At 42.3% G+C, this 70239-nt stretch overlaps 5 protein-coding genes across 9 annotated transcripts in view; all 5 read left to right on the forward strand.

Annotated features, from left to right (window-relative positions):
* The first annotated feature begins 8913 nt into the window (after positions 1 to 8913).
* LOC109907819 (eukaryotic translation initiation factor 2 subunit 2) lies at positions 8914 to 22950 on the forward strand. The gene is made up of 19 exons (XM_020506050.2): positions 8914 to 9093; positions 9557 to 9737; positions 9985 to 10085; positions 16217 to 16349; positions 16568 to 16668; positions 16838 to 16986; positions 17143 to 17199; positions 17316 to 17401; positions 17565 to 19170; positions 19485 to 19598; positions 19721 to 19825; positions 19939 to 20031; positions 20124 to 20210; positions 20375 to 20936; positions 21143 to 21250; positions 21496 to 21602; positions 21709 to 22097; positions 22220 to 22305; positions 22482 to 22950. Exons 1-9 carry the CDS (start codon positions 9079 to 9081, stop codon positions 17738 to 17740), a joined length of 999 nt encoding a protein of 332 aa, XP_020361639.1. The 5' UTR covers positions 8914 to 9078; the 3' UTR covers positions 17741 to 19170; positions 19485 to 19598; positions 19721 to 19825; positions 19939 to 20031; positions 20124 to 20210; positions 20375 to 20936; positions 21143 to 21250; positions 21496 to 21602; positions 21709 to 22097; positions 22220 to 22305; positions 22482 to 22950.
* LOC109907818 (mRNA export factor) lies at positions 19015 to 23578 on the forward strand. Of its 3 annotated transcripts, none has more exons than XM_020506049.2 (13): positions 19015 to 19170; positions 19485 to 19598; positions 19721 to 19825; positions 19939 to 20031; positions 20124 to 20210; positions 20375 to 20461; positions 20865 to 20936; positions 21143 to 21250; positions 21496 to 21602; positions 21709 to 21784; positions 21903 to 22097; positions 22220 to 22305; positions 22482 to 23578. In XM_020506049.2, coding segments are annotated over exons 2-13 (1098 nt in total). In that variant the 5' UTR covers positions 19015 to 19170; positions 19485 to 19517; the 3' UTR covers positions 22483 to 23578. The 3 variants fall into 3 exon arrangements, with proteins under 3 accessions (XP_020361638.2, XP_020361636.1, XP_031649851.1); XM_020506047.2 differs by having other exon boundaries at positions 19057 to 19170; positions 21143 to 21271; positions 22482 to 22955; XM_031793991.1 differs by lacking the exons at positions 19015 to 19170; positions 22482 to 23578 and having other exon boundaries at positions 19491 to 19598; positions 22220 to 22309.
* Positions 23579 to 27689: 4111 nt separating this feature from the next.
* Positions 27690 to 31752, forward strand: LOC109907820 (serine/arginine-rich splicing factor 6-like). Its single transcript, XM_020506051.2, has 6 exons — positions 27690 to 28069; positions 28661 to 28815; positions 30062 to 30186; positions 30327 to 30529; positions 30653 to 30715; positions 30798 to 31752. The coding sequence occupies exons 1-6, from the start codon at positions 27855 to 27857 to the stop codon at positions 31150 to 31152; spliced, it is 1116 nt and encodes a 371-aa protein (XP_020361640.1). The 5' UTR covers positions 27690 to 27854; the 3' UTR covers positions 31153 to 31752.
* A 251-nt stretch (positions 31753 to 32003) lies between these two features.
* Positions 32004 to 42418, forward strand: LOC109908513 (lethal(3)malignant brain tumor-like protein 1). 2 transcript variants are annotated; one of them, XM_031793992.1, is made up of 22 exons: positions 32004 to 32129; positions 32878 to 33037; positions 33376 to 33563; positions 33673 to 33796; positions 33966 to 34131; positions 34390 to 34525; positions 34726 to 34762; positions 34874 to 34965; positions 35380 to 35484; positions 35694 to 35829; positions 36033 to 36124; positions 36233 to 36384; positions 36508 to 36584; positions 36699 to 36784; positions 36998 to 37108; positions 37483 to 37597; positions 37745 to 37844; positions 37978 to 38178; positions 38302 to 38351; positions 38530 to 38687; positions 38784 to 38846; positions 41552 to 42418. In XM_031793992.1, exons 2-22 carry the CDS (start codon positions 32899 to 32901, stop codon positions 41684 to 41686), a joined length of 2463 nt encoding a protein of 820 aa, XP_031649852.1. In that variant the 5' UTR covers positions 32004 to 32129; positions 32878 to 32898; the 3' UTR covers positions 41687 to 42418. The 2 variants fall into 2 exon arrangements, with proteins under 2 accessions (XP_031649852.1, XP_031649853.1); XM_031793993.1 differs by lacking the exon at positions 32004 to 32129 and adding an exon at positions 32374 to 32452.
* A 19615-nt stretch (positions 42419 to 62033) lies between these two features.
* Positions 62034 to 70239, forward strand: part of LOC109907821 (serine/threonine-protein kinase Sgk2) — a 13463-nt gene continuing 5257 nt past the window's right edge. The window contains exons 1-6 of one of the 2 annotated variants that reach the window (XM_020506052.2): positions 62034 to 62200; positions 66904 to 66974; positions 67101 to 67159; positions 67680 to 67737; positions 68120 to 68203; positions 68834 to 68965. In XM_020506052.2, coding sequence (XP_020361641.1) covers positions 62107 to 62200; positions 66904 to 66974; positions 67101 to 67159; positions 67680 to 67737; positions 68120 to 68203; positions 68834 to 68965 — 498 coding nt within the window. In that variant the 5' untranslated portion in view covers positions 62034 to 62106. Of the gene's footprint in view, positions 62201 to 63114; positions 63260 to 66903; positions 66975 to 67100; positions 67160 to 67679; positions 67738 to 68119; positions 68204 to 68833; positions 68966 to 70239 lie in introns of those variants that run through there. The other variant, XM_020506053.2, reaches the window with a different exon arrangement.

The following is a 70239-nucleotide window of genomic DNA, read 5'->3' on the forward strand; positions in this document are numbered from 1 at the left end:
CATTGCCATATATGAACATGTATTTCTAGATGAAACTGATTAAGTTTGGTGAAAAACTGACTTCATGATAGTGTGTGTTGTACTTGAAACAACTGCCTTTGTAAAGATCTGTTTTGAATGTTGTAAGCATTTTGGAAATATACCACATACTTGTGAAAATTGCACAAAAGTCTTTGAAAAAAAACGGTAATATCGACAGTTGTCTTGTCTGTGATTTTCCTGATTAATTTGGCTACTTTGAAAAAGATGTCGCAGGTAAAAATGTATAGGTCGCAGGTCGCTTGTTTTTGGGCAACTTCAAAGTTGCACCGCGGCCAACATGGCATTTCTCTTAAAAATATACATACAGTATTTAGCTGTGACCTTCTGCTGACTATCAGGCTGTGTGAGTGAGTGGTGTGTATGGGGAGTGATTCAGGCCAGAATTCAGCCTAGTGAAGCTACTGAAACCTCTCACCAAGTCACCTAACTTATTCCTAGCGCCATAAGATTCCATGTTAATTCATTGCGGTCTGTCAATGGAGACAAGTTTTCTTCTAACGTGTTCACATCACGTTCATATCACGTACACGTGACACTGACACATCACGTTTCAGTTTGCATGTAAGTCTATTATGAAAGATCTCACCTTGAACGCCTTAAAAACATTACGTGTACATCATGCGTTCACGTCATGTACACGCCACACTTACGCATCATGTGTTAGTTTGATTGTCACTTTAGTTTATTATTAAAATATCTTACCATGAACACCTTACAAACGTCTACAAGTTCATTATTTTGTATATATATTTTTCATTGCCAGAGTAATCTAATCAATTGAATTTGTCGATTTAGCTAGAATATGCATATCACCTTTAAAAAAAGATATGGCTAGGTCTCTACTGTCGTGTTCAAAACAACTCTGAACTCGGCAATCAAGACAACTGGGAACTCAGATTTTTTTTTGACCTATAGGCTTATGAAAACATTCACTTTTAAATGTAAAGCAAGTGTCATTATCCCACGTAAGATAAGGTTGTTTAAAATGCTCCGCATTGTAGAATATTAGTGGCTATGCCTATAGCAACAAGACAGAAGCGGTATGGGTCTATTCATAGACCAAACATCTTAACAGATAAACACATTAGCTGTGTTCGAATACCCATACTAACATACTAAATTCATACTATTAGTTAAGTTTAGTATACTGTAAACCATTGGTATCATTTCAGTTGAGCGTACTAGCGCTTCGCCTGTCACCCGGAAGTCGATGCTGTTGCTAAGCAACCTCTTGCTAGCTTGTTTGCGTAACAAATGACTAGCTAGACATTTCGCGATTTCGGGTGTGTTCGTAAATTCAATCTAGAGTGCCAGAGTGAGCTCTGGGCGTTCGTAAATCCAAAACGTTGTCAGATAGTCCATTTAGTAAATTCTGAGTGTAAGCTCTCGGATCGCACACTGGACGCTCTGACCGAGTAGATTTTGATCTCAGCGTTCTGACCTCACAAAGGCGGTCAAGCACCCCCAGCTAACTGGCTAACATTGGCTAGCTACTTCCAGACACAAATGAGAGAACACTGACCATTTTACTCACCCTGGCAGAGCTGGTTAGGCTGATTTCATGTTATTCAGAGTTTTGGTGACTGTAACTGTGCTGCTGGCAACAATTTAATTACGCTTTTTTTGCTGACGTTTACTGACACCCGCCATATTCAACGGGTGTGGAGCATACGCAAAACCATCAGTTATTCTGCACTCTGGCACACTCAGACGAGAGTGCTCTGAAATCGAAATAGATAGACAGGATTAACTATGTCCATTGAGAACGCACAACGACTATACCACTTAGCTAAGAATTACGTGAATAATCAAGTCAATAAACGTTGGGTAACGTTAATTAGTTAGATAGCACACATTTAACACTGCCTGGCAAGTTCGATATATTAATAGGTAACTAGCTAATATACAGGCTGTACATACTGCTGTTATGCTATGCGGTTCGTAAAGATAGCGTAGCTAACCCATTTTCAGCCAACATTATTTAATTACATTGCTCAACATTTTCTTAACATTTGTCATAATTAGTTAAAGCAATTAATGTTTATCTGCCCTCGAGGAACTTCGGCTGCATATTTTGTTCCAATCTGAAAACGTTATGAAACCACGTTCATTTTCTGAAGAATCGCATTATGGGCCATAAAAGCACTGAAATAGTGTCCAATGCGTGTTTTCTTCTTACCTTGGAGTATTTAGTATAATTTCCGGGAACTTTTGGCATACTAAATATAGCCATACTATGACCAATAAATACACTACATACTCAATTTACGTCACAAATAGTAGGTATGAGTATTCGAGCACATTCTTTTTTAGGATAATCGCATTGAATCAGGCTATTCATTTGAGTACAGTTGCGTTCTTACGCATAACCTTAGCTTAAACGGAACCAAAAACATCCCAGACTACTGTGATCACAGATCATGATAAAGCCTGAATATTTCAGCTATATTTTTGTCATTTTAGCCCACAGATTTGATACACACGAGGGCCTATATTTAATCCGGATTTGACTAACGATAGCCTGACTAGGATCCTTTGACTTCTCCCCTCAGCCCTGTGTTCCCAATTAGGCTAAATGTAGTCCTATTAATAAGGTTAGAATGTTTTCCGATTAGTGTGCATAGGCTAACCATTATGATTAATGATATGTACTGTCTTCTGCTTTTTTTTAAATTAAACAGGCATCTGTAAAAATAAAAATCGATGCTCCTGCATGGGCCATTTGATGTTTCATTTGTTTTCCACAAACGACTATTGCTTTAACCCTCACAACGTTAAGGTTACCCCTAGGCCTATTCCTTGTAAATATTATGCTATGTATTGAGTGTAATAAAAAAAAATGGGAGAGAATGGGTGTGTGGGGAAGACGCACCAAAGGCATGTTTCTGTCTCCCGACAAATGTGCATATTTATTGTGTCATCGTGTGAATTATTTAGGCTACCCTTTGTTTGTTCATGTTGATCAATTCCACGTTATCTATATCACCAGCAGTAAAGGTTCAAAGTTAACTCCAGTCTTTTATAATCTACAATGTTGATTTACGGTCATTTCTGTTCATGCAATTCAAGCTGCTACACTTGATCAACAAGTTTTGTTTTATCTCATAACATTTACGAATGTTGGCAATTTCTTCATTGTTTTGTCAATTTCTTTATCGCCTTTTGTTTGCATGTGAGCATGTATTTTTTTGGTGGTCCTGTCAACGTTGAGTGATCTCTCATGCCTCAGCACGCATATGAGTAGTCTACTTTGCCTGCTTGCAAATGTGTGTTAAAAGTGGGGATGTTTCATAGTATTTCTGATTATCTTAACTCCCAATTAACCATTTTATTATTTCATTTTTTACAGAAAACAACTGAACCACCACCATATAGGCCTACAATCATAGAAAAAAAGGTGGTATCTAGAATCTAAAATTATTATTCTGCTGTCCCCATATGAGAACACTTTAAATAACCCTTTTTTGTTACAGGTAGAATGCCTTCAGTGCCAAGGTTCCATTCCACAGAGGGTTCTATGTGGAACCCAAAGGGGTTCTCCTTTGGTGACAGCCAAATAACCCTGTTAGAACCCCTTTTTTGAAGTGTGCTCAACAAGTTCAACCTTTTCAGTTTACCCCATTTAATTCTGTACCCCAACACCTGTCTGGTATTCAAAATATCACCCAACATAGCACCAATACCTTGAACGTTTTTGTCAACCTCTGCTGACTTAAATAGCCATGTTCCAAGATCCTCCACCAGGGGTGACTGTAGCATCCTCAAACGGACAAAAAGGAGACACAAGAGGGCACTCCACCCTCATTTTAGATCCCAAGGGGTCTTTATTTTCATACGCATTTATGGCATTTCAACATTGACACAGAGGGGCACATCACACTCACTTATTTTCTAGGCACTCCACACACGCACACACTACATTTCTCACATTTTAGTCATTCAGCTGAGGCCTTGGGTGGATCATGTTGCACTGAGATGAGCACAGACACAGACAGGGTACAGACACAGTACAGTCCTTTTCAGTGTGTGGGCAAATTAGTTGAACAGGAGAAGAGGATGTGGTTGCTTGTGGAGGGAGAGCAGTGGGGGTGGTAGGTTGAACAGCTGCAGTGAAGCTGATTAGTTGCTCTGGTTCATCACATCTTGACTAAAATAAAGATAGATTTAGCAATTAGTTCGACATTGCCATAGTTCAACAGCTGAAAAGCCAAAGACATTCAGTATTCACTAAATTAAGTAACCTACCCATCCCCATTTACAATTTAATTCATCAATGAAATAAATAATACTGTAGCACATTTAATGGCATTATTTTAAATGTATTTTTTACCCCCTTTTTCTCCCCAATTTTGTGGTATCCAATTGTTAGTAGTTACTGTCTTGTCTCATCGCTACAACTCCCGTATGGGCTCGGGAGAGACGAAGGTCGAGAGCCATGCGTCCTCCGAAACACAACCCAACGAAGCCGCACTGCTTCTTAACACAGCGCGCATCCAACCCGGAAGCCAGCCGCACCAATGTGTTGGAGAAAACACAGTACACCTAGCGACCTGGTCAGCGTGCACTGCGCCCGACCCGCCACAGGAGTCGCTAGTGCGCGATGAGACAAGGATATCCCTACCGGCCAAACCCTCCCTAACCCGGAAAACACTAGGCCAATTGTGCGTCGCCACATGGACCTCCCGGTCGCGGCCGGCTGCGACAGAGCCTGGGCTCATTCAATGTCGTTATTATTGTAGACTATAGGCTACTCCTGTATCAACACTATATTAGGATACCGTTAGGATTTCATTGGTCTTGTCAGCCATGATTTTAAGTCTGCAATGAAGTATGTTGTACCTCGTTTCCCTCCTTCAGGGAAAAGTAGTTAATCATCCCCCATTCAATTCAGTTTGGGTGTGAATGTGTAGGCCTACTGACAGTGTATTACAATGTAAAATATGTATATATCCTATAGCACCATGTGTGTATATTTTCATTTAGAATTCACCCACATCAAATGACGTTATTATTGTACACTAGCCTACTACCCTATCTACACAGTAAATATTGAGGGTGGAGTGCCCTCTTGTATTGTCAACAATACGTTATCAACTCAGTAAAAATAAATTATTTAAAAATAAACCAACATTTCCTTATCAACACAGTAGGCCTAAATATTTCCTAATGATAACACAATTTAAATATACTTAATCCTGAATCAGATTAAGGACATCTTGGTCATTCTAGAAAATCGCTTCTAACGCTAAATAAATAATGTCTGTGTCGCCGCCAAGTTCTCAAATACCATGCCCCTCTAGCACTCTTATGAATGGTCGCTCATATCTGGATTCCTTTGGACGTCCCTACCCTAAACCCTAAACCATAACCTAACACTAAACTTAACCCTTTTACATTTTTACTTGATTGAGGTAGAGACATCCCAAGGATTCTGAATAACATGGACCCTCTGGGAAATCCTATGAACTTATCTATTCCACTGAAAGTCACAGAAACAACTACTATTAGTTGCTTGAAGTAGGCTACTAGGAACTGGTAACAACACAGTCTGTGATTGGCTAACAATGTTTAGATCTGTATGCAGCGAGATAAGATACCATCCCATGAGGTGTTGAGGGAAAGCCAGATTGCCTATAGATTAGACATCATCTTTTTTTTCTTGAACCTTTATTGAACTAGGCAAGTCAGTTAAAGAACAAAATATTATTTACAATGACGCCTACACCGGCCAAACCCGGATGACGCTGGGCCAATTGTGCACCGCCCTATGGGACTCCCAATCACAGCCGGTTGTGATACAGCCTGGATTCAAACCAGGGTGTCTGTAGTGACGCCTCTAGCACTGAGATGCAGTGCTTTAGACCGCTGTGCCACTCAGGAGCCTTTTTGAGATTGTGCTTGTGATAACAGGAAATACGCATAGCTCAATGTGGCTACATCAGAACGTTGGCTTTCACGGGAAACACTGTATGTTTCTAACATTTATGGTTGAGATTAAATTCATATAAATATAAAGTATGCACCTTATGACCTGTCAGACATGTTAGTTTCACGTTCAATGGTAGGAGACAGCATCATTTTATTAACACGCAGGTGTCCCTCAGACGTTAGTAAGGCATTGGTATCACGTCATGTCAGTCAGCCTGGGCTGAATTCTGGCCTGGATCACTCCCCATAGGTGTGTGTGTTGAGATAACACTGCAGCAGGTGGCATAAGTCCACTATTGGCTGAGTCACTTGAGTGAGAGGAGCAGTGGCAACGTGTCATTCAGCTCTGCCCCACCTGTTTTGAGCCCCACATTTTTAGCTAAAGCGTTTGGCATGTTATTTTGGCATTAATATGTGTCACATATTAGTTTGCAAAACAATGTAAAAATAAATAATTTATTTAATAAGGCCACATACAAACATGGTCTATTTTTTGATTTCTTGAGTAAGGCTGCTCCAAAATGCAAGGGTTTCAGCCTAGCTCAGTGCTTTCTGTGATGGTGAAGGAGCCAGCGGAAAATACAGAGTGCAGGGGTTGGTAATGTTCTCTAGTTGCGCTGTGATTGGCTCAGTGTTCTGTCACTCATGGGGACACTACGTCACCACCAAATCTAATGGTAGAGCAAAAAAATTCAAGCCCCTTGTTTGCTGCCATATAGTTACATTAGAAATTCCCATCTAAGAAGGCTCAAGATCACTAGCCACAGATACAATTATGTCAAATCACTTTATATGTACAGTAGCTTTGATTGGACTGATCATGTCAACATCATACTTTTAAAATGTTAGCTAGAAGTCATCATCATGAATGAAATCGACAATCTATTGGCAAATCCATGTTAATCCTTGTCAAATTAAGAAAAATAATGAAGAGAAATTATAGATAAAACGTATGGACATAAACATTACAAAACAAGTTGGAAATCGCAAATTCAACAATGAGTGGTTTGGAAGGAATCAGTGGCTAACTGCAAGCATTGCAAAGCAATCACTAGCCTGCTATTCAGTGGAGGGCTGTGTGGTCACAAGTCTATTTGTTTAAGCCAGTCAGCCATATCAGCTATGTTTTTTTAAAGGCAGTAAATTAAGCTGAACTAACTGTTTCGCTGTCAGACAAGGCTCCGCTGATAGCCAGGTGTAGCAGTGGTAAGGTGTTGGGACTGCTGTTAGGTCCTAACAGTTTGTGGGCACCGTTTGTCACTGTTATAGTGAAATTATGGTATTGTTTAGTGTTGTGTTGTGTAGTGGCTTTGCTGGAATGCATCCCAAATTTTTTTTGGGGGGGGTTTGCCCCACCAATATTTACATGCTAACATCGCCACTGGAGAGGAGACAGAGTAGCAAGTGCACATGTTGTGATAACTTTTTGTCAGTTGTAGGTAGGCTATTTGTCATTATGGAGACAACTATTTTATTTTCCAAGCCTTTTTCCATAAAGCATATTAGCATGCTAGAAGTAGCCTATTAATTTCTATGCCATTTTAGATTACTATAGTCATTGCAAATCAATTTGTGCCACTTGTGTAGGTAGCCTACCTGGAGCTGGAAAACTGATTTAATAAATCGTGTATAATTTCAGTTTATTGTTGTTTTGCCTTATTAATGGCCATGTTTAGTTCATTAAATTGGAAGTTAACAAAGCTCTATCGCAAATTGCCGATAATTTGTTAGAACACATTAGATGATGGTAACAATCAGTCAGATTAGGCTACAGGTTAAAAAAAATTACACTGGCTGTTGTTGACAAGAATATTAAGTTCATATAACCAACACATTATTAATATTTAAATCAGTGATGGAAATTACGACCCCCATCCTCAGTAGCCTATTTCAACAGGCTATTGGAAACACAAGCACTTCTTGAAATCTCCTTGCTATTCATGTTGAATAAATAAGTCTGTCAATTTGAACTAATCAAGCTGCTAAATCATTCAGTTTACATCTTGCCTAGGCTACAGTAAGCTATCTGAAATTAGATGTAGGCCTATCAGGGGCTATAGGCTACCTCCATCTAGCTAAGCAAACCATAGCAAAGTCTAATTACAATCCAGATTTTAGTCTGTAGCCTATGCCTATTGAAATGACAAATTAATCTCTCGCAAATGGGCCATTATAACTGTTTGTAGGCTTAACATCTGGCACATAAAGTCACATTTTTTTTTTTTTAAGTTCATCCAAGTGTTTCTTGTTCAGAGATTTCGAAATCCTCTGTCCAACTTTTATCTCTCAAACTCTCCTGTCGGATGTATTTATCAAAATGGATTTCTTTAAAATTATAAACTAGGTTGTTCAAGCCCTGAATGTTGATTGGCTGAAAGCTGTGGTATATCAGAGTTTGTGGTATATCAGACTGCATACCATGGGTATGACAAAACATGTATTGTTACTGTTCTAATTATGTTGGTAACCAGTTTATAATAGCAATAAGGTACCCCAAGGGTTTTTGGTATTTGCCACAATACCACGGCTAATGGCTGTATCCCTTTGCCTCATCCTTAAGAACAGCCATTAGCTGTAGTATATTGGCTATATACCATACACCCTTGTGCCATATTGCTTAATCATAGCAGTCACACGGGTTAAATCGACATCAATTGATGCAAAATGATCTGGCGAGTTTAATAAGGGTGAATTATCTTTTATCTTGAGACATATTCAACTTCCTTTATAATCATAGCTCTAATTATTATTTTGATGAAAAACTCATTTTGATTCTAGCGTTGTTACAAGTTATGTTGATATTGCTTCTTAATTGGCTCGATAACGTTATGGGAAAGGGTTTATTGTATAAATGTGGCAAATCAGCACTTACGGTGTAAAAAAAAAAATGTTGGCAAGTTTTCAGGCGTTTTGAATGGGTTATTTGTATGATCATTCGGCAAGATATCTAGACTGGACCTGGCAACCCTGAATATCGACCTCATTACGTTAGTCCACGATTGCGCATTGACAATTTACCGCTGATGCAAGAAGTGTCTGCGAATTGAAGTGAGACTGGTCGGGGGATCAAAAAAAACTTCCTAGATCGTTCTTGTTCTTTCCGCAAACATGTCAGGAGACGAAGTAAGTAATCACTTTTTATCATGATGTATATACTATTATCAGTATTGGTTGAGTAGAAGAAGATAAGCCAGTTACGTTAACGATCGTTGTTGAATGACTTTGGCCTCAGCCTACAGTACAAGTCTTTCCCACCAGTATATCAGACAGCAGACCACTCACGCATGTTGAGCGCTTGGCTAGTGGGCTAACTAACTAATAAAACAATTAATCACATACTCAATTTAGTGACCAAATGTCAGCTATGCTAGGTAGCTAGCTGCAAGTCTATTCCTGTAGTTATTAAAGCTTACCATTATTTAGGCTTGGGAAACTTATGTTAGCTGTGTATGTATGTCAATGTTTGTAGACATTGTACCAGAACTAGTCTTAGACTGGAAATATAATGTCATGTATCAACAAACAGCTATTTTTCTTCAGTCACACTGGGTCTAAGCTAATCATCACGGTTTAATTCTCCCATCAGATGATATTCGACCCCAACATGACCAAGAAGAAGAAGAAGAAGAAGAAGCCTTTCATGCTGGAAGAAGAAGGTGGAGACGGAGTGGCAGAGGACACACAGCAGGTAGAGGCCAAGGAGGTGGAACCTGACGGTGGGGAGGACAGAGAGTTCGACCTGGACGAGGACGAGGGAAGGAAGAAAGGTAGGAAGGCTCACACCTGACAAAGATCTCAAAGGTCTTTCCTCAAATTCTTTGGTCCTCTCCTTCCATCCTTGACTCACTTCCTACTCAAAATGTCAGATGGAAGTGAGGAGAGGAAACAAGGAACAGAGGAAACGTAATGTCACAGTAGTGACTTTCTGCTCTTCTAGACCACTAATCTGTCATGACTGGAACGGAAGAGTAACTCAGTGAGACCAATATCAGAAGTGTTTGTTCAAATCTTTAGAGCAATCCGACGATCTTGATGACCTGAACTTTTTCAACCAGAAGAAAAAGAAGAAGAAGCCCAAGAAAGGGTTTGATAATGACATTGAGGAGGGGATAAAGGTATGATATATACTGTGCATTCGGAAAGTATTCAGACCCCATCCTTTATTCCACATTTTGCTTACATTACAGCCATACTAAAAATGGATGAAAATTTTTTTTTCCCTCATCAATCTACAAACAATACCCCATAATGACAAAGCGAAAACAGGTTTTAAGAAATTTTTGAATATGTCTAAAATAAAATAAAATGGAAATACCTTATTTACATAACTTTTCAGACCCTATGCTATGAGACTCGATATTGAGCTTAGGCGCATCCTGTTTCCATTGATCATCCTTGAGATGTTTCTATAACTTGGAGTCCACCTGTGGTAAATCCAATTGATTGGACATGATTTGGAAAGGCACACATCTGTCTATATAAGGTCCCATAGTTGACAGGGCATGTCAGAGCAAAAACCAAGCCATGAGGTCAAAGGAATTGTCTGGAGAGCTCCGAGACAGGATTGTGTCAAGGCACAGATCAGGGGAAGGGTACCAAAACATTTCTGCAGCATTGAAGGTCCCCAAGAACACCTCCATAATTCTTAAATAAAATAAGTTTGGAACCACCAAGACTCTTCCTAGAGCTGGCCGTCCAACTAAACTGAGCAATCGGGGGAGAAGGGCCTTGGTCAGGGAGATGACCAAGAACCCGATGGTCACTCTGATTGAGCTCCAGAGTTCCTCTGTGGAGATGGGAGAACATTCCAGAAGAACAACCATCTCTGCAGCACTCCACCAATCAGGCCTTTATGGTAGTGGCCAGACGGAAGCTACTCCTCAGTAAAAGTCACATGACAGCCAGCTTGGAGTTTGCCAAAAGGACCTAAAGGACTCTGATGAGTCCATGAGAAACAAGATTTTCTGGTCTAATGAAACCAAGATTGAACTCTTTGGCCTGAATGCCAAGCGTCACATCTGGAGGAAACCTGGTACCATCACTACGGTGAAGCATGGTAGTGGCAGCATCATACTGTGGGAATGTTTTTCTGCGGCAGGGACTGGGAGACTAGTCAGGATTGAGGGAAAGATGAACGGAGCAAAGTACAGAGAGATCCTTGATGAAAACCTGCTCCAGAGCACTCAGGACCTCGGACTAAGGCAAAGGTTCACATTCCAACAAGAAAATGACCCTAAGCAGACAGCCAAGACAACACAGGAGTGGCTTTAGGACAAGTCTAAATGTCCTTGAGTGGCACAGCCAGAGCCCGGACTTGAACCCATCGGACATCTCTGGAGAGACCTGAAAATAGCTATGCAGCAATGCTCCCCATCCAACCTGACAGAGCTTGAGAGGATCTGCAGAGAAGAATGGGAGAAACTCCCCAAATACAGGTGTACCAAGCTTGTAGCATCATACGAGCCTGTAATCGCTGCCAAAGGTGCTACAACAAAGTACTTTAGTAAAGGGTCTGAATACTTATGTAAATGTGATATTATAATTATTGTTATTATACATTCCAAAAAATATATATATATATTTTTCTTTTTCATTATGGGGTATTGTGTGTAGATTGATGAGGGAAAAAAACAATTTAATAAATTTTAGAATAAGGCTGTAACGTAACAAAATGTGGAAAAAGTCAAGGGGTCTGAATACTTTCCGAATGCACTGTCATTTACGCTGTGTGTGTACCTGGAGTGGAGCCATGTCTATGGGAGCCATATTGACGTGATATTGAAGTTAACTGCCTTGTGTTTATTTCCAAGGCTTTGTTGCAGCACATTTATTTCTGAATCTCTACTTTGAGCTGAGACTTGTCTAGGGTTGCACTTTTTGGGGAATATTCAGAGGTGGAAATGTTCCGTGGGAATTAACGGGAATATATAGGAATTAATGGAAATATATGCAAATGAATATTAATACCATTTAAATGTAGATGTTTTTTGCATTGGATATATTTACCATATCATATGGAGACAGAAACATAAACATTTTAACTTATCATAAGTATAAATAATTGCAAATGATTAAATCCTTCCAATAGAAATAAAATAAAATAAAATAATTTACGAATTTAACTTTAATTAAATGAGTTGACTCTTCAAATGGGATGATTTCACTGAACAACAAAAGAAAGGGAATATTGAATGATCCCCAATGATCCATCACATCTCCCAAAAACGTTTTCAACAGACATCTGTAAAATGATAGTGTAGAAACTAAAGATTTGGTTGTCTTCCTCTCAGGCTTCCATGTTTTCTCCCTGGACCTCCTCAATGTCCACCTCTTGAACATCAGAGTCTGAGGCCTCATCTTCACTGTCCCTTTCCAACCTTGTTGAGGATGACTCGTTGTCAGGCTCAAAAAGCCTCAAATTTGCCCAGGTGGCCTCCAATTTGTCAACCCTTGTATTGGTCAGCCTGTTGTGTGCTTTGGTGTGTGTGTTCCCAAACAAGGACCAGTTGCGCTCTGAAGTGGCTGATGTTGGTGGGATTTGGAGGATGATGAAGGCAACAGGGGAAAGAGCCTCAGATCCACAAAGTCCCTTCCACCACGTGGCTGATGAGATACAGTGGCTTGCGAAAGTATTCATCCCCCTTGGCATTTTTCCTATTTTGTTGCCTTACAACCTGGAATTAAAATAGATTTTTGGGGGGTTTGTATCATTTGATTTACATAACATGCCTACCACTTTGAAGATGCAAAATATTTTTTCTTGTGAAACAAACAAGAAATAAGACACAAAAAAACAGAACTTGAGCGTGCATAACTATTCACCCCCCCAAAGTCAATACTTTGTAGAGCCAGCTGCAAGTCTCCTGGGGTATGTTTCTATAAACCTGGCACACCTAGCCACTGGGATTTTAGCTCATTCTTCAATGCAAAACTGCTCCAGCTCCTTCAAGTTGGATGGGTTCCGCTGGTGTACAGCAATATTTAAGTCATACCACCATACCATTCTCAATTGGATTGAGGTCTGGGCTTAAACTAGGCCATTCCAATACATTTCAATGTTTCTCCTTAAACCACCTGAGTGTTGCTTTTGCAGTATGCTTAGGGTCATTGTCCTACTGGAAGGTGAACCTCCGTCCCTGTCTCAAATCTCTGGAAGACTGAAACAGGTTTCCCTCAAGAATTTCCCTGTATTTAGCTCCATCCATCATTCCTTCAATTCTGACGAGTTTCCCAGTCCCTGCCAATTAAAAACATCCTGACAGCATCATGCTGCCACCACCATGCTTCACTGTGGGGATGGTGTTCTCGGGGTGATGTGAGGTGTTGGGTTTGCATCAGACATAGCTTTTTCCTTGATGGCCAAAAAGCAACACTTTGGTCTCATCTGACCAGAGTACTTTCTTCCATATGTTTGGGGAGTCTCCCACATGCCTTTTGGCGAACACCAAGCGTATTTGCTTATTCTTTTCTTTAAGCAATGGCTTAGATTGGTCCTATGGACATATACTCCAATCTCGGCAGTGGAGCTTTGCAGCTCCTTCAGGGTTATCTTTGGTCTCATTGTTGCCTCTCTGATTAATGCCCTCCTTGCCTGGTCTGTGAGTTTTGGTGGGCGGCCCTCTCTTGGCAGGTTTGTTGTGGTGCCATATTCTTTAAATTTTTTAATAATGGATTTAATGGTGCTCCTTGGGATGTTCAAAGTTCATCCCTGATCTGTACTTCTCCACAGCTTTGTTCCTGACCTGTTTGGAGAGCTCCTTGATCTTCATGGTGCCGCTTGCTTGGTGGTGCCCCTTGTTTAGTGGGGTTGCAGACTCTGGGGCCTTTCAGAACAGGTGTATATACAGTGCCTTGCGAAAGTATTCGGCCCCCTTGAACTTTGCGACCTTTTGCCACATTTCAGGCTTCAAACATAAAGATATAAAACTGTATTTTTTTTGTGAAGAATCAACAACAAGTGGGACACAATCATGAAGTGGAACGACATTTATTGGATATTTCAAACTTTTTTAACAAATCAAAAAGTTAAAAATTGGGCGTGCAAAATTATTCAGCCCCTTTACTTTCAGTACAGCAAACTCTCTCCAGAAGTTCAGTGAGGATCTCTGAATGATCCAATGTTGACCTAAATGACTAATGATGATAAATACAATCCACCTGTGTGTAATCAAGTCTCCGTATAAATGCACCTGCACTGTGATAGTCTCAGAGGTCCGTTAAAAGCGCAGAGAGCATCATGAAGAACAAGAAACACACCAGGCAGGTCCGAGATACTGTTGTGAAGAAGTTTAAAGCCGGATTTGGATACAAAAAGATTTCCCAAGCTTTAAACATCCCAAGGAGCACTGTGCAAGCGATAATATTGAAATGGAAGGAGTATCAGACCACTGCAAATCTACCAAGACCTGGCCGTCCCTCTAAACTTTCATTAAGATCCCATGTTGCAATGTCCGTACTGTGAGACACCTAAGACAGTGCTCAGGGAGACAGAACGGACAGCTGAACATCCTCGCAGTGGCAGACCACGTGTAACAACACCTGCACAGGATCAGTACATCCGAACATCACACCTGCGGGACAGGTACAGGATGCCCAAGTTACACCAGGAAGGCACAATCCCTCCATCAGTGCTCAGACTGTCCGCATTAGGCTGAGAGAGGCTGAACTGAGGGCTTGTAGGCCTGTAGTAAGGCAGGTCCTCACAAGACATCACCGGCAACAACGTTTCCTATGGGCACAAACCCACCGTCGCTGGACCAGACAGGACTGGCAAAAAGTGCTCTTCACTGACAAGTCGCGGTTTTGTCTCACCAGGGGTGATGGTCGAATTCGCGTTTATCGTTGAAGGAATGAGCATTATACCGAGGCCTGTACTCTGGAGAGGGATCGATTTGGAGGTGGAGGGTCCATCACAGCATCATCGGACTGAGCTTGTTCAGCTGTGCATAAAGTCAAGACATCCTTCTCCCTCATGTGGTACCCTTTCTGCAGGCTCATTCTGACATGACCCTCCAGCATGACAATGCCACCAGCCATACTGCTCGTTTTCCTGCAAGACAGGAATGTCAGTGTTCTGCCATGGCCAGCGAAAAGCCCAGATCTCAATCCCATTGAGCACGTCTGGGACCTGTTGGATCGGATGGTGAGGGCTAGGGCCATTCCCCCCAGAAATGTACAGGTAACATCTCACAGCAATAACTGGTAAATCTGGTGCAGTCCATGAGGCGGAGATGCACTGCAGTACTTAATGCAGCTGGTGGCCACATCAGATACTGTCTGTTACTTTTGATTTTGACCCCCCTTTTGTTCAGGGACACATTATTCCATTTATGTTAGCCACATGTCTGTGGAACTTGTTCAGTTTATGTCTCAGTTGTTGAATCTTGTTATGTTCATACAAATATTTACACATGTTAAGTTTGCTGAAAATAAACACAGTTGACAGTGAGAGGATGTTTCTTTTTTTGCTGAGTTTACTTTAGCTGCAGTGAAATGTCTCCCACATCAGATAGTGCCCATGGCATTTTCCTGTGAAGATTTTTTTTTTTTTATATAAAAAAAAAATACAATTCCATGTACAGATAAATAGTTAAGCAGTTAGATTAGAAAAACTCCTTTGTAAGATAAATGGTTTAAAATGAAACGTGTATGGAAACAGGTGAATTAACACTCAGTTAGCAGGCTCAAGCAAGCTAAAACCCACATGGTAGAAAGAACTAACTAGCAGAAATTGTTAACAAGTTAGAAATTATTTAAAAACACTTTGCTGTAGGCTACTATTTACTAGTTAACAAAAAAAGAATGTATGTCATATAAAATATATTCACCCCACCCAGTATTGTAATCAAAACTTACCAGAAAGCATATAGTCCTTGGCTCAATAGCATCTCATTAGGGTGCAAGATCTTGAGAATCAGCTATACATGTGATAGAAGAGTGCACTGCACATGTGATGGAAGAATGCGCTGTGCATGCAGAGGGTTGCAATTCCATTGAATTGGGGATAGTTTAACCAAAATATGCCACAAGACCTAGAATTGCCTTATGTGTAATCCCACAAAAAAGCTTCACTGTTTTCAGCAAAAAGAATTAATGAATTTAGACAAAATTCCCAGGCTAACTACCCTTGGAATCTTTCCGGGAAAATTCTGGAAATTTGCCTGAAAGTTTCCGACCCTTTGCAACCCTAGTCTTGTCACATCTAATTAAGTTTTGCTGACAGATTCTCCCAATCTATTAAAAACAGGAGCTGAAAATTGAAGAAGAGCCGAGCGAAGCAGCGGAAGAGGACGACTTGGATCTTCAGTTGCCAGCAAAGAAAAAAAAGTCCAAGAAGGTTGACTTCCAGGAGGAAGGAGAGATACTTGAGAAGGACGATGGTATGGGATGGCATTTGACCTTGTAGTAATTATCCACTTAAGTGACTGACATTGTCTTGAGCGCTGTTGAGATTCTTGGGTAATGAAATGCGCTATACAAATTAAATCTATTATTAATATTATTATTATTATTGAATGGTGATATCTGTCTTCTACTTTCCTTTCAATGAGAGTAATTGTATCCGTTAAAACATGACCATGTGGTGTTTTTGCTTGAGGCCTCGAGGACGTTGAGGGGGGAAAAAATGATGGCATCTCATTCAGCTCCCAGTCTGGTCCGGCGTGGTTAGGGACAGACAGAGACTACACATATGATGAGGTAGGCCTATTTATTTCAATTCAGTTCAGATTATTTTACATAATATTGCAAAGGGCATTTGGTTATATTGATTCAAAGGCACGCCCGAGCCTCAGGCTGTTGGTGCCTTCAATTCTATTTGGGCCAGTTTGAGAGAGTCTGATGATCATATTTGTGATGTCCTCCTCAGCTGCTGAACCGTGTCTTCAACATCATGCGGGAGAAGAACCCTGACATGGTGGCCGGAGAGAAGAGAAAGTTTATTATGAAGCCCCCTCAGGTGGTCCGAGTGGGCACCAAGAAGACCTCGTTTGTCAACTTCACTGATATCTGTAAACTGTGAGTCAAACATGTCTACTTCATACATTCCACAGACTTTAGGGACTTGAGTTTCTACTTCCCACAGGAGAGCTACAGTGTATGATGATTGAAGTGTGGTAGTGTTTCTAGTAGTACATTTGACTGCATTTAACTGTCAATTATTGTTCTCTGTAGGTTGCATCGTCAGCCAAAACATCTTCTGGCATTTTTATTGGCTGAGCTGGGGACAAGGTAAAGTGGCCTAGTATTATGGTTATTGCAGATTTCGCAGTAGAAATCTTCATATCCAGACATCTGTTATTAAGTTCTGTTTTTATGAATGACTATTACATTTATTTTCTTTGCAGTGGCTCCATAGATGGAAATAATCAGCTTGTGATCAAAGGAAGATTTCAACAGAAACAGATTGAAAATGTCTTGAGAAGATATATTAGTACGTAGGAATATACAGGAATCCATATTACATTGGTATACTGGTGACCTAGAGCAAAATATGTAAAGAATAGTTGTATAGGCATATCATTTAGTTATCCTTCACTTGTAGCTATTATAGACATATTTGCGTGCCTCATCTTGGCTTTGTGTTTGACTTGCAGAGGAATATGTGACCTGTCACACGTGTCGCTCCCCTGACACCATCCTACAAAAGGACACCCGTCTCTACTTCCTCCAGTGTGAGACCTGCCACTCACGCTGCTCCGTGGCCAGCATCAAGACTGGCTTCCAGGCTGTCACGGGCAAGAGGGCACAGCTCCGTGCCAAAGCCAACTAAGGCCAACCACACCCTGGCTTCTCCCTCTCTGACCCGCCAGAGCTTTGGATCCTCTTGATAACTGGACTTTTGTTTGGAGTCCGAGAGGGTTTGTTGTTGTCGCTGCATTATGTGAGAGAGAAACGCTACAAGCTCTGAGGCTCAAAGGTCTGGCAGGTCATAAGGAGCAGTGCGCAGATGCATAAGGTTTCACAGGCAAACCCCCAGTTTTCTCTTTTCTCAGCTGTGGGCAGATTCTTTCAGAGCTTCTCTATTCCCTCCAAGTGTGTCTTCTTCCCACATTTCTTCAATCGTATGTAGCCCACATATCGGATCATAAAGACAAAGCTGTTATGACAAAGTAATTGATATTGGCTTTCCTTTGGTTGAAGCATAGTGGGTGTGTAAACAAACATTTTAAAGATGCATTCCAAGAGCTAGGTTTCAGTATCATGTATGTACCCTTTTGCACTGCCGAGCCATACTGTACGGGCCTGGTTACGCATCCACCACAGCTTCATGAACTGTGCTTGCTTCAAGGCAGTAGAGTTTCAGCAGGATATTGTTAAAGGGTTACGGAGAGTCGGTTTTTCAGCTTGTATACCCTCCTCTACTGCTTTTACGGGCTTATCTGAGATCTGTATACTATCATAGCAGACTGTCAGTGGGTGGAAGTAGCTGGGTGTCCTCCAGTAAGAGTACATGAATTACTTTCAAACTGAGACTACAGAATATGTGGGACAAACGACAATGACATCTATTTATTGTGTGTGTGTGTGTGTGTGTGTGTGTGTGTGTGTGTGTGTGTGTGTGTGTGTGTGTGTGTGTGTGTGTGTGTGTGTGTGTGTGCTTTTATGGCAATTACAAGATTTTAACTTTGACTTCCGATCCTCGACACTTAGGAAAAACATTCTTCTGCGTGGTCACCTGGTATTAAGAAGATTGTTGATTTCAAATAGCAAACAAGAATCTTACGAGGTATTCACATGGTATCAAATATACTCCGGATTTGTTCAGAAAGCATATACAAAGTCTCTTTCAAATTGTTTTCAACCTGATTTTTTAAAACCTGATATTTAACGTTCTCCCATCACTTTTTTTTAAGACCGCATGTTGTCGGTTGCCTTATTGATTTTCTTGACTAGGTAACACCCAGAGAAATGTTTATAATGCAACTTATCATTGAAAGGGAGCGAAACTTGTTTTTATATGAAAACGGGTGGAATTAGAACAAATTAATTCTAGGTCATCATAGAATTTAGATCAAAATACGTTTTACATGTAAACATTTTTTCATTGTGAGGTGTGATTGTCTGAACAGCGCGACTGCAATGAAGACTACCTGGAACGCAACCTAAATTGCCGACGCATGTGCAGTGAATGCACTTCCTATTCCGCTCAACGCGCTCCGTTTTCTTCTTTAACCAAGCTTATTTTCAACGTAAAAAAAGGTAAACAAACTTGATATGTACACATTTGAAACTACTGCATTTCCCTGCGTTAAAAGTAAGCTGTTTAGTATCACAGTGGCGCTTGATATGAGGCTTGGGTGCAGATGTATTGCTAGCTAGGTGAACAACATGATGGTTTGTGAGCAACCTCCATTCATTTAGCTAGCCACTGAAGTCCAATAGCTAACTGTCCTCTTTCATTATTATCATTTATGTATACTATCACTAATGCATGTAAATGTTGATCGAATAACTTCACATTATTGTAATGCTGTTTATTGTACCGGTTACTAATATGTACCATTTCATATTAGTAACCGCGTGTTGGCTCAAGACAATCCGACGTCATGAGCTTGTTTGGGACCAGCACTGGGTTTGGCGCAGGGGGATTCGGAGCGGCAACCACGGACACACACAACCCAATGAAGGTAACTAACTAAAAGAAAATAGCATTCCCTTTCAGTAACCTGCTTAATGATCAATCTATTTTACTATTAAAAATTGTTCTGAGTGGTATAAATAAATTTGAATGATGTGTGATCTCATATAGGATGTGGAAGTAACCTCACCCCCAGATGACAGCATCAGTTGCTTGGCGTTTAGTCCCCCTGCCATGCCAGGGAACTTCTTGATAGGGGGGTCCTGGGCCAATGATGTGAGTCAAGTCATTAAGTTCCACTTGGTGTTCACTTCAGACTTATGCCTTTTTGTTATGAGTCTAAAACCATTAACTTCGTAACACGTGACTGTTTTCTTACATTTTTCCAGGTGAGGTGTTGGGAGGTACAGGACAATGGGCAGACAGTCCCCAAAGCCCAGCAAATGCACACAGGTCCAGTCCTTGATGTCTGCTGGAGCGAAGTAGGCCCCCTCACATATCACATCACATATCTTTACAAACCATATAAGGTCTTTGAATGAAGCTTTACTTATTCGTTCCCTTGCTCTCTCAGGATGGAAGCAAAGTTTTCACTGCATCTTGTGATAAGACTGCCAAAATGTGGGATCTCAACAGCAACCAGGCAATACAGATCGCACAGGTAAATATTTCAGGCTATGAACACTGTTTTAAGTGTTATTTTTCAATTGGTAGTTTCATCGCCTCTTTGTACAACTGAGGGGAATTGCTTCCCATGAAAACATTATGAAAAGGTATGTTGAACCTAGATCCGATTAGAAATGGTATTGATTTGTTTCCTCTTAGCATGATGCTCCTATCAGAACAGTCCACTGGATCAAAGCCCCCAACTACAACTGCATCATGACAGGCAGCTGGGACAAAACTCTGAAGGTAAGAAAATGTATTGTGATTGGAAACAATCCTTGTTCCAAAATGACTATCTGTTTTATATCATAGTTATTATGTAGTGATACAGGGCATAAAATAAATAGAGCCAAACAGTCCTTTGTCCCAGTGGCAGTAAGGCTCCTGAATGATGGTCTGGCCTACAGTTGATGTTGACGTTGTACTGATGTGTATATTGTGTACATTAAAAAAATTATGAAACACCCATAAATTGCACTTTTTCTATTCTCATTGTATTTGTCTGTTTTTGTATTTATGCCCATTGTATGCTTTATGATGTGTTTTAAAGTACACAGTGCCACAAACAAAATGTCCCTGTGAGGATAATAATGTCATTATCTTACTCACTATAATGGTTTGCTCACCTGTGTTTGATTTGCTCTTGTAGTTCTGGGACACCCGTTCGCCCAACCCAATGATGTCCCTGCAGCTGCCGGAGAGGTGCTACTGTGCAGACGTGGTGAGGACCTGGTGCTAAAGCTCCAGTGATTTTAATATTCTTTAAGTTTTCTGTAATTACTCTGAATAGCGAGGACCGACTAGTGATTTTAAATTGTGTTCAGCAGTTAAATGTTCAAAACATTTTTAGATGAAAGTCTGCTGTGTCCTGGTTTTATAAGCCATGTGTTGTCTGCTGATTGGTGAGCTGGCTGCTGTCATTTCCAGGTGTATCCCATGGCAGTGGTAGCATCGGCAGAGCGAGGTTTGATTGTATATCAGCTTGAGAACCAGCCGTCCGAGTTCAGGAGGATAGACTCACCACTCAAACACCAGGTGACTGGTTTCACATACCAGGTGACTTACAGGTCTCCCTAAAATAAGTCTTCCTGGATAAATAAAGGTTAAATAAAAAAAGACCAATACATTTACAGGACTGTCTACTACACACTTTTTCTGCCTCGCACATATTACACTCACCTTTTCGCAGTGTGCGGTTTCCATTGATTATCAGTTATTATTGAGTAGTTAATGCCTGTGGTGTACACCCTAACACCACCTCTTCCGTCTCCCTGTATCAGCACCGCTGCATAGCCATCTTTAAGGACAAACAGAACAAGCCTGCTGGATTTGCTCTTGGGAGCATTGAAGGGCGGGTCGCCATTCACTACATCAACCCTCCTAACCCGTGAGTGGCACAAAATGTGCTTTTCCTTACAAACTGTGAAAAAGACCTTAGCTATTACCCAGGGCACCGTACTCACTACACTGTGTTTTTTGTGTGTGTGTTGTAGAGCCAAGGATAACTTCACCTTCAAGTGCCACAGGTCGAATGGAACCAACACAACCACACCACAAGACATCTATGCTGTGAGTGCAGCTTGTGCTCTCTCCACCCTGCTTTCATATTAGTTTGGCTGCAGTCAGTAGGAAGCGAAAGATGTTGGTGTTTTTTAATGCAAAAAGCTTGCTGTTTCTGATCAAACAGGTGAATGCCATCTCCTTCCACCCTGTCCACGGTACACTGGCGACTGTTGGGTCTGACGGTCGCTTTAGCTTCTGGGATAAAGACGCTCGCACCAAGCTGAAGACCTCGGAGCAGCTGGACCAGCCAATCACAGCTTGCTCGTTCAACAACAATGGCAACATCTTTGCCTACGCCTCTAGCTATGACTGGTCAAAGGTAACATTTTGTCTCGTACCTCATGTTATGATTGGTTGATTTTAAGACTCATTCTATTCCTTCAAAATGGCCAGGCATTATTTTGAATAAGGTCAATTGATACATATTGTGTTAAACCTCAGGGGCATGAGTACTACAACCCTCAGAAAAAGAACTACATCTTCCTGCGTAATGCTACTGAGGAGCTGAAACCTCGGAATAAGAAATGGTGAGTCAGACTGCCTGTGATTTTCAACACATCAATTGCCTTTGGGCACCTCTATGGTGACCTTTACAAGACAGTCTATGCTTAAGAAATCTAGAACCACATGTTTATTGGCGGACAAGCAAAGACTTGAAAGCAACAGACTTAATGACCTTTTGTACATTTCCTCATGTCCCTAGATCTGTCCTGTCTCTCCTGTTGTTTGCAAAATGGAGGTTTGTCAAACGCACACGTGATGCCTGCACGACTCTGTTCCTATCCTGTGCCAACACCAATGGTGGAGCTGCTGCTTGCAAAAGGACCAATCACTGGAGGTCTTTCATCTTCTTGGCATTGGCCTGGACCTCTGTCCCAGCCACATGCATCCAAATAGGGGTTGGAGAGTGAGGAGATGATATTGTTTTGTAATATCTGATATTTTATTTTCTATTGTCAGTAGCTAGGTTTCCATCGAATTGCTGACAGATTTTTCATGTGAATGTTCTTAAATCTGCTGAAACAAAATCTGAAAACAATGTGTGCATTTTTCCACCAGAGATGTTTCCATCCAATTGATTTGTTGTGGGTAGAAAGATGTGCTTGATGGCATAGTGCACATACAAATAACGTTTGTGGTTAAATTCCCATGTACCAAATAAAAATTACAAATGAAATGGGTTTCCATCGCATTTTCAACTCTTGATGGTTTTGTCACAAAAAAAATTGTTATATAGCGAATGTGGCCCTAGGCCCGTGCGCTCCAGCTAACAGGTCGCAGATAGTGTGGGTTTAGCCTACTACACGATAAGATTATTATGGTCAAAAGAGCAAGATTATTTGTATTTATCAAACGGCAGCCAAGCATAGATCATGTCACCAGAATAAGACCCTCAACATTTATTGGAAAGTAGCATCAAAGCTCATCACCGTGCACTCCCCGCCCTGTGAAGTTTATCATAATTTATTTCATCGCATGACTCCCAAGTTTTCTTCGTTATTATATCAAAATGTGCGCATAAAGCATTTCCACCGCCATTACTCGCATAATTACGTTTACAAAGAAAATATGCCACGTCTAGCATATTGTTTTGTCGACATTTTAAAAGTTTGCCGACAAATTTGCTGTTTCCATCAGGCCTGGCATTAAATGTTTTATCCAACGTACTTTACTCACATAACAGGGTTGGATGGAAACCTGGTAACTGACACCATGATTGCGTGGTAATGTTTTTTTCTGCTCTGTTACATTGTTGTACAATTTAATGACATTGAAGAATGAAATAAATTAGTAAATAAAGACAAGTTAAACTGACTGGTTTTTACAACACATTTTTTCATGCTCATCTATTTTACACTTGTACATACACTAAGCAAATGGGAATGCATAGAACCAGGGTTGGGTAGGTTACTTTTTAAATGTAATCTGTCGCCGTAATTACTTACCTGTCCAAAATTGTAATCAGAAACGTAATTTGTGGATTACCCAAATTTAGTAACATAATCTTGTTACTTTTAGATTACTTTCCCCTTAAGAGGTATTAGAAGAAGACAAAAATGTATGTTACCAATTGAAAGACATCTACTGCAGGATAAATCAATGTTAAAGTTTACATAGCTGGCAATATATGGATGTTAAATGTTACTTTATGGGTTGGTTATGTAGGCTTCTAACCAATCACCTTCTACTACATACAATAATACTATTAAGTTATAAATTATATCTTTACATTAAAAACCAAAGTCTATCAGAATTCCAGTCATTCCAATAAATGTTACACCCCTTGAGCTGCAAGAATAGGACTTGGAAATATGGAAGTATAGATTAGACAAATTGTTTTACCTGAGCATAACCCAAAAACGAAGGACTTATTAGCCAGCCCTACTCTGTTGTTTAGGATTTTGTTGTCATGGAGGACTGATTGGGCTCATTGATTCGAGTTGAAAAATAAATTCTGCGCTCATGCAATGGCATGCTTTGAGTAGTACTGAAAATGGCTATTTACTAGTGAAAAATGAATGCCATATGCTGCATTTGCTATAGGCCTATTGTTAAACTTTTTGTTGGTGACACTTTGACATCGTGATAATATGCAGCTGTTTAAAGGGCAAATCCACAGATGAAACAGTAACAAAACGGTCACCCTGCCTCTGTTTTGATAGAAAGCTGAGGGATGGACCTGGAGAAATGCAACCACTTTCAGATTAATCGACAGAGCTGTGGATGCAAGGACTGACCATCCATGATATAAAAATTATTGATTTAAACATGTTATGAGGCTATACAGTGTCGTTTACATTTACAATGTTTACAAACATTGGACAAAAACAAGCTTACATTTTGAGTTCATATGGTGTGTGACAGATGAACTAAGTTTATGAGGCATTTATAAGTTATATTATTTAAGAAACAATGGATACAGTGGCAAGAAAAGGTATGGGAACCCTTTGGAATTACCTGAATTTCTGCATAAATTTTGATAATAAAATTTGATCTGATCTTGATCTAAGTCACAACAATGGACAAACACAGTGTGCTTGAACTAATAACACACATTATTGTATCTTTCTTGTCTATATTGAATACATCATTTAAACATTCACAGCGTAGGATGGAAAAAGTATGTGAACCCCAAAGCTGACTTCTCCAAAAAGCTCATTGGAGTCAGGAGTCAGCTAACCTGGAGCCCAATCAATGAGATGAGATTGGAGATGTTGGTTAGAGATGCCCTGCCCTATAAAAAACACTCACAAATTTTGAGTTTGCTATTCACAAGAAGCATTGCCTGATGTGAACCATGCCTCGAACAAAAGAGATCTCACAAGACCTAAGATTAAGAATTGTTGACTTGTATAAAGGTGGAATGTATCTCTAAAAGCACACGGTAAGACAAATTGTCTATTAATGGAGAAAGTTCAGCAATGTTGCTACTCTCCCTAGGAGTGGCCATCCTGCAAAGATGACTGCAAGAGCACAGCGCAGAATGCTCAATGAGGCTAAGAAGAATCCTAGAAAGAATGCTAACATCTGTTAATGAGTCTAAGATACGTAAAACACTATGTAACACTAACACTGTTCATGGGAGGACACCACGGAAGAACCCATTGCTGTCCAAAACAAACATTGCTGCACGTCTGAATTTCGCAAAAGAGCACCTGGATGTTCCAAAATAATTATATGGACAGATGAAACTACAGTTGAGTTGTTTGGAAGGAACACACAACACTATGTGTGGAGAAAAAAAAATGCACAGCACACCAATATTAAAACCTCATTCCAACTGTAAAGTATGGTGGAGGGAGAGTCATGGTTTGGGACTGCTTTGCTGCCTCAGGGCCTGGACAGCTTGCTATCATAAACTTGGGAATTAATTTCTGTTGATCAAGACATTTTGCAGGAGAATGTAAGGAGGTCTGTGTATTGAAGCTCAACAGAAGTTGGGTGACGCAACAGGACAACGATCCAAAACACCAACGTAAATCAACAACAGAATGGCTTCAACAGAAGAAAATACGCCTTCTGGAGTGGCCCAGTCAGAGTCCTGACCTCAAGCCAATTGAGATGCTGTGGCATGACCTCAAGAGAGATTCACACCAGACATCCCAAGAATATTGCTGAACTGAAACAGTTTTGTAAAGATGAATGGTCCAAAATTCCTCCTGACCATTGTGCAGGTCTGATCCGCAACTACAGAAAACCTTGGTTGAGGTTATTGCTGCCAAAGGAGGGCGGGTGTCACGACCTCCGCTGAAGTTGGTCCCTCTATTTGTTCGGGGGGCAGTCGAAGTCACCGACCTTCTAGCCATCACTGATCCACTTTTCATTTTCCATTGGTTTTGTCTTGTCTTCCATCACACCTGGTTCCAATTCCATCAATTACATGTGTATTTAACCCTCTGTTCACCCCCATGTCCTTGTAGGTAATTATTTTCTTGTAGTGCTTATGCACGGTATGCTGGTATTTTTCAGGGTTTTGTTTGACCCATTTATTGTATTGTTCTGTTGACGGTGGTTTATGGGTATTAAACGACACCGTTGTAAATCAGTTTTCGCTCTCCTGCGCCTGACTTCTCTGCCGCCACCTCACTACAGCGGGTATATCAATTATTAAATCCAAGTGTTCACATACTTTTTCCAAACTGCACTGTGAATGTTTATAGGGTGTGTTCAATAAAGACATACGCTATAATTGTTTGGGTGTTATTAGATTAAGCAGACTGTTTGTTTATTGTCGTGACGAAGATGAGATCAAAAATTGATGACCAATGTATGCAGAAATCCAGGTAATTCTAAAGGGTTCACATACTTCTTCTTGCCACTGTCTATACATGTAATTTATAAGTCCAAAAACGGATGTAGCAACTACAGTTTGCCCCTTTAAGTCTATCAAGAGTGTGCGAGTTTGAGCATGTGTCCATTAGGCATATGGATAAATGATCAGTTATGAATTAGATTGAGCAATAAAAGCCCCACTTTTATTCCATGGGCTGGTGTCCGCACTATGCGGCTATGGTAAGAGCGCATTTTTCACCGGCTGTCAACTGGTTTCAAAAACAATGATTGATAGGCAGTTAACATTAATAAATTAACTGGGGTCAAATACACATTTAGATTTGTGAACATCCATCCACAACGACCACAATCCGTAAAACGCAAATAGCTAAACAAGAGAGCAGCAGTGTGATTCACATCAATGCGCTTTGTCGGTATCAATAATACGTGACATCCGTATAGCGGTAGACAACGCCACTGCTGTAGTCCTTCGACGGCCTACCCCGGCCAAACTCTCAGGATCCCTAGTTGTCTGTAGTAGTAGGCTACTAAAACATAGAACTAAACTGAATCTCCACCAGTATTTTTCAGTCTATCGTACAGAGTAGTTTAGTTCTGTATTCTAGTAGCCTACTATAGACAAGGAGAATTTAGATACTGGGACTTGCACACATTGATGCCAAATGCGTGACCCTTCCATTAGAAATCCCTTTAATAGAAATCGAAACGGGTAAAACAGGGTAAAAATGCAACATGTTCAACAATAATGAATATCTTTAGTTTAGTTACAGGAGCCCAGTATACCATGTACATATATGTTACCAGCAAAAAATATTGTAATCAGATTAGATACTTTTAAAAAACTGGATGATTATTTCGAGGATTACTTTAAAATTCAGAAAGGATGTTTGCGGGAGACAAAATATTACACTGTTTCCTCAATGATATTCAAATCAACATTGAAAAAAGACGCAAATTTAAATTTGTTCCACAAGTCAGACCGCTATGATGACACACCAAATGTGTTTGATGGATCACGGGAAAAGAGCATGAATAGGTTTGGCTACAGTCCAAGCTATGTCTTCCAATGGTGCGACTGCTGTCGGCATCCAAAGATTATCCAATATTGAATAAACGCTTGGAGGTTATTGTTATAGTTATACATGTGCCGCGTTCAACGATTCGGCAACTCGGACATTTCCGAGTTTATATTTTTTATTTTGGACGAGTTTCCTAGTTCCGACTAGTATATGAACGCGGCATATGACATAGACTCTGTGTGAATTCGTGTATTCTCGCGACGATGGTTCTTCACGTCACCGTCTACATTAAAACTACCGAACTCAGCGACTTCTCTTTAGTTAACGGCATTTTGTTATCAGTTGGAGAAGCAATCCGAGTATCAATAGTCATGCCCCGCGTCTATGTTGGAAAACTAAGTTATCATGCTCGAGAAAAAGACCTTCAGCGGTTTTTCAATGGCTACGGAAAGCTTATGGAAATTGATCTGAAAAATGGGTAAGTTCAAGCTGAGCATATGAGTCAGTTGAACAACACCGGGCTGGAAAAGCTAACGTTAGCTAGCGAACGTTAGCTTCATAACTACTTGATTTCGGTTAGCTAACTCTCCCAGAGCATATACGTGAAATAACTAGCTACAGTCACATTTGACTTTCAATTGTGTTGCTATTCGTGCATGTAATAGCAACTAGGTAACATTAGTGGTTATTAGATTCACATTGGCTTTACTAAAGCGTTACATTTTTTTGTAAATAACTTGCCTAGTTAGCTAGCTAACGTTAGCGTGTTCAAAATGGCTGCTTGTTTGGCTTCACTACAGACCGTTTTTTGTGCGCCATGTAACTGTTAGCTACCCAAACGTTAACCAATTAGCTTGTTGCCTTAACCCCTTTCATGCACAGGCAATGAGCCCACTAATTGATTTTACCCTGTTTTGGGGTAAAGTTTTAACCCCTACTCGTCAAAAAAATAACGTTAAAACATACCACATCTTCTGTCTGAAATTAGTATCACCGTCTTCATACTCATTAGTTTTGTAGTCATTGCTACCCGAAGACGAGCCTAACTTAAAAAATATATTTATTTTAGATATGGATTTGTAGAGTTTGAGGACAATCGCGATGCGGATGACGCTGTGTATGAACTGAATGGCAAGGAGTTGTGCGGGGAGCGTGTGACCGTGGAACATGCAAGAGGACCGCGGCGCGACCGAGATGGATATAGTGGTGGCGGGGGTGGTCGCAGTAAGTACAATCTATTTCAGTGTTCCCTCTGCCCTTTCCCAGTGGATCAAGGAATTGTGAATGTGGACCGTATACACGCAGACCTGTGATCCTAAAGTGGAGTTTGACCTAGCTCGCCAATACTCAATGGTTTCACCATTGCCGTAATAAACTATTTCATGTTAGTATAAGTGTCACCATTGAGTATGGTCCAAGTTGGACCCAACTTGGCGCAGACAACTACTGTTTAGCTGTAATGAAACCATGTTTCTAGTGTTTTCTTTCCTGGTGGAATTGTAAACACATATAAACAACTGTATTTAGCTAATATGAAGTCATGGCTTTGTCACCATGTAGCCTAGCTGTATCATTAAATACTATTACATGTGAATTGTATTTTACGTTTGATTTCAGCATTAACAAAGTCCTTGATGTTTCAATTTGAAAGAGTCCAGCTGCGGGCTGAGGCTGAGGCTGAGTCCATAGAGGCTAAGATGACTGGCTAAGATGAGACTGCCTGTCCCGTTTGGCCTTGGCTTTCACCTTACAATGTGTGTGTGACCTATGCCCCTTGACCCTTGGCTGACCTAACCGGAAGCCATGATGACAGCATCCTTTTGCCAATAGACCAGGGGTGATGGTGAGGATTCCCATTGGTTTCTATGTTGAAAGAATAAGTGGGGCGGCTAAGTCAAAAACATGTTACCGCTCGCTGTAAGTGGGCAAACCAGCTGAATTGCCCCCAGTTTGACAACCGGTTAGGCAAAGTCATGGGCAAAACTTATGTAGCGTTATGTCAGTTGGCACTCACTAAATGTGAGACCATTTTTGACAGTGACTTTGTGGGAGCCTCTATTTGTCCTTCAGGATTCAAGGGTTTGTAAGAAGAAGAACATCAATGTCGATTTGTTTGTACGGCTAAAGAATTGCACTTATTAAACATTTGTCAGACTGGCTGTATGTTGCTGGTAACAGATGCAGTGGTGGTCTTTGCAACAGCAGTGAACTACTTCAGAGGCGGTACAATGAGGAGAATATAAACTGACATCCACTAAGACAACAAATGCCACGGCTTTAAGACCTCAGTCACTTATTAAGAGGTTTGTCTTGAATGGGTCCAGATGGACATCTTACAGGACCTAGGTTAAACATGACCACACCATTTATCCTGGTAGCTGCATTCTCTGTTTATGGTCTGATCCACTGAGTGAAATGCCTATATGCCACTCTGTTTTGTTGACTATTTGTATAACCTGTCATTTTAAAGGTAGTAGTGGTTACAGCAGCAGCAGAAGCCGCACTGGCAGGGATAAGTACGGGCCACCTGTCCGTACCGAGTACCGGCTGATCGTTGAGAATCTGTCCAGCCGCTGCAGCTGGCAGGATCTGAAGGTGAGTTGTTGGGACAGTTTTATATTTGTAGGTGAAGGGCAGGCACTAAAGATGCTGCCAGTTGCTATCCATGGCAGGCCATTTGTTTCTGAAAAATGTGGGTGATATACTGCGGGGTGACTCTGCATCGGCCTCTACAGGATTTCATGCGCCAGGCTGGAGAGGTCACGTACGCTGACGCCCACAAGGAGCGTACCAACGAGGGTGTCATCGAGTTCGGCTCACGTTCGGACATGAGGAGGGCCCTGGACAAGCTGGACGGCACAGACATCAACGGGAGGAAGATCCGCCTGGTGGAGGAAAAGTCTCGCCGCCGCCGCTCCTACTCTGGCAGCCGCTCCAGGTGAGGCTCTACACCGCCCTGCTCTTTACGAGTAGTTTAATTTCTCATCCAACCTGCTGCTTTCCATTTGTTGTCACTTTAAAGGGATGAGTGTGACATTTGTATTCTTGTTCCCCTCTGCAGGTCTCGCAGCAGACGTCGCTCTCGTAGCAGGAGCAGCCGCTCCAGGAGTAACTCCAGGTCCCGGTAAGAATGTCTACAAAGTGACAGTTTAGATTGGTCAATATGAGTGCAACAACGATTGTAAACCATTGTCCACCCCCTGTAGATCCCATTCTCGCAGCAAGAGACGTCGCTCTAGATCTGGAAGGAAGTCCCGTTCCTGCAAGTCTCGTTCCCGCTCTCACACCCGCAAATCCAGATCCCGCTCCGACAAAAGCAAGTCCCGTTCCAAGAGCCGTTCCAAGGTGAAATCCGAGCGGGATTCCAGCAGCCCTTCGAAGGAGAAGTTGACCAGCAAGAAGTCACGTAGCCGCTCGGCGTCCCCCATGGGGAATGGGAAGGAGGAGCCGTCCTCTCGCTCCCCGTCTCCAGCAGCTGACCGCCACTCCAAGTCTCCAGACAAGCGTCCTGTCTCCCGCTCCCCATCTCGCTCCAGGTCTAGATCAGCTTCCCGAGATTAAAGGCATTGCCCAGTTTGTTTCATCCACATGTTCCCCATTAGAGCAATCTGGATGTATAGGAGCAGCTTCTATTTGATTTAGCGGATCTATCGCAGCACCAGGTTAATCAAGGCTTGTTCAGTTAATCGGTGCCATCTTTGGCACTTAGAAATCTAAACCATGATCTTGACGTTGTATTATTCATGGCTTGAGAATGATTTAGTCATTGTGTGGGGGGGTGGCACATCGTAGATTATAGCTGCTATGTTTTGTACATGGAGGAGCTTGTCTGAATGGCTTTGTATTTAAAACAAGTCAGGACTTATTTTTATTTCCTTAATGTTATTTGTATTCCTCCCTCCGGTCTGCTTTTGCTTACATCGGTTGTGTTTGACATTATTTTCCATGATTTGAGTCATTTCACCTATTGAGCCCAAGGTTTGTTTTTGACACCCCACAATGTATGTGCTGTACATCTTGTGGAGGTACACTTTTTTGGCATTGAGATTTAACCAGGGATCGTGTTACAGATTCCAGCCTCCCACATGAGAAGCCGGTCTGATTACTTGTAACCATGTCCATTTTTAAAAATTGTACATTTAATAAAAGTTATGAAAATCGCTGGGTTGTGATTTATATTGCTGCCATGACACAAAGTGCTGCTTTTACTGTATTAGGGCCTAAACTGCAGAAACACTTCCATATGAAAATCGATTATTCCTTACGGTGATGTATTAATGTGAAAAGCGGTGGGGGGGAAATTGTGACAGTCATTCCCGAAACATTTTGGTGCTGTCATTGAGTTGGCGCTATACATTCTTATGATTAACTGAACATGGGTCTGCGCATGCGTACAATTCTGATCCGCAAGAGAAACCTCTGGTAAGCGAAATTGAGTCATTTCATTTTTCAAATTGATCAGCTGATAAACATTTATAATGCTTTGACATGCATGCAATAGGGCGCTCCAGAATCTTGGAAGTTATAACTTGCAGATGGTAAGATGTCATTTTAATGTGGTTGGTATCCAGCATGCATATAATTAGCCATAAAGCTATTTCTTATCGCAAATTTTATTCAATATATTCTGTCATATTTGATAGTTCTCGGCAAACCTATAACGGGCTAACGGTCCGCAACATAAACGGGATTGTATTATTGTTGTCGCTGCATGTCATGAAGCGATGCCGTTAATTAGACATTTTGCCAGGATTGGTTGCTTTGTACATTTTCACAAATTCTGAGTTACTGTTTTTTTTCTCTCATAGCTTCAAGGATTTATGATCTTCCGCCATTTTACAGCGGAATTGCTGTGTTTTTGGTAAATTAATATATCGATTTTGCTTTGTCTACTTTCCTTTGCTATTCTAAGAGCATCGTTGTCAAAAAGCATCGACAGAAATGTCCTAAAAACAAATTGTTTTAAAATAAACCTTAATCCGAATGTCCTTTTATCTCCAATGCTGTGAAGTGATACTAAAAGTGATTCATAAAATTGGGAAGGTTTCTTAAAAATGCCCCATAAATTTTTTATTCTTAAAATTTGAAAAATGGCAGCATATAGGGAATTGTCCCCTATATTCTGAAGTTTAATAGTAACAGAGAACATAATACTGTGGGTGCAGGGGATGGATAATATGGGGAATACATGTGACGCCTGTAACCCTTCTGACATTCAGGCCCCTTTCCACTGAATTCCATTGTTACCTCACCCTGTCACTATAATATGTTATGATCTATTTTCAGAGGCAGTAAGTGAGGTCTGAGATGAGTGCCAAAGTTGAGCTGGATTTTTCAGCCAAAAAAGCAGATCCTACTCCCCTGACTGACTCCAGTGATTCCCTCTCCAATGACAGCCTGTCGAAGAAGACACGCCCACAGACCACCACAGCACTCATCCTGCCAGGTGAGATTTGACCACAATGACACTTCTGGAACTATGACACTCAATAGGGTACTGTTATGAATTACACCCTGAACATTTTTCAACTCAGATATGCTGCACAATGTTCTACATTTTGACAACCCAGAAGGGACACATACTACCCTCCTACTAGTCTCACGTAGCTACATCATATCTTCACATTCACTCAGAACTCAGAAGCCTGCCACTTCTCTCCCAAGCCCCAGCCCCTGCTCCTAGTACCCAGAAGGGACACATACTACCCACCTACTAGTCTCACGTAGCTACATCATATCTTCACATTCACTCAGAACTCAGAAGCCTGCCACTTCTCTCCCAAGCCCCAGCCCCTGCTCCTAGTACCCAGAAGGTGGAGATCTCTCTGGGTGTTGCTGAGACAGGTAATGGAGCCATAGCTGGACAGGTGGAGACCCCCACTCTAGCCCCCCAGGTTGGGGGGACCTGTAGTATCGTCCATGTGCTGGAGTGGAAAGAAGGGATGGCCATCTTACCCAGCAGCAACCTAAAGGTGAACGACCATCGTATTTTATTAGAAGCATAGGGTTGTCTAATAGTAAGCATTGTTGGAGTAAAGACGAACCATGTGGGCAAGTTGTTGAAATATGTTTCTTTTTCAGTTCTGTGTGAGTGACTGTGGAACACTGGAGATGATCAGCCAAGGGAATATCACCAGCGCTGAACCAATAGTAGTGGTGTCTGGAAAAATACCTGACTCCGAAAACAGGCCAATGAACAAAACAGGTAGGCTACAAAAAATCAGTAATACTGTGTGTTGTCTGCAGCTTAACAGTCTCTTAACTAAATTGTAATGGAAATGAACTAGCATGCTCAAACATATCCTCAAAAACAATTTGCAACCCTGTATGCAGTCCTTTCCTAATCCTAACCTGACATAATGCCTCCATTGTAGATGTGGCGCGTCCTCTCAGCACTGTGGGTGGTGTGGCTGTGGATCAGGAGAGGCCCATCAAGACTGTGCCTAAGACCCAGGGAGGGACAGGCCAACAGGAGAGCTGTTATCCAGTGGCACAGAGAACCTACCCGGAGCAACTACGCAGGGAACCCATGACTGACAAGTAAGTACTGAAGCGTGAAGCCTATCCACATCAAATTCACGTATGAAAACATATTTTTACCATAAAAAGCATTTTATCGTAGCCTTTTATGCAAAATGAAAATCAAGGATGTATCATACGCATACAGTGGATGGTCAGACACAAAACAAACAAACTACAAGATATTAACCACCATGCAGAAGATGTAACGTAGGTCATAGGTAGCCTAAGGCGAAGCTTTGTGTAGTGGACATAACTGTTCTCTTATCTGTTCCTTAGTAGGGTGGGAGGTGCCGAGAAGATTCCCGGGGGCAGGGTAGCGTCTCTGGACCCTGAGCTGCTGAAACCCATGAAGAAGAGGAAGAGGAAGGACTACCTGAGTCCATCGGAGGAAGAGTCTGAGCTGGATGGCATGGTGGGAAAGGCTCAAGTGTCACTCTATCCCACATAAAGCATTCACAATTTAGTAGTATTTTTTGTTGTTGTAATAAGTAAATGACCTCACGTGCATGTGATGGCCATATGCATCAATCAATTATTTTGTTCAATACTATTCATGCTGTAGGTACTATCTCTTTGTTGCAGTAAATCCATGTGTTGTATTCGTGGTTCTAGGATTATTTGAAGACAGAAAGCGGACACAACAGAGCGGGTGAGAATCAGCAAAAATGTAAACCCATTTGAACCATATATTCAAGTCACGTTTCTGTCGTATCAGATTTCCAATATGCATTGTGTTGTGTTTTCTGTCTGTGTACAACAGGTACTGGTGAAGTTAAGATGGAGCTGTGGACGTGGGGACATTATCTGGAGGAGACCAAATCAGTGGCAGCTCCAGCCAAACTCTTTCAAAAGGTGGGTTTTTAATAACTTTCGATACATACTAAATGATAGGGCCGGGACAATACCAGTATCGCGACACTCGTTAGTATCGTAGCAAGGAAACAAAACACGAAGCGGACTTAACTTCTTTAGGAAAATAGCGCTAATGTTGGAAACAAACATCATTATGTTTCCATCCAGAGTCACATTTATTTATTTTCCAGTCTATAGCACACAATATTTTACATACTGCAGGTTTATAAAGGGCCAAAGAGTTTGGTCTGCTTTGTGTTTTCATTTTTGCCATGGAAAAACAATTGCGATACTGGTATTGTCACAGCCCTAGTAAATTAGAGAACAAAAGTTAAGTCTTTGCAAATTAAATTGTGAGTGTGCGTGCATGAATGTGTCTATGGCTTTTCTCACTATAACCCCCTGTATTTTCAGACTCAGCGGGTCCCACAGTGCAAAAGCAGCTTCCGCCAGGGAATGAAGTTAGAGGGCATCGACCCGCAGCACCCCTCCATGTACTTTGTTCTGACTGTGGCTGAGGTACTGTGTGCAGCGCTGCTCAACCTACAGTCGCATGCTCTTTGAGGTTTGCTTCTACCTCTCTCCCTGTCCTGACTGTTTTGTTTCATACACACTATACACTGTACACACTGATTAGAGAGACGGATCCACATAACTGAGGGAAAGACACGGAGAGAGAGATTTGGGGAGACACGGTTTGACTTCTGTCTGTCTTGTCCTGTTTGTAGATTTGTGGCTACAGGCTGCGTCTCCATTTTGACGGCTACTCAGACTGTCATGACTTCTGGGTAAATGCCAATTGCCCCGACATCCACCCGGCGGGATGGTGTGAGGGCACTGGACACAAACTGTACACCCCCAAAGGTCAGAGTATACTAGGCTTTGGTTTGTGGTTGGGCTGCAATTTGGACTCGATTAGTTTCCTTTTCACATTTTGATTATGGTGCAGATCATTTGCCCAAGCACCTAAGGATCTGAGTCATAAAGTCATTCATGAGATTTCCCTTATTAGAGTAGTGGTCCAGGGACATGTCCATGTCACATGTTTGTGTCTGTGTGTGCCACAGGCTGCAAAGAGGAGGAGTTCTCCTGGGCCAGCTACCTGAGGATGAGTAAAGCCCAAGTTGCCCCCAAAGAGGTGTTTTCCAGCCCTGGAAGAGTAAGTCTAAGCACGACTCTTATCCCCAATCAGTGGCCTGCATCTACCTGAAGTAATGAACTGTAAGCAGCTAATTTGGTGTGTTTGTGTTGGTGGCCCACTGGTCAGACTGATACGGAGGGTGATTTCGAGGTGGGCATGAAGCTGGAGGCTGTCGATCGCATGAACCCCTCTCTCATCTGTGTGGCGACCGTGACCGACGTGGTGGACGACCGCTTCCTGGTTCACTTTGATAACTGGGATGACACGTATGACTACTGGTGAGGCCATTTTTCATGTTTTTTTTTCACGACTTCTCTAAATCATCAACTGTGCTGTTTTAGTAGCCGTTTGGCCATGACTTAAATTCTAATCTGATTAGTCGATGTTGAATCCCCATCCAGGTGTGACACCAGCAGTCCATACATCCATCCTATTGGCTGGTGCCAAGAGAGGAGCCTCCCCCTCACGCCACCTCAAGGTGACTGACAAAGTTGTAAGAAATGAATATAGTTCTAAGTAAACAATAGGGAATACGGTGGCATTTCACACACACCTTTGAACTGGATCCCATGTGCCCTGTCTGTCCTGCCAGGTTACCCAGACCCGGGCAGGTTCTCCTGGCCAAGGTACCTGGACGAGACTGGCTCTACCGCGGTGTCTGCTGAGGCCTTTAAAGTAGTGAGTACATCACTGAGGATTTGTTGCAATGAAAACCACCATACACTGCTGTCATTTTAGACATTGATGAATACGATTGACTTGAATCCTTTTGTGGTGGGGTAAAGTGGAGTTGTGAACATAATGACTGTTTCGAGATTAACCATAGGGACTGGTTTGAGGTCAGGTGTTAAGTGCCGTTGTGTGATGACGATGTGACCCTCCCCTCCACAGCGTCCTGCTCATGGCTTCCAGGCTCAGATGAAGCTGGAGGCAGTAGACAAAAGGAGCCCCGGCCTGATTCGGGTGGCCACAGTGGAGGAGGTCGACACACACCGCATTAAGGTCAACCAGCAGTGTGCATGTCTCATGGTTGTATGTGCCAGTACCACTACTACACTCCCATAACTATACCATATTATAAACTGGGTGATTTGAACCCCGAATGCTGATTGGCTGTCAGCCGTGGTATATTAGACCGTATACCACGGGTATAACAAAACATTTGTTTTTCCTGCTCTAATTACATTGGTAACCAGTTTATAATAGCAATAAGGCACCTCGGGGGTTTGTGGTATATGGTCAATATACCACAGGTAAGGGCTGTGTCCAGGCACTCCGCTTTGCGTCTTGCATAAGAACAGCCCTTAGCCATGGTATATTGGTCATATACCTCACCCCCTCGGGCCTTATTGCCTAAATATACCATACTCCCACAGGTCCATTTTGATGGCTGGAGTCATATGTATGATGATTGGATGGACTCGGACCACCCTGACATCCACCCGGTCGGCTGGTGTGAGAGTACGGGTCACCCGCTAAAAGTGCCCCCCGGTGAGTCAAACAAAACCCAACACCTTGGTAACAGCTACCATACTTCACTGACTCTACTTCACCCTGATTTGAGTGCTTACATGTTCTGTTTGGCTTGTGTGCATGTGTGCTTGTGCTTGGGTGCGTGTGTGTGTGTTTTTTTATAAGGCCCCAGGAAACCTGCAACCACAGGCCAGTCCAGTTTCTCCTCCATGCCTTGCAAAGGAATCAGCCACTCCAGATCCACCAAGTACAGCTTCCATCACAGGTCAGTAACCCCCAGAAATAGGTATTTGAATCGCCTATGAAGCAATAAATGGAAGTGGATATGTGTTCCATACCAATGCTATGATTATGTTATATTGATGTTATAATGGAGTCAACTCTACTGTTTGAAACAGGAAGTGTCCGACACCCGGATGTGATGGCTCGGGTCATGTGACTGGGCGGTTCACCGCACATCACTGTCTGTCAGGCTGCCCACTGGCTGAGCGAAACCAGGGCAGACTCAAGACCGACCTATCAGATACAGAGGGGAGCGGAGCAAAGCGGAGCATCTTAGTCTTTGGCCAAAGGACCAAAAAGTCCCGGTACCATGGCAGGTAAGCCTCATGTCAACAGTGGCTAAGGCTGTTGTATGACGTCAGACTCAGGAGTCATAGTGGTGTATTGATCTGCCGCTGTAGCTCCCCGTCTCACCAGTGTCTCTCGTTCTCTATTGTCAGGATTGGCCGTCCCCCTAAGTACAGAAAAATCCAGCAGAGAACATACCAGAGTGAGTCTCACAGCTTTAAGCTTTGTACACAGTACAGATATCTATTTATGTCTATGGCCGCACTCTGATTCTCTATGGCAGCTACGAGTTTACTGCATCCATACAGTATTCTGTGTGTTTGTGTAGGTACCATATGTGTACATGCATTAATATGTGCGTGCGTTATCCTGTGTTGCAGCGATGGCCACAGAGGGTATGTGCCCGTCTCTGTTCATGTCTGCTTTGTCAGCCCACCCGGACCGAACCCTGTCTCTGTGCTGGGAGCAACACTGCAAACTGCTGCCTGGCGTCCAGGGCATCAGCGCTACACAGGTGGCAGCGTGGACTGTGGAGGAGGTGAGAGCTATACTACTCAGCCCTATTTATCTTTGGCTGCGACAAACGGTGGAGCAGAGTACTATCAGTCACTCTTCTTCGTGTTCTGTGCAACAGGTCTTTGGATTTGTCCAGAATCTGACCGGTTGTGAAGAGCAAGCCTGTGTCTTCAAAGAGGAAGTGAGTTGCAATGTTAATTGATAAGTTAAAAGTCCAATGCAGCTGTTATTATCTCAATATCAAATACTATCTGGATACGAATTATAAGTACCTTACTGTGCTTGTTTTCAATTAAAATGGTCAAAAAGAAACAAAAATAGCTTCTTAGACAAATACCATTTCTCAAGCAAGAATTTTTCTAGGACTGTCAGAGGGGCCTAATTGGAGGAGCCTAATGGGAGGGATGTGTAACCAGAAAATTAGCTTTTATTGGCAGAGAGGAGGGCAAACTCTCTTTGTTATTGGTCTATCAACTAATATCGCCTGGTGATATCACTAGGCGGTCCAAAAACCCCACTCTGCCAAACAAGTGCTTTATCATCATTTTCACAATTTCAAAGTATTATTCCAACCTCATAGTGTGGAAATATATACACTGCTCAAAAAAATAAAGGGAACACTAAAATAACACATCCTAGATATGAATGAATGAAATATTCTTATTAAATACTTTTTTCTTTACATAGTTGAATGTGCTGACAACAAAATCACACAAAAATGATCAATGGAAATCAAATTTATCAACCCACGGAGGTCTGGATTTGGATTCGCACTCAAAATTAAAGTGGGAAAACCACACTACAGGCTGATCCAACTTTGATGTAATGTCCTTAAAACAAGTCAAAATGAGGCTCAGTAGTGTGTGTGGCCTCCACGTGCCTGTATGATCTCCCTACAACGCCTGGGCATGCTCCTGATGAGATGGCGGATGGTCTCCTCCCAGACCTGGACTAAAGCATCCGCCAACTCCTGGAGAGTCTGTGGTGCAACTTGCGTTGGTGGATGGAGTGAGACATGATGTCCCAGATGTGCTCAACTGGATTCAGGTCTGGGGAACAGGCAGGCCAGTCCATAGCATCAATGCCTTCCTCTTGCAGGAACTGCTGACACACTCCAGCCACATGAGGTCTAGCATTGTCTTGCATTAGGAGGAACCCAGGGCCAACCGCACCAGCATATGGTCTCACAAGGGGTCTGAGGATCTCATCTCGGTACCTAATGGCAGTCATGCTACCTCTGGCGAGCACATGGAGGGCTGTGCGGCCCCTCAAAGAAATGCCACCCCACACCATGACTGACCCACTGCCAAACCGGTCATGCTGGAGGATGTTGCAGGCAGCAGAACGTTCTCCACGACGTCTCCAGACTCTGTCACGTCTGTCACATGTGCTCAGTGTGAACCTGCTTTCATCTGTGAAGAGCACAGGGCGCCAGTGGCGAATTTGCCAATCTTGGTGTTCTCTGGCAAATGCCAAACGTCCTGCACGGTGTTGGGCTGTAAGCACAACCCCCACCTGTGGACGTCGGGCCCTCATACCACCCTCATGGAGTCTGTTTCTGACAGTTTGAGCAGACACATGCACATTTGTGGCCTGCTGGAGGTCATTTTGAAGGGCTCTGTCAGTGCTCCTCCTGCTCCTCCTTGCACAAAGGCGGGGGTAGCGGTCCCGCTGCTGGGTTGTTGCACTCCTACGACCTCCTCCACGTCTCCTGATGTACTGGCCTGTCTCCTGGTAGTGCCTCCATGCTCTGGACACTACGCTGACAGACACAGCAAACCTTCTTGCCACAGCTCGCATTGATGTGCCATTCTGGATGAGCTGCACTACCTGAGCCACTTGTGTGGGTTGTGGACTCCGTCTCATGCTACCACTAGAGTGAAAGCACCGCCAGCATTCAAAAGTGACCAAAACATCAGCCAGGAAGCATAGGAACTGAGAAGTGGTCTGTGGTCACCACCTGCAGAAGCACTCCTTTATTGGGGGTGTCTTGCTAATTGCCTATAATTTCCACCTGTTGTCTATTCCATTGGCACAACAGCATGTGAAATGTATTGTCAATCAGTGTTGCTTCCTAAGTGGACAGTTTGATTTCACAGAAGTGTGATTGACTTGGAGTTACATTGTGTTGTTTAAGTGCTCCCTTTATTTTTTTGAGCAGTGTATAAAACAAATTACTTTTTTGACTGCACTACCCTTTTAAGTTTGAAGTATTGAAACAAACTGGAGCACATTGAAAACAACTAAGTTTAGTAATTTAAGCAGGGCCGGTTCCAGGCACAAGCGGTAAGCGTTTAGTTTTTTTAGGAACTCAGTCTGGGTCCCAATTTACTATTGAGAGTAAGAATAGTAGAATACACCAGGTACATTGTTTGGTTGTGCAACAGCAGTTTTTCTCTTGTTATGTCAGTCACTCACAGTCACTCAATTAGCCATGTCAGCTAACAATTTTTAGATTAGTAGTTAGTCTAGCCAGCTATCTAAACTGGTAATAATCATGGCCGAATATCGACCGGCTCATTCCCAGGATCCCTGACCTCCAGGGTGCAGCCATTGATTTTGTTAGTCATTTTCACTCAGATATCATATTAATATGGCATAAGTCATTATAAAAGGTGTAGAATTGCAGGAAATTAGCTTTAAAACTGCAACATTTTCTCTACGCCCCATGGCAGAATTGCAGGAAATTAACTTTTACATTTTCTCTCCACCATCAAGAGGGGGGCCACACAAAAAAATGTGCGAGGTGGGGGGGCCCCCAACCAAATATCGCTTAGGGCCCCCAAAAGGCTAGAGCCGGTCTTGCAATTTAAATTGTATTATGTTGTTTTTTCGTTTGTATGATTTCATTTTTTATATACCTGCTTCTTGTATATTTCTTCTCAGATGATTGACGGGGAGGCCTTTCTATTACTGAAACAGACAGACATCGTCAAAATCATGAGCATCAAGCTCGGTCCCGCCCTCAAAATCTCCAACGCCATTTTAATGTTCAAGAGTACTGACGAAGGCCTCAAGTGATCCCGCCCCCACTCGGCCAGAGATTCAGGGGCCAGTCATCATGTGCCAAATTCATCCAGAATCCTACCCGTTATGTGTTTGGTGTTCAGTACCCATCAGAGAGAGAGAGAACAGTAGAGGGGTGGGGGAAAGAGATGAAGAAAACAGGGAAAATGTCTAATTGAGGTTTTCTGTACGGTTGCTTCACTGCTCATGCAATAACAGGAGTCAAAGCAGACGGATTCTTACCGGAAAGTGTAAGGAGTGTCGAAAGATATACTTATTTTGATTTATGCAAAATATATGGAATTATTTATGTGGGATTTAGTTAGATAAAAATGGGGATATTTTATTGCCATTATTTTCCCCCAGATTTGAAATCCAGGGTGATTTTATGCTGCTGTTGTTATAGTTGGTCACTAGATAGAGCAAATGGTCCGTTTTGAATACCAGAAACGGGTTCAAGTTTCTCAAGCACTTACAAATCTTATGTGACAAAGTCAAAATAATGTTTCAAAATATGAACTTTGTTTGGAACATTTCAAAAAGGATATATCAAGATATCTGGGGATTTATTGTTTTGTGTTGGTTTTATTTTTTATGTTGGCTTATACACTGTATTTAAACAGAATGTTACAAGGGCTTCAGGATTCTTAGAACTATATTTCTCTCTGGTGGGCAAACTGTGTCAAGATATTCTTGGGTCAAAATCATTCATTCCACATGAACAAATAAATGTCCAGTTCAATCTCTTACTTGTCTTGACTTCAGTTGACTGATGATGATGAAGTAAATTGAATTGAAAATACTTGATCATTATCAAACGTATTGTGCTTGTGAAAAGAAAGGTATGAACCATTGGTGTCAATGTGCAGGTATCATTTTACCTATGGATGGCCCCAGGAATCAAACCCACAACCCTGGCAGTGTAAGCGCCATGCTCTACCAACTGAGCCATACACGGCCTTAATGTTGCATGGTATACCAGGTAATATCATGGTATCAAAACATCACGATAGGCTACTTATGATACAAACGTTTTTTAAATAATGTAGTTTCATATGATACAATTACATTTTTTCCGCCCTGCAGATCTAAAGAATCTGCTGGCGCCTGCTATAAAATGTTTATAAAGTCATAAAACACATTGAATAACACATTCATAAATGGCAAAAAAGACCGTCATGTATCATAAGGAATAAGGTTTTGAAGTGTCTGTCCAATATCTACATAGGAGATATTAGAAAGTTCGGGAACTTTTTTTGGACACATATTTAAGGCCTTGTTTGTTGGCACAAAACTACCTCCATACTTCCATTCATTTGTATGTGTTACCGTCAGATGAGACCCGTGACAAGGAGAACACCATCTTGTTCATGAGAGTCCCCCCTTTCCATGGTGGGGTCATATTAGTTTGTAGCCCAAACGGTTCAGACTAGTGATGAGCGGTTTGAATCAGAACCACACAGTATCTGCTGTCATATCTACGGTACAGGTGGGTTTTGGGTGGCAAAAAAAAGTGGCAATATTTCTAGAATAAAGTAGCAATATTTTGAAAATAAAGTAGAAATTATTTTGAGAATAAAGTCTCAGTTATATTTCAAGATTTAAGTAGGGATTTGGTTAACTGCATGTCTCCTTGGCTCCCTGTTGCTGTTCGCTCCACAATTGAAATGCCTGCAGTTAGATGACCTGGTGAAAATATACTTTAGAACTAGCTTTAGTAAGAAGTAAATCCTTTCTCTTTTAGCACATAATGACTATATTATTATAAGTAGGCCTATTAGGAAGAGGTTATGCCACATTCTTTTTAGGATTTACCACACGGACTCGGATGAGATATTTCATCCAAGTCCGTGTTGTTATACAGTCGTGGCCAAAAGTTTTGAGAATGACACAAATATTAATTTTCACAAAGTCTGCTGCCTCAGTTTGTATGATTGCAATTTGCATGTACTCCAGAATGTTAGGAAGAGTGAGCAGATGAATTGCAATTAATTGCAAAGTCCCTATTTGCCATACAAATGAACTGAATCCCCCCAAAACATTTCCACTACATTTCAGCCTTGCCACAAAAGGACCAGCTGACATCATGTCAGTGATTCTCTCGTTAACACAGGTGTGAGTGTTGACGAGGACAAGGCTGGATATCTCTCTGTCGTGCTGATTGAGTTTGAATAACAGACTGGAAGCTTCAAAAGGAGGATGGTGCTTAGAATCATTGTTCTTCCTCTGTCAAACATGGTTACATGCAAGGAAACATGTGCCGTCATCATTGCTTTGCACAAAAAGGGCTTCACAGGCAAGGATATTCCTGCCAGTAAGATTGCACCTAAATCAACCATTTATCGGATCATCAAGAACGTCAAGGAGAGCAGTTCAATTGTTGTGAAGAAGGCTTCAGGGTGCCCAAGAAAGTCCAGCAAGCGCCAGGACAGTCTTCTAAAGTTGATTCAGCTGTGGGATCGGGGAACCACCCGTACAGAGCTTGCTCAGGAATGGCAGCAGGCAGGTGTGAGTGCATCTGCACGCACAGTGAGGAGAAGACTTTAGGAGGTTGAACTGGTGTCAAGAAGGGCAGCAAATAAGCCACTTCTCTCTAAGAAAAACATCAGGGACAGATTGATATTCTGCAAAAGGTACAGGGATTGTACTGCTGAGGACTGGAGTAAAGTTATTTTCTCTGATGAATCCCATTTCTGATTGTTTGGGGCATTTGGAAAAAAGCTTGTCCGGAGAAGACAAGGTGAGCGCTACCATCAGTCCTGTGTCACGCCAACAGTAAAGCATCCTGAGACCATTCATGTGTGGGGTTGCTTCTCAGCCAAGGGAGTGGGCGCACTCACAAATATGCCTAAGAACACAGCCATGAATAAAGAATGGTTCTAACACATCCTCCGAAGCAAATTCTCCCAACCATCCAGGAACAGTTTGGTGACGAACAATGACTTTTCCAGCATGATGGAGCACCTTGCCATAAGGCAAAAGTGATAACTAAGTGGCTCGGGGAACAAAACATTGATATTGTGGGTCCATGGCCAGGAAACTCCCATTGAGAACTTGTGGTCAATCCTCAAGAAGCAGTTGGACAAACAAAACCCCACAAATTCTGACAAACTCCAAGCATTTATTATGCAAGAATGGGCTGCCATCAGTGTGGCCCAGAAGTTAATGACAGCATACCAGGGCGAATTGCAGAGGTCTTGAAAAACAAGGGTCAACACTGCAAATATTGACTATTTTACATCAACTTCGTGTAATTGTCAATAAAAGCCTTTGACACTTGTGAAATGCTTGTAATTATACATCTGACAAAAATATCTAAAGACACTGAAGCAGCAAACTTTGTGGAAATTAATATTTATGTCATTCTCAAAACTTTTGGCCATGACTATACATAGTAGAGATAGGGGGTTGTGTGTGTATGCAGGTGTGTGTGTGTGTGTGTGGGGGGGGGGGGGGGGGGGGGGGGGTTATAACACACTCGTTCAAACAAGCGTCACACACACACACACGTTATTTCCAAAGCAATATCATTCTGCCATGGTGCATGTCAGACTGCTAAGAGACATGGAGTTGTGTGTATCAGTCCCCGTCACGGTGGTCCTCGAATTCCCTACAATCCCCTGCTTATGCCAACACCATGCACAGTATATTTTAGAGAGTAACAGCTAGGCTAGCAGCCTATATGTAGAAACAAAAGGTTAAATTACAAATTTGTGTTTTATCTAGGCCACACTCCAATGAAGTGGTCTCATTGGCCTATGCTTATTATCTTGTGAATGTAAGTCACGGATTGCGTTTACGTTCCATTATAACTTAACAGCTAACAGGTCTAGCCACTTGCCTCTAAGGTGAGCAAATGGTAGTCTATGTTAGCGGTATAGCGGAGACAAATAGCCTATAATGGAGACGATACCCTTGTTTTGGGATAAGCTATGAATCCTTCATTCCTCCCATCCTTGAAGACATAGAAGGATAGTAAAGGAGATATTATGCCCGGCTACCAACCAAGGAATGTCAGATCAGTGATTATTTCTTTATTGCCTATCATCATTTATTTAATAGGCCAATATTTGGATAAATGATTATTTCAAGAAATCAAATCAAAGTTTATTTGTCACGTGCGCCGAGCACAACAGGTGTAGACCTTACAGTAAAATGGCTTACTTACAGGCTCTAACCAACAGTGTAAAAAGGTATTAGGTGAATAATAGGTAAGGACAGAAATAAAAACAACAGTAGCGAGGCTACATACAGACACCGGTTAGTCAGGCTGATTGAGGTAGTATGTACATGTAGATATGGTTAGTGACTATACATATATGATGAACAGAGAGTAGCAGTAGCGTAAAAGAGGGGTTGGCGGGTGGTGGGGGGGACACAATGTAGATAGCCCAGTTAGCCAATGTGCGGGGGCACTGGTTGGTCGGCCCAATTGAGGTAGTATGTACATGAATGTATAGTTAAAGTGACTATGCATATATGATAAACAGAGAGAAGAAGCAGAGTAAAAAGAGGGGTTGAGGGGGACACACACAATGCAAATAGTCCGGGTAGCTATTTGATTACCTGTTCAGGAGTCTTATGGCTTGGGGGTAAAAACTGTTGAGAATACTTTTTGTCCTAGACTTTGCACTCCGGTACTGCTTGCCATGCGGTAGTAGAGAGAACAATCTATGACTGGGGTGGCTGGGGTCTTTGACAATTTTTAGGGCCTTCCTCTGACACCGCCTGGTGTAGATGTCCTGGATGGCAGGCAGCTTAGCCTCAGTGATGTACTGGGCCGTACGCACTACCCTCTGTAGTGCATTGCGGTCGGAGGCTGAGCAATTGCCGTACCAGGCAGTGATGCAACCAATGCTCTCGATGTTGCAGCTGTAGAACTTTTTGAGGATCTCAGGACCCATACCAAATCTTTTTAGTTTCTTGATGGGGAATAGGCTTTGTCGTGCCCTCTTCATGACTGTCTTGGTGTGTTTGGACCATTCTAGTTTGTTGATGATGTGGACACCAAGGAACTTAAAAGCTCTCAACCTGCTCCACTACAGCCCTGTCGATGAGAATGGGGGCATGCTCGGTCCTCCTTTTCCTGTAGTCCACAATCATCTCCTTAGTCTTGGTTACGTTGAGGGATAGGTTGTTATTCTGGCACCATCCAGCCAGGTCTCTGACCTCCTCCCTATAGGCTGTCTCGTCGTTGTCGGTGATCAGGCCTACCACTGTTGTGTCGTCTGCAAGCTTAATGATGGTGTTGGAGTCGTGCCTGGCCATGCAGTTGTGGGTAAACAGGGAGTACAGGAGGTGACTGAGTATGCACCCCTGGGGGGCTCCAGTGTTGAGGATCAGCTTAGCAGATGTGTTGCTACCTACCCTCACCACCTGGGTGGCGGCCCGTCAGGAAGTCCAGGAAAGGGAGAACCAATCCATGACCATGAATATATTCAAACAGCGCCTCAGATTAGCTGGTTTGCGCATGCAGGCGTGGTCCTCGAGTTGCATCTACTCCCACAGTCACTTGCGTAAAACCCCTGCTTCATTGTTAATTCCTCCCAGCCATTACATAGGCTTATAATTTACTTTCACTTTCCTGCTGTAATGTAGGATTAGCATAGGTTAGGGTACTCAATCTAGTGGGACCCTATAGGTTTATATGGGCTGGAAAATAGTGGTGTTTTAGCAAACTTGGAAGCAGCTTGACATGGGACACATACACTGAGTGTGCAAAACATTAAGGACACCTTCCTAATATTGACTTCCACCTCCCCCTCAGAACAGCCTCAGTTCGTCGGGGCATGTACTCTACAAGGTGTCGAAAAGTTCCAAAGGGATGCTGGCCCATGTTGACTCCAATGCTTCCTGCAGTTGTGTCAAGTTGGCTGGATGTCCTTTGGATGGTGGGTAAGGATGCACCAATAGGACATTTTTGACCAATACCGATATCCAATATTTTCCTTGCCAAAAAGAAACGACACCGATAACCAATATTTATCATTTTCGCTGCCTTTTTAGCATTCTTGTCACGGTCTTCCTCCTCTTCATCTGAAGAGGAGAGGCGAGAAGGATCGGAGGACCAATATGCGGCGTGGTTTGTGTTCATCTTGAATTTTAATAAAGAAAACACTGAACACTGTACAAATACACTATACAAAAACAATAAACGAAATAACGACCGTGAAGCTAATGAGAACTGTGCTGACACAAGCAATCAACATAGACAATCACCCACAAACAAACAGTGAAACCCAGGCTACCTAAGTATGATTCTCAATCAGAGACAACTAATGACACCTGTCTCTGATTGAGAACCATACTAGGCCGAAACATACAAATCCCAAAATCATAGAAAAACAAACATAGACTGCCCACCCAAACTCACGCCCTGACCATACTAAATAATGACAAAACCACGGAAATAAAGGTCAGAACGTGACAATTCTAGTAGTTAAAAAGTTTAAACAAAGTGTCATATGTTAATTTGTTCAGTTAGGAACAGAATGTTTAATAACTTGTAAATGAGAAATACTACACATCCATTAACGTATTTGATCGCACAACAGATATTCACGACACAAATATTTTAGCTGCCCCGCATTACAAAGATGGTTAAGTGGTTGGTGGCTCTTCTTACTTTCCAATCTTGACTGTATGGAGAAAAGTAAAAATGCATGGAAAGAAATATTGGTTTAAACTAAAATGCAGTTAGTCATTTTAGCTTTAACCGCTTGAAAGAAATTACTGTCTCTAGGCTGTCATAAACTGCTATAAATGACACAACTTAAACTTTTCAAATGTGCTCAACTGACTTGACTGGTAAAATGCGAGCAAATTTACAACACATCATCTCATCTTTCATTTAGGATTTTTTTTTTAAATAAACAAAAGAACACAACTGCTTTGTTTTAAATGAAATTAAAATCTTGACCTATACCAGCCATGAATAACAGAAAAGCCATAGGGATTAGTAAAACAAAATCCAGTGACTAGATGGCTGGGTTACAATATGACTGCCCATTTACAATTTTAACATTTGGGGGAGATTTTTCTTCACAAAGAGGATCTGCATGGCTTTGTCACAAGAGAATCTGTTTCTTTTTTCGTCTACAATGTGTGAAGCTGCACTGAAAATACGCTCACTGTCCACACTAGTACAGGGAGCACCAAGATACTTGCGCGCAGCTTTAGCTAGGATGGGGAAACCGTGCTTGTTACTTCTCCAGTATCCAAGTGCATCTTTATTCCTAGGAATGGTAGGTTCTGTCAGGTATCCAAGTATCTGCAAATAATGGGAAAGGGGGGGTTAGTACATTTAATACAACATATTGCATTATTCTTGCATTCCATAGGATCTTTAGGCATAGATCAACATTGGCAAATATTGGCCGATGTAGTAACAGAAAATGAAAATACAACACATCTCTCTCTCTCTCTCACTGATACAGACACACACACACAAACACTGACCAAAAAGTTATTTTGTTGGCATTTATGTATGTCCCCATTACCAGTAAAACATCATCAAAACCTATTTCTTTCACTTACTTGCTGTGCTGTTTCGTTGTTCATTTGTTCAGTCGTTTCATTCTCAAAGAGGATTTAATCCTACATGTCGAGCAGTGAAGATTCAGCTCTGTCTGTCCTTGGCCTCTTCTTTGCTGTGCACTCTCACTGTGTCCGTTTCCATCTTGTCCAGCTGTGTCTAACATTTCACGTAAACCCTGTTTCTTGTCTGCATCGAAGTAGCGGTCCTTGTTACCTAGCATCAAGCATGGTGGTGACACAGTAAAGAGGCTCAGAGAGAATGCCACCGAATCACTTGTTCACAGCCTCTAGTACTTTCACAAGTTTTAACCCCACGGTCTGTTGGCAGTTTTGTTGAGCAGGTGTTTCAATGCCATGACAGAGGGGTATCACGTCTGCTGCAGACGCAGTTGATGAGCTTATTTCTCCAGTCAGTTGTTTGAATGGAGCTAGGAGTGTGTTCATGTTTTCAATGAGAGTCCACTGGTTTGTACTGGTTGTTGCAGGTAACTCATAGTCGGCTGCGTACCCGCCAAGCACTCGTTTTTGTTCCAGCAGGATCTCCATCATGTAAAAAGTACTGTTCCATCTGGTGGAAACGTCTTAAGCCTTTTCGTTTTTCACTCCAAGCTGCTCCTGTATTGCTTGCAGGCGGCTGTATGCGAGCTGTGAGTGTTTAAAATGACCCACTATGACTCACTTCCTACCTGTTGCCACCTGTGTCAGATATACTGCTTTGGGCCAAAACACCTTCGTTCATAGCCAGTTGCAGTGTGTGTGTGCCATGCATGGCAAACTGGCGACTCTGCATTCTTCCAAAGCCTTTGTCATGTTACGTGCATTACCACGTAGCACAGCGTGTACTTTGTTCTTGGGGATTTTCCAAGTCTCAAACATTTATTTATTTATTTTATTTAACCTTTATTTAACCAGGTAGGCTAGCTGAGAACAAGTTCTCATTTACAACTGCGACCTGGCCAAGATAAAGCAAAGCAGTGTGACACAGACAACAACACAGTTACACATGGAGTAAACAATCAACAAGCCAATAACACAATAAACAAGTCAATGACCCAGTAGAAAAGAAAGAAAGTCTATATACAGTGTGTGCAAAAGGCAGGCGGAGGTAGGCAATAAATAGGCCATAGGAGCGAATAGTAACAATTTAGCAGATTAACACCGGAGTGATAAATGAGCAGATGTTGATGCGCAAGTAGAAATACTGGTGTGCAAAAGAGCAGAAAAGTACATAAAAACAGTATGGGGATGAGGTAGGTAGATTGGGTGGGCTATTTACAAATGGACTATGTACAGCTGTTTTGAAATGGCAGCAGCGGTATGAGAACCAGCACATTATTGAGCGTGCAATATGGCTTTTCTCAGTACGAAATCCTCGTCCACCCACTGTGCTGTCAGACAGCATGCTCATGGGGCTGATATCGCTGGTCCAAATGTCAGTGGTGAAGCTAATAGCAGTGACGCCCATTGCAAGTTGCTCGTGGATGTGCGTTTCAACAATACTGTGTATCTCCTGTAGGGCAACATCTGAAAAACAGCGCCTACTTGGTAGTGTGTACCAGGACTCGAGGTGCTCGACCAGTCGGGCGAAAGCCAACATTCTCCACGACAGAGAACAGTTGATTGTCAAGGGCAATGAATGCCATTATCTTGCCGTTAACCTTCGGGATCGGTGTCCCTTCCACGGGACGGTTGCGCTAACGTAGGCTAATGCGATAAGCACGAGGTTGTAAGTAACAAGAACATTTCCCAGGACATAGACATATCTGGTATTGGCAGAAAGCTTAAATTGTTGTTAATCTAACTGCACTTTCCAATTTACAGTAGCTATTACATTGAAATAATACCATGCTATTGTTTGAGGAGAGAGCACAATTTTGAACCAAAAAAGTGTTAAACAAATTAAAATATGTTTTACATTTAAGATTCTTCAAAGTAGCCACCCTTTGCCTTGATAACAGCTTTGCACATTCTTGACATTCTGTCATCCAGCATCATGAGTTAGTCACCTGGGCCCGGATTCACAAAACTTTCATAAGAATACATTTCTTCTTAACTGCCATTTTGTCCTTAACTATAGATTTAAGAAGAAAGTTAAGCAAAGTCGCTATTCCTCTTAAGTTTTTCCTAAGAAAAAAGTTCAGAAGAAATATTAATATTTTAGGATTTCTTCTTGGAAATGTACTTAACTTTAGGACAGCTAAACCCTTGTCTTGTGATGAATGGATACTTTTGTAACCACAAACGTTTTCTTGCCCCACTGCCACACAGACACATTTGTCTCTGGCCCCCTCCCAGTTAGGGGGAGTGATGAGCTCTACAGCAGAGTCTCACAACTCAATCGCTGGTTGAAAACTGTTTTCTGCCCCTCCCAAAAGATAGAATTTGTAGATAATTGGCCCTCTTTCTGGGACTCACCCACAAACAGGACCAAGCCTGGCCTGCTGAGGAGTGACGGACTCCATCCTAGCTGGAGGGGTGCTCTCATCTTATCTACCAACATAGACAGGGCTCTAACTCTAGCTCCACAATGAAATTAGGGTGCGGGCTAGGCAGCAGGCTGTTAGCTAGCATGAGAGCTTAGTGGAGTCTGCCACTAGCACAGTCAGTGTAGTCAGCTCAGCAATCCCCATTGAGACCGTGTCTGTGCCTCGAACCTGGGTTGGGCAAAACTAAACATGGCGGTGTTCGCCTTAGCAATCTCACTAGGATAAAGACCTCCTCCATTCCTGTCATTATTGAAAGAGATCGTGATACCTCACATCTCAAAATAGGGCTACTTAATGTTAGATCCCTTACTTCAAAGGCAATTATAGTCAATGAACTAATCACTGATCATAATATTGATGTGATTGGCCTGACTGAAACATGGCTTAAGCCTGATGAAGTTACTGTGTTAAATGAGGCCTCACCTCCTGGTTACACTAGTGACCATATCCCCCGTGCATCCCGCAAAGGCGGAGGTGTTGCTAACATTTACGATAGCAAATTTCAATTTACAAAACAAAATGACATTTTCATCTTTTGAGCTTCTCGTTATGAAATCTATGCAGCCTAGTCAATCACTTTTTATAGCTACTGTTTACAGGCCTCCTGGGCCATATACAGCGTTCCTCATTGAGTTCCCTGAATTCCTATTGGACCCTGTAGTCATAGCAGATAATATTCTAATTTTTGGTGACTTTAATATTCACATGAAAAAGTCCACAGACCCATTCCAAAAGGCTTTCGGAGCCATCATCAATCAGTGGGTTTTGTCCAACATGTCTCTGGACCTACTCACTGTCACAGTCATACTCTGGACATAGTTTTTTCCCATGGAATAAATGTTGTGGATCTTAATGTTTTTCCTCATAATCCTGGATGATCGGACTACCATTTTATTACGTTTGCAATTGCAACAAATAATCTGCTCAGACCCCAAACAAGGAGCATCAAAAGTCGTGCTATAAATTCACAGACAACACAAAGATTCCTTGATGCCCTTCCAGACTCCCTCTGCCTACCCAAGGACGTCAGAGGACAAAAATCAGTTAAACACCTAACTGAGGAAATCAATTTAACCTTGCACCCCTAAAAACTAAAAACATTTCTCATAAGAAATTTGCTCCCTGGTATACAGAAAATACCCAAGCTCTGAAGCAAGCATCCAGAAAATTGGAACGGAAATGGCGCCACACCAAACTGGAAGTCTTCCGATTAGCTTGGAAAGACAGTACCGTGCAGTATCGAAGAGCCCTTACTGCTGCTCGATCATCCTATTTTTCCAACTTAATTGAGGAAAATAAGAACAATCCGAAATGTATTTTTGATACTGTCGCAAAGCTAACTGAAAAGCAGCATTCCCCAAGTGAGGATGGCTTTCACTTCAGCAGTAATAAATTCATGAACGATCATGATTATTAGAAAGCAAATTACAGACTCCTCTTTAAATCTGCGTATTCCTTCAAAGCTCAGTTGTCCTGAGTCTGCACAACTCTGCCAGGACCTAGGATCAAGAGAGACACTCAAGTGTTTTAGTACTATATATCTTGACACAATGATGAAAATAATCATGGCCTCTAAACCTTCAAGCTGCATACTGGACCCTATTCCAACTAAACTACTGAAAGAGCTGCTTCCTGTGCTTGGCCCTCCTATGGTGAACATAATAAACGGCTCTCTATCCACCAGATGTGTACCAAACTCACTAAAAGTGGCAGTAATAAAGCCTCTCTTGAAAAAGCCAAACCTTGACCCAGAAAATATAAAAAACTATCGGCCTATATCGAATCTTCCATTCCTCTCAAAAATGTTAGAAAAGGCTGTTGCGCAGCAACTCACTGCCTTCCTGAAGATAAACAATGTATACGAAATGCTTCAGTCTGGTTTTAGACCCCATCATAGCACTGAGACTGCACTTGTGAAGGTGGTAAATTACCTTTTAACGGCATCAGACCGAGACTCTGCATCTGTCCTCGTGCTCCTAGACCTTAGTGCTGCTTTTGATACCATCGATCACCACATTCTTTTGGAGAGATTGGAAACCCAAATTGGTCTACATGGACAAGTTCTGGCCTAGTTTAGATCTTATCTGTCGGAAAGATATCAGTTTGTCTCTGTGAATGGTTTGTCCTCTGACAAATCAACTGTAAATTTCGGTGTTCCTCAAGGTTCCGTTTGAAGACCACTATTGTTTTCACTATATATTTTACCTCTTGGGGATGTCATTCGAAAACATAATGTTAACTTTCACTGCTATGCGGATGACACACAGCTGTAAATTTCAATGAAACATGGTGAAGCCCCAAAATTGCCCTCGCTAGAAGCCTGTGTTTCAGACATAAGGAAGTGGATGGCTGCAAACTTTCTACTTTTAAACTCAGACAAAACAGAGATGCTTGTTCTAGGTCCCAAGAAACAAAGAGATCTTCTGTTGAATCTGACTATCAATCTTGATGGTTGTACAGTCGTCTCAAATAAAACTGTGAAGGACCTCGGCGTTACTCTGGACCCTGATCTCTCTTTTGAAGAACATATCAAGACTGTTTCAAGGACAGCTTTTTTCCATCTACGTAACATTGCAAAAATCAGAAACTTTCTGTCCAAAAATAATGCAGAAAAATGTATCCATGCTTTTGTTACTTCTAGGTTAGACTACTGCAATGCTCTACTTTCCGGCTACCCGGATAAAGCACTAAATAAACTTCAGTTAGTGTTAAATACGGCTGCTAGAATCCTGACTAGAACCAAAAAATATGATCATATTACTCCAGTGCTAACCTCCCTACACTGGATTCCTGTCAAGGCAAGGGCTGATTTCAAGGTTTTACTGTTAACCTACAAAGCATTACATGGGCTTGCTCCTACCTATCTCTCTGATTTGGTCCTGCATTACATACCTACACGTACGCTACGGTCACAAGAAGCAGGCCTCCTAATTGTCCCTAGAATTTCTAAGCAAACAGCTGGAGGCAGGGCTTTCTCCTATGGACCTCAATTTTTATGGAATGGTCTGCCTACCCATGTGAGAGACGCAAACTCAATCTCAACCTTTAAGTCTTTACTGAAGACTCATCTCTTCAGTGGGTCATATGATTGAGTGTAGTCTGGCCCAGGAGTGTGAAGGTGAACGGAAAGGCTCTGGAGCAACGAACCGCCCTTGCTGTCTCTGCCTGGCCGGTTCCCCTCTTTCCACTGGGATTCTCTGCCTCTAACCCTATTACAGGGGCTGAGTCACTGGCTTACTAGTGCTCTTTCATGCCGTCCCTAGGAGGGGTGCGTCACTTGAGTGGGTTGAGTCACTGATGTGATCTTCCTGTCTGGGTTGGCGCCCCCCTTCCTGTCTGGGTTGGCGTCTGGGTTGGCGGAGACTATACTCGGCCTTGTCTCAGGATGGTAAGTTGGTGGTTGAAGATATCCCTACAGTGGTGTGGGGGCTGTGCTTTGGCAAAGTGGGGGGGGTTATATCCTTCCTGTTTGGCCCTGTCCGGGGGTATCATCGGATGGGGCCACAGTGTCTCCTGACCTCTCCTGTCTCAGCCTCCAGTATTTATGCTGCATTAGTTTATGTGTCGGGGGGCTAGGGTCAGTTTGTTATATCTGGAGTACTTCTCCTGTCTCATCCGGTGTCCTGTGTGAATTTAAGTATGCTCTCTCTAATTCTCTTTCTTTCTCTCTCTCGGGGTACCTGAGCCCTAGGACCATGCCTCAGGACTACCTGGCATGATGACTCCTTGCTGTCCCCTTTCCACCTGGCCGTGCTGCTGCTCCAGTTTCAACTGTTCTGCCTGCGGTTATGGAATCCTGACCTGTTCATCGGACGTGCTACCTGTCCCAGACCTATTATTTGACCATGCTGGTCATTTATGAACATTTGAACATCTTGGCCATGTTCTGTTATAATCTCCACCCGGCACATCCAGAAGAGGACTGGCCACCCCTCATAGCCTGGTTGCTCTCTAGGTTTCTTCCTAGGTTTTGGCCTTTCTAGGGAGTTTTTCCTAGCCAACGTGCTTCAACACCAGCATTGCTTGCTGTTTGGGGTTTTAGGCTGGGTTTCTGTACAGCACTTTGAGATTTCAGCTGATGTAGGAAGGGCTATATAAATACATTTGATTTGGCTACCGGACGTTTAAATACAGCAAGAAAACAATTAAACGCGCATTATCTATCTAACTAGTAAATAACAATATATAACAATATTCTAGAAGTGTTAAATAACTAGCGTTAGCTCGTCAATTTGCAAAGAAGAACTTGGCTAACTTAGCTAACGTTAACGTTGTTAGCTATGTTGGCTAATGTCGTTACGCGTTAGCTAGCTTAATTTACGGGTCGCGCAGTCCCTCTACCACCATCTCTCCTATCATGGACAACACCTTCTCCTCCAGCTGGTCCACATGAATGGTCGATATCCCCCCCTCCAGTCTTCTTCAACTCCCTGCTTTTCTCAGCTCCCTTAGCAGCCGACTTGATTTTTCTTACGGCGTCACTGTCAACTTGGCATACCCTGGACGGCAGTCAGCCTCGGCCATCCTCTCTTTTTGGTCTCTGCAGTCACCCCGCAGTTATTGAGTCTTCCCAACAGCAACTTTTTCCAGGCTGCTATATCCTCCAACATCACTTCAAGCTCTTGTTTGCTGAAGTTTTTATTGCGCTTTCCTTTGTTATGCATTTATGTTTGTGATATAGCTAGTCTGATGGCTATAATGTGAGAAAATGTACTTTTATTTGTGTGTATAAAGGGTTCGCGATGTAGAAAATAGAAAAAATTAAGAAAAACCCTTGAAAAAAAACCTTGAATGAAAAAAACTGCAGTTACAGTCCCCCAGTTGCTCTGCAAGCACGGAGAGGATAGTCTCCGCTGCTGGCCTACTCTCCAGTCACCATCACATGAGCCTGAAGCCACAGACTTTTCTCAAAATGAATTCATAAGCACTGTAGACTGAGCGTAATAAGCCATTGTTCCCCATTTCATTTGGATTTAATTCTAAGTAAGTCACAGCCTATATGCGCAATTTATAGACTATAATGATTTAATACAAGTAAATGTTGTTTAAATTCTGAGCGCTTAATAATGTCCCTGACTCCCTACACGCCTAGTGTGTCACACTCACAAATGCTTCACAATGTATTTATTTGTAGGCTATAACTTTGAAATAATTGAAATAATAGAGCCTAAATAATTATTTGATGTTCCTTCTTAGGCTCCCTGTCTGCACGCACTGCTCTATGAGCGATGAGCGGGATATGCGACCTCTCAACTCTGCTCAAATACTCTGCTCCCCATAGCTCAGAATTGACATGATTGGTTGACGGTAGGCGGGGGCGGTAGCCGAAGTCCTGTATAAATACAAACTCACTTCCTTAACAAGTTCATTCGCAATAGCTCTGGTCTTCTCCTTTTGGCGCAAGAAGTATGAATGCGCCGAAGTCTGCGGAGGCTGTAAATGCTGTACGGCCACTTCAGACGGCGGATTGACCAAACAGAACCTATAACTAGGCATTGCACGTGGCACGCAGCAGTGTCAGAGAGGAAAAAAGGTTCGTGACAGGCATGTTTGCAGATTTGCAGAAAGTAAAACGGCTTCTCTAGCTCAAACGGTTAAAATATTATCCATATTAACAGAGCTACCTTTTTATCTTCCTGCGAAATTTCACGTGCATTTGATAGAATTTCACAATGTGAGCCGTTTTAAACTAATCCCGGGCGCTAAAATTCAGCCCTGGCATTTCAGCCCCCCCACCCTCCTTTCAGGGTAAAATTTCAGCTGAACTTTGAGAGGACTGTTGCCTAACTACTTGTAGAAAGCGTGTTTCTCTCGAAGACCTACAAAACTAAAGTAATTACCCGTATTAGACTGAAAGATATAAATTAATTTCGTCAAACCTGAGAGGCTCTCCATGCTCATGAGTTGCTTATTCAACATATTCTCTGCCACTTCACTCAATCCAGTTGTAAAAGTATCCCCTTCCTAGCTGTTTTACTAAAACCAACCTGAAATGTTCCCTTGGCCAAATATTCCCAGATTGTCATAAAACAGCCATACATATCGTTTCTGCATCTCCAAATTTTGCAAGAGGTAAGAGTATGCGCTTAAATGAGCTCATTCGGTGCAGCGGGAGTCGGGGTGTAGCGCTGCTGGAGCTCACGGAAGCGTTGCTCACAGGAGCTCCGCTACTTCTCACAACGGTGGCAGGTGCTCGTTTAGTAAAGTTAGATCAAATCTGAATTAATATCTTAGAAGATCAGATAAGGATTTATTGGTATTCTACATAACACCTTCCAATATAACAACATAGTATAACGTTATTATTACACCAAAACACCACCTTATTTATGTCTTATGAGATTTTTGGATGGTTAGCTGAGTAATCAAGCCCCGACGATAGTGGATATCCATAAGGCTAGTTCATTTGATGAGTGACCCCAACTAGCCCTGCTTTCTGTAGACCTAAAATGCAGGACAACAATAGCGCTGTGCTCTGAGCTGCGACAACTACAGCGCTGTGCTCTGTGCTTCGACACTTGACTCGAGCCAAGGGACTTCGGTCAGTCAGTCGATTAGACAGCACTCCACCGACCGCACGCACCTGCGACAGGTAGGCTTGAACTCAGTTTTAACATTTACCTATGGTGAACATAATAAACGGCTCTCTATCCACCAGATGTGTACCAAACTCACTAAAAGTGGCAGTAATAAAGCCTCTCTTGAAAAAGCCAAACCTTGACCCAGAAAATATAAAAAACTATCGGCCTATATCGAATCTTCCATTCCTCTCAAAAATGTTAGAAAAGGCTGTTGCGCAGCAACTCACTGCCTTCCTGAAGATAAACAATGTATACGAAATGCTTCAGTCTGGTTTTAGACCCCATCATAGCACTGAGACTGCACTTGTGAAGGTGGTAAATTACCTTTTAACGGCATCAGACCGAGACTCTGCATCTGTCCTCGTGCTCCTAGACCTTAGTGCTGCTTTTGATACCATCGATCACCACATTCTTTTGGAGAGATTGGAAACCCAAATTGGTCTACATGGACAAGTTCTGGCCTAGTTTAGATCTTATCTGTCGGAAAGATATCAGTTTGTCTCTGTGAATGGTTTGTCCTCTGACAAATCAACTGTAAATTTCGGTGTTCCTCAAGGTTCCGTTTGAAGACCACTATTGTTTTCACTATATATTTTACCTCTTGGGGATGTCATTCGAAAACATAATGTTAACTTTCACTGCTATGCGGATGACACACAGCTGTAAATTTCAATGAAACATGGTGAAGCCCCAAAATTGCCCTCGCTAGAAGCCTGTGTTTCAGACATAAGGAAGTGGATGGCTGCAAACTTTCTACTTTTAAACTCAGACAAAACAGAGATGCTTGTTCTAGGTCCCAAGAAACAAAGAGATCTTCTGTTGAATCTGACTATCAATCTTGATGGTTGTACAGTCGTCTCAAATAAAACTGTGAAGGACCTCGGCGTTACTCTGGACCCTGATCTCTCTTTTGAAGAACATATCAAGACTGTTTCAAGGACAGCTTTTTTCCATCTACGTAACATTGCAAAAATCAGAAACTTTCTGTCCAAAAATAATGCAGAAAAATGTATCCATGCTTTTGTTACTTCTAGGTTAGACTACTGCAATGCTCTACTTTCCGGCTACCCGGATAAAGCACTAAATAAACTTCAGTTAGTGTTAAATACGGCTGCTAGAATCCTGACTAGAACCAAAAAATATGATCATATTACTCCAGTGCTAACCTCCCTACACTGGATTCCTGTCAAGGCAAGGGCTGATTTCAAGGTTTTACTGTTAACCTACAAAGCATTACATGGGCTTGCTCCTACCTATCTCTCTGATTTGGTCCTGCATTACATACCTACACGTACGCTACGGTCACAAGAAGCAGGCCTCCTAATTGTCCCTAGAATTTCTAAGCAAACAGCTGGAGGCAGGGCTTTCTCCTATGGACCTCAATTTTTATGGAATGGTCTGCCTACCCATGTGAGAGACGCAAACTCAATCTCAACCTTTAAGTCTTTACTGAAGACTCATCTCTTCAGTGGGTCATATGATTGAGTGTAGTCTGGCCCAGGAGTGTGAAGGTGAACGGAAAGGCTCTGGAGCAACGAACCGCCCTTGCTGTCTCTGCCTGGCCGGTTCCCCTCTTTCCACTGGGATTCTCTGCCTCTAACCCTATTACAGGGGCTGAGTCACTGGCTTACTAGTGCTCTTTCATGCCGTCCCTAGGAGGGGTGCGTCACTTGAGTGGGTTGAGTCACTGATGTGATCTTCCTGTCTGGGTTGGCGCCCCCCTTCCTGTCTGGGTTGGCGTCTGGGTTGGCGGAGACTATACTCGGCCTTGTCTCAGGATGGTAAGTTGGTGGTTGAAGATATCCCTACAGTGGTGTGGGGGCTGTGCTTTGGCAAAGTGGGGGGGGTTATATCCTTCCTGTTTGGCCCTGTCCGGGGGTATCATCGGATGGGGCCACAGTGTCTCCTGACCTCTCCTGTCTCAGCCTCCAGTATTTATGCTGCATTAGTTTATGTGTCGGGGGGCTAGGGTCAGTTTGTTATATCTGGAGTACTTCTCCTGTCTCATCCGGTGTCCTGTGTGAATTTAAGTATGCTCTCTCTAATTCTCTTTCTTTCTCTCTCTCGGGGTACCTGAGCCCTAGGACCATGCCTCAGGACTACCTGGCATGATGACTCCTTGCTGTCCCCTTTCCACCTGGCCGTGCTGCTGCTCCAGTTTCAACTGTTCTGCCTGCGGTTATGGAATCCTGACCTGTTCATCGGACGTGCTACCTGTCCCAGACCTATTATTTGACCATGCTGGTCATTTATGAACATTTGAACATCTTGGCCATGTTCTGTTATAATCTCCACCCGGCACATCCAGAAGAGGACTGGCCACCCCTCATAGCCTGGTTGCTCTCTAGGTTTCTTCCTAGGTTTTGGCCTTTCTAGGGAGTTTTTCCTAGCCAACGTGCTTCAACACCAGCATTGCTTGCTGTTTGGGGTTTTAGGCTGGGTTTCTGTACAGCACTTTGAGATTTCAGCTGATGTAGGAAGGGCTATATAAATACATTTGATTTGGCTACCGGACGTTTAAATACAGCAAGAAAACAATTAAACGCGCATTATCTATCTAACTAGTAAATAACAATATATAACAATATTCTAGAAGTGTTAAATAACTAGCGTTAGCTCGTCAATTTGCAAAGAAGAACTTGGCTAACTTAGCTAACGTTAACGTTGTTAGCTATGTTGGCTAATGTCGTTACGCGTTAGCTAGCTTAATTTACGGGTCGCGCAGTCCCTCTACCACCATCTCTCCTATCATGGACAACACCTTCTCCTCCAGCTGGTCCACATGAATGGTCGATATCCCCCCCTCCAGTCTTCTTCAACTCCCTGCTTTTCTCAGCTCCCTTAGCAGCCGACTTGATTTTTCTTACGGCGTCACTGTCAACTTGGCATACCCTGGACGGCAGTCAGCCTCGGCCATCCTCTCTTTTTGGTCTCTGCAGTCACCCCGCAGTTATTGAGTCTTCCCAACAGCAACTTTTTCCAGGCTGCTATATCCTCCAACATCACTTCAAGCTCTTGTTTGCTGAAGTTTTTATTGCGCTTTCCTTTGTTATGCATTTATGTTTGTGATATAGCTAGTCTGATGGCTATAATGTGAGAAAATGTACTTTTATTTGTGTGTATAAAGGGTTCGCGATGTAGAAAATAGAAAAAATTAAGAAAAACCCTTGAAAAAAAACCTTGAATGAAAAAAACTGCAGTTACAGTCCCCCAGTTGCTCTGCAAGCACGGAGAGGATAGTCTCCGCTGCTGGCCTACTCTCCAGTCACCATCACATGAGCCTGAAGCCACAGACTTTTCTCAAAATGAATTCATAAGCACTGTAGACTGAGCGTAATAAGCCATTGTTCCCCATTTCATTTGGATTTAATTCTAAGTAAGTCACAGCCTATATGCGCAATTTATAGACTATAATGATTTAATACAAGTAAATGTTGTTTAAATTCTGAGCGCTTAATAATGTCCCTGACTCCCTACACGCCTAGTGTGTCACACTCACAAATGCTTCACAATGTATTTATTTGTAGGCTATAACTTTGAAATAATTGAAATAATAGAGCCTAAATAATTATTTGATGTTCCTTCTTAGGCTCCCTGTCTGCACGCACTGCTCTATGAGCGATGAGCGGGATATGCGACCTCTCAACTCTGCTCAAATACTCTGCTCCCCATAGCTCAGAATTGACATGATTGGTTGACGGTAGGCGGGGGCGGTAGCCGAAGTCCTGTATAAATACAAACTCACTTCCTTAACAAGTTCATTCGCAATAGCTCTGGTCTTCTCCTTTTGCCGCAAGAAGTATGAATGCGCCGAAGTCTGCGGAGGCTGTAAATGCTGTACGGCCACTTCAGACGGCGGATTGACCAAACAGAACCTATAACTAGGCATTGCACGTGGCACGCAGCAGTGTCAGAGAGGAAAAAAGGTTCGTGACAGGCATGTTTGCAGATTTGCAGAAAGTAAAACGGCTTCTCTAGCTCAAACGGTTAAAATATTATCCATATTAACAGAGCTACCTTTTTATCTTCCTGCGAAATTTCACGTGCATTTGATAGAATTTCACAATGTGAGCCGTTTTAAACTAATCCCGGGCGCTAAAATTCAGCCCTGGCATTTCAGCCCCCCCACCCTCCTTTCAGGGTAAAATTTCAGCTGAACTTTGAGAGGACTGTTGCCTAACTACTTGTAGAAAGCGTGTTTCTCTCGAAGACCTACAAAACTAAAGTAATTACCCGTATTAGACTGAAAGATATAAATTAATTTCGTCAAACCTGAGAGGCTCTCCATGCTCATGAGTTGCTTATTCAACATATTCTCTGCCACTTCACTCAATCCAGTTGTAAAAGTATCCCCTTCCTAGCTGTTTTACTAAAACCAACCTGAAATGTTCCCTTGGCCAAATATTCCCAGATTGTCATAAAACAGCCATACATATCGTTTCTGCATCTCCAAATTTTGCAAGAGGTAAGAGTATGCGCTTAAATGAGCTCATTCGGTGCAGCGGGAGTCGGGGTGTAGCGCTGCTGGAGCTCACGGAAGCGTTGCTCACAGGAGCTCCGCTACTTCTCACAACGGTGGCAGGTGCTCGTTTAGTAAAGTTAGATCAAATCTGAATTAATATCTTAGAAGATCAGATAAGGATTTATTGGTATTCTACATAACACCTTCCAATATAACAACATAGTATAACGTTATTATTACACCAAAACACCACCTTATTTATGTCTTATGAGATTTTTGGATGGTTAGCTGAGTAATCAAGCCCCGACGATAGTGGATATCCATAAGGCTAGTTCATTTGATGAGTGACCCCAACTAGCCCTGCTTTCTGTAGACCTAAAATGCAGGACAACAATAGCGCTGTGCTCTGAGCTGCGACAACTACAGCGCTGTGCTCTGTGCTTCGACACTTGACTCGAGCCAAGGGACTTCGGTCAGTCAGTCGATTAGACAGCACTCCACCGACCGCACGCACCTGCGACAGGTAGGCTTGAACTCAGTTTTAACATTTACTGCAGGTAGGTTGAGAATGTACACAATGTACTGTAAAATGTAGCCTTTTATGTATTTCTGGTTAGTGGTGACTGCAGGTCTGGTCCTTGCCATTCTGCCGCCATAGGGAGACCAAAAAATGTCGCCCCCGCAAAATTAGAATAGTCCCAGTCCCAATGAGGTTGAAAAGACATCTAAAATAGTATTTTCCAGACATTGAAGTTAGGTTCAATTTATATTCTGAATGAAAGCTGAAAATGTATTTTCCATATGTTTAAAATGTTCCGTATTTTCCATGTTTTCCATATAATTTTTTAGCCAATTTCCATATGTACCTATTTTCCAGGACATTGAAAAATAAGCATTTTCAGAATGTTGAAATCAGGATAATTTTTGGTTCTGGTTCCGGACCGAACCAAAAATCTATGTCCATGGATGTTGAAATCAAAGCCGGTCTGGACTGCACAAAATCTGAACCAAACATAGAAGTCTATGATTGGTTCAGATTTGGTCTGAACCGGATCAAAATCCAATGTCCGTGGATGTGGAAATCAAGGCTGGTTCGGAACTGCACCAAAAAAAGACACCCAAAAGGCTTTGACGTCGGTCCGTGCTTACTGAGGAGTAGCCTACAGTGTTGTCTGAAATTACATTTTATGAATGCCCATCGATGTGGTAACAGGCCATTGCGTTGGCTTAATTAGTCCTGATTCTTGTGACTAATCAACTTGGCTATTTACACTCTGAATATCAGCTACCAAACTTTATCAGGAGTTATCGTGAGCCTATTTGCAATGTGTTTACACATGGGGAATCGCTATGATCAGCTTGTCAATAATTAATGGATACAAACTTGAAACCCCTGATCATGACAATGGGGTGGAACTCCTGGACCACAGTTGTGATTGTCCATTCCATATTGTCCATTTTACTTTGACCTTTCCTGTTTTTAGGAGATGTTGTTTGTTAACATGACAGCTCATCTTTTATTTGAATGAGTGCCCTTTAGGTTAGGCAATTAAATCAGATAAACCTGCATGATGTAAAAAGGTCATTACATTGTCATACATTTTATCTCCGGCCTGTAGGCTACAGAAAAGACCACATACTATTTCTACCATATCCTATATCTGCTACATTATTGATGTTCGATAATTTTTTTTGACAGCGCTGCAGAGATGCATCTCTCCAACAGCACCCCGGAGAGGCGCACTGGGAATGGACAAGCAAAATATTTAGCGCCTTTGACAATGTGGCCACTGCTTATCAAAGGGGCGTCATCAGCGCACACCTAAAAAATCTATATGCCACTGGTTGAGAGAAATTGTCATTGTTTTGGTGCAGAATTAAGTGAGGTTTTATATGTTGTTTGGAGGTGCGTCTTGGTGAGTTTATCTCAGAAAATGCCGCCCGCGTCAACCTTCCGCCATAGGTGGCCCCCTAATCCTGCCTAATGAGCGGGCCAGCTGTGGGTGAATGTTTGAAATATGGTTCTATCAAGTTGGAAAATGTTCTCCAAATACTCTAAATAGCCTTGTAATCACTCAAGGAATACAATGGTAAACCGTAATAGGCTAGTAGTCTATTTAAGACCTTTGATACAGTGCATTCGGGAAGTATTCAGACCCCTTGACTTTTTCCACATTTTGTTACGTTACAGCCTTATTATAAAATGGATTAATTAAAACAATTTCCTCAGCAATCTACACACAATACCACACAATCACAAAGTGAAAACCGTTTTTTTGATTTTTTTTTGGCAAAAAAAAATATATATATATCAGAAATACCTTTCTTCTATAAGTATTCAGACCCTTTGCTGACTCAAAATTGAGCTCAGGTGCATCCTGTTTCCATTGATCATTCTTGATGTTTCTACAGCATGATTGGAGTCCACCTGTTGTAAATTCAATTGATTGGACATGATTTGGAAAGGCACACATCTGTCTATATAAGGTCCCACAGTAGACAGCGCATGTCAGAGCAAAAACCAAGCCATGATGTCGAAGGAATTGCCCATAGAGCTATGAGACAGGATTGTGTCGAGGCACAGATCTGGGGAAGAGTACCAAAACATTTCTGCAGCTTTGAAGGTCCCCAAGAACACAATGGCCTCCATCATTCTTAAATTGAAAAGGTTTGGAACCACCAAGACTCTTCCTAGAGCTGGCCACCCTGCATTACGGAGCAATTGTGGGAGAAGGGCCTTGGTCAGGTAGGTGACCAATAACCCGATGGTCACTCTGACAGAGCTCCAAAGTTCCCCTGTGGAGATGGGAGAACATTCCAGAAGAACAACCATCTCTGCAGCACTCCACCAATCAGGCCTTCATGGTAGAGTGGCCAGACCGAAGCCACTCCTCAGTAAAAGGCCCACGACAGCCCGCTTGGAGTTTGCCAAAAGGCACCTAAAGGACTCTCAGACCCTGAGAAACAAGATTCTCTGGTCTGATGAAACCAAGATTGAAGACTTTGGCCTGAATGCCAAGCGTCATGTCTGTAGGAAACTTGGCACCATCCCTACGGTGAAGCATGGTGGTGGCAGCAGCATGCTGTGGGGATGTTTTTCAGTGGCAGGGACTGTGAGATTAGTCAGGATAAAGGGAAAGATGAATGGAGCAAAATACAGATCCTTGATGAAAACCTGCCCCAGAACGCTCAAGATCTCAGACTGGGACGAAGGTTCGCCTTACAACAGGACAACGACCCTAACCGCACAGCCAAGACAACACAGGAGTGGCTTCGGGACAACTCTTTAAATGTCCTTGAACCCGATCTAACATCTCTGGAGAGACCTGAAAATAGCTGTGGAGCGACGCTCCCCATCCAACCTGACAGAGCTTGAGAGGATGCTAATTTCTAAGAGCATGTTTTTGCTTTGTCATTATTGGGTATTGTGTGTAGATTGATGAGGGGGGAAAGACAATGTAATCTATCTTAGAATAAGGCTGTAATGTAACAAAATGTGGAAAAAGTCAAGGGGTCTGAATACTTCCCAAATGCACTGTATGTGAGTTTTTTTTTTATGCTGACAGAATAGATCTGCTGAATGTTTTCATCATTTGTAAACACCCTATTTGTAATTTGCGCTTGCATTTACACAATGGTATAATTTGAGAATATAAGGCCTATAATAATCCCAAAGCCCTAATTAGAGGGTAATACACATGACTGTAGAAATGGATATCAACCTTCAAATGGGTTTCTAACTTTCCACACATCTACTGTAGCACATTAAAATCTACTCTTGAGGACATATGGCTGTTTATTCAGTAGGCCTAAAGGTTAAACATTTCTTAAGACCATGGAAGGAACATTTCAAAACATTCAGACATTCTTGGCAAGTGACCGTCTGTCTGTGGGGGAGATTGAAATTGGTTTGAATAATGACCTAAGCAGTCCCGCACACATTTCTAGACACGGGAAAGTAGCATTTACCATGTAAAAGTGTCCACTGATATGAACTCTCCAAAACAACAAATATCCTTTGTTGTGCCTGCCTGCGTTGGGTTTCAAACCAGAACTACCAGTTTGTCGGGGTCAAGCTGGCATAGGGGGACCAGCAGCAGAGTCACACACTGATGTGGGGTGCTATCATGTCATTATGTTCCTATCGTGTCCTCTTTGTAATGACAGGTCTGGGAAGCACTGATGTAGGCTCCCCGGTGGGCAAGGAATGGACCAAGGCCATGGCGAATTGTAATCCAGTGAGTGTTTCACTCTGTAGTGTGCTGTGCTTTGTAGTCAATCAAGGATCTAATCCTATTTTTGCTACTGGTTGTTTACACTGCTTTGCTCTATCATTCATTGTTTTTTTCCTACTTGTCTTCTAGCTTAGATCACCGTCCTCCGCCCTCAGTGAGGTCAACCTGGGACCCTCGGCAAACCCACAGTATGTACAGTATTAAGAGTAATGGGTTTCGGTGATTCGTAATGCCCCGTAGAACTGACATCTGGTAACCCTTTACCAACGGAAGTGTGATCCCGATGCATTCATTAACAATACTATTTACACCTCGATATGATGCCACACATCAGCTGCAACCACTAACATACACTACTGTACTTTGCTATTGAGACTCGGGGCTCTTTTCAATCCCCATGGTGGAAATTCAGCTTTCCAGCGTGATTGAAATTGAATGGCATTGTTCCCGGCTTTAGCTGAGACTGTGTTCGCGATAAACACTGCAGGTGTCGGCTCAATCCGAAATGACCTTTACATTTCTATTGCGGAATCTGTAACGCTTCAGCTTCACCTATTGAATAGAGCCCTTGATCGAACATGCTATTTCATGCATCATACCAGAGTCATGTTGCGAGACGGTTGTCTCTGCCATAACCTGTCATGATTACGCGTCATGTCAATCCGTATGACACAGATATCTGTATCATCATTCCTGTTCTTGTTTCAGTGCCAAGCCCACTGACTTTGACTTCTTGGCTGTTATTGGAAAAGGGACCTATGGGAAGGTAAGACAGACTACACTGCTGTCTGTCTGATAAAAGGCTGCATGCCTTCATCAATGATTAACTCTGTCTATGCAGGACTGTTAAGGTTACCTTGATGAAAAGGCAAAAACAAACCAATGAATGATGATAAGGTTGTTGACAAATTGTACTCCGGATGAGTAGCCATTTTTAATTTGTCCACCTAATTTGCAGTCCTTTTTCATTGTGTCTATGACTACTTTCTTTCTATGTTTTGTGTGACTGTTAATCAAATATGTGGTTTGTGTGTATTTCATTGACCCTCTAGATTGATTTAAGATATGTTTATGATAAGAGTGTCATATTAGTAGGTGAAGTTTTGGGTAAACAACCAGAGATTTATTGGCAACCACCCTGCATCCAGGTCCTGCTCGCCAAGCTCAAAGCTGACAACAAATTCTATGCGATCAAAGTTTTACAGAAGAAAGTCATCCTGAAGAAAAAGGAGGTTGGTCTATAAACATTTGATTTAGTTATTCATTCTCCCAACCAACTCACATATAGGTTATTTATTTTCTGTGGTAAAGGTCCATTAAATTACACCAATAAAACCCTTTATGTCAGTATATATTCAACATGTGTATGCAGTTCACTGTGTAGCAGAACTGGTTTTGCCCAAGTCTGTTGTGCGTTTCAAAGAAAGATAATATCTAATCTAATCTGAAGTGTGTTCTGTTCTTTGTACTCTGACAGACTGATTATACAGCCCCCAGTCTCTGTGTTTCTTACTAACTGTACATTCCCATAATCAGAGCTGTTTCTTCCCCTTGGTTTTGTATCACTTGATACTTATAAGCAAGTCTTGGACTTTATGAGCTACTCACAGACACACGTTATAGCTGTCTGACAGACCTAGTCAGGTGTGTGTAGACAGCTGCACTTGTGACTTAAAGCAGCGTAAATAACACTGTGGACCTTTTTAGGAAAGAGGTGTCTTGCTCTCTCTCCACTCCTTCTGTGTATTGTCTCTTGTCTCGCGCTTGGGGCTGAAGCAGTGGCGCTGACAGGGGCCTGTATTCTGCTGTGTCCTGCCCTCTGCCTCGTGTCCGCTGGTTCAATGCTGCTTTGTGTCCTCTAGCAAAAGAACATCATGGCAGAGAGGAACGTGCTGCTGAAGAGCCTGAAGCACCCTTTCCTGGTGGGCCTCCACTACTCCTTCCAGACCCCAGAGAAGCTCTACTTTGTCCTGGACTATGTCAACGGGGGAGAGGTAGCTGGCTAATGGTCCTGGGTTTCCTGAAAGGTTGCATATGATATGCAAATGACAAAAAGGAATGGACTGTAGCAATGTTCCTAATAAGCCATCCTTTATTTACAGTACCAGTCAACAGTTTTGACACACCTACTCATTCAAGGGTTCTTCATTATTTTTTACTATGTTCTACATTGTAGAATAATAGTGAAGACATCAAAACTATGAAATAGCACATATGGAATCGTGTAGTAACCAAAAAAGTGTTAAACAAATCAAAATATATTTTAGATTCTTCAAAGTAGCCACCCTTTGCCTTGATGACAGCTTTGCACATGCTTGGCATTCTCTCAACCAGCTTCACCTGGAATGCTTTTTCAACATTCTTGAAGGAGTTCCCACATTTGTATAACACTTTTTTGGTTACTACATGATTCCATATGTGTTATTTCACAGTTTTGATGTCTTCACTATTATTCTACAATGTAGAAAATAGTCCAACTCATCCCAAACCATCTCAATTGGGTTGAGGTTGGGTGATTGTGGAGGCCAGGTCATCTGATGCAGCATTCCACTCTCCTTCTAGGTCAAATAGCCCTTACACAGCCTGGAAATGTGTGTTGGGTCATTGTCCTGTTGAAAAACAATTGATAGTCCCACTATGCGCAATCCAAATGGATGGCGTATTGCTGCAGAAAGCTGTAGTAGCCAGGCTGGTTAAGTGTGCCTTGAATTCTAAATAAATCAGTGTCACCAGCAAAGCACCACCACACCTCCTCTTCCATGCTTCACGGTGGAGATCCTCCGTTCACCTACTCTGCCTCTCACAAAGACACGGCGGTTGGAACCAAAAATCTCAAATTTGGATTCATCAGACCAAAGGACAGATTGCCACCGGTCTAATGTTCATTACTCGTATTTCTTGGCCCAAGCAAGTCTCTTCTTATTGGTGTCCTTCAGTAGTGGTTTCTTTGCAGCAATCTTCACGCGGTCTCCTCTGAACAGTTGATGTTTAGCTGTGTCTGTTACTTAAACACTTTGAAGCATTTATTTGGTTTGCAATCTCTGGTGCAGTTAACTCTAATGAACGTATCCTCTGCAGCAGAGGTAACTGTGGCAGTCCTGATGAGAGCCAGTTTCATCATAGCGCTAGATGGTTTTTGCAACTGCGCTTGAAGAAACTTTCAAAGTTCTTGACATTTTCCAGATTGACTGACCTTCACGTCTTAAAGTAATAATGGACTGTCATTTATCTTTGCTTATTTGAGCTGTTCTTGCCATAAGATGGACTT

Source organism: Oncorhynchus kisutch, linkage group LG17, assembly GCF_002021735.2.
Source record: "Oncorhynchus kisutch isolate 150728-3 linkage group LG17, Okis_V2, whole genome shotgun sequence".
Lineage (NCBI taxonomy): Eukaryota > Metazoa > Chordata > Actinopteri > Salmoniformes > Salmonidae > Oncorhynchus > Oncorhynchus kisutch.

Bases quoted from the DNA above. Each gene is read 5' to 3' on its own strand.
- LOC109908513 (XM_031793992.1), top strand. From the start codon at position 32,899: ATGAGTGCCAAAGTTGAGCTGGATTTTTCAGCCAAAAAAGCAGATCCT. The intron at 33,038-33,375 runs GTGAGATTTGAC...TTCTCTCCCAAG, and splicing joins CACAGCACTCATCCTGCCAG to CCCCAGCCCCTGCTCCTAGT. The intron at 38,352-38,529 runs GTGAGTCTCACA...CCTGTGTTGCAG, and splicing joins CCAGCAGAGAACATACCAGA to CGATGGCCACAGAGGGTATG.
- LOC109907818 (XM_020506047.2), top strand. From the start codon at position 19,518: ATGAGCTTGTTTGGGACCAGCACTGGGTTTGGCGCAGGGGGATTCGGA. The intron at 19,599-19,720 runs GTAACTAACTAA...GATCTCATATAG, and splicing joins ACACACACAACCCAATGAAG to GATGTGGAAGTAACCTCACC. The intron at 20,937-21,142 runs GTGAGGACCTGG...TGTCATTTCCAG, and splicing joins GGTGCTACTGTGCAGACGTG to GTGTATCCCATGGCAGTGGT.
- LOC109907820 (XM_020506051.2), top strand. From the start codon at position 27,855: ATGGTTCTTCACGTCACCGTCTACATTAAAACTACCGAACTCAGCGAC. The intron at 28,070-28,660 runs GTAAGTTCAAGC...TATTTATTTTAG, and splicing joins GAAATTGATCTGAAAAATGG to ATATGGATTTGTAGAGTTTG. The intron at 30,530-30,652 runs GTGAGGCTCTAC...TCCCCTCTGCAG, and splicing joins TACTCTGGCAGCCGCTCCAG to GTCTCGCAGCAGACGTCGCT.
- LOC109907819 (XM_020506050.2), top strand. The intron at 16,350-16,567 runs GTATGGGATGGC...TTTTTGCTTGAG, and splicing joins GATACTTGAGAAGGACGATG to GCCTCGAGGACGTTGAGGGG. The intron at 17,200-17,315 runs GTAAAGTGGCCT...TTTTCTTTGCAG, and splicing joins TTGGCTGAGCTGGGGACAAG to TGGCTCCATAGATGGAAATA.